The sequence below is a fragment of the Schistocerca gregaria genome, chromosome 3, assembly GCF_023897955.1.
Source record: "Schistocerca gregaria isolate iqSchGreg1 chromosome 3, iqSchGreg1.2, whole genome shotgun sequence".
Classification (NCBI taxonomy): Eukaryota; Metazoa; Arthropoda; class Insecta; order Orthoptera; family Acrididae; genus Schistocerca; species Schistocerca gregaria.
In genome coordinates, this window is record NC_064922.1 from 144,456,705 (window position 1) to 144,528,793 (window position 72,089).

The following is a 72,089-nucleotide window of genomic DNA, read 5'->3' on the forward strand; positions in this document are numbered from 1 at the left end:
ATCAGTTTAATAGTCCATAGCTGCAAAATACTAATGCAAATTCTTTACAGACAAATGGAAAAACTAATAGAAGCCGACCTCGGGTAAGATCAGTTTGGATTCCGTAGAAATACTGGAACACGTGAGGCAATACTGACCTTAAGACTTATCTTAGAAGAAAGATTAAGGAAAGGCAAACCTACATTTCTATCATTTGTAGCCTTAGAGAAAGCTTTTGACAATATAGATTGGAATATTCTCTTTCAAATTCTGAAGATGGCAGGGGTAAAGTACAAGGAGCGAACGGCTATTTACAATTTGTACAGAAAGCAGATGGCAGTTATAAGAGTCGAGGGACATGAAAGGGAAGTAGTGGTTGCGAAGGGAGTGAGACAGGGTTGTAGTCTCTCCCCGATGTTATTCAATCTGTATATTGAGCAAGCAGTATAGGAAACAAATGAAAAATTAGGAGTAGGTATTAAAATCCACGGAGAAGAAATAAAAACTTTGAGGTTCGCCGATGATATTGTCATTCTGTCAGAGACAGCAAAGGACCTGCAAGAGCAGTTGAACGGAATGGACAGTGTCTTGAAAGGAGGGTATAAGATGAACATCAAAAAAAGCAGAACAAGGCTAATGGAATGTAGTCGAATTAAGTTGGGTGATGCTGAGGGAATTAGATTAGGAAATGAGACACTCAAAGTAGTAAAGGAGATTTGCTATTTGGGTAGCAAAATAACTGATGATTGTTGAAGTAGAGAGGATATAAAATGTAGACTGGCAGTGGCAAGGAAAGTGTTACTCAAGAAGAGAAATTTGTTAACATCGAGTATAGATTTAAATGTCAGGAAGTTGTTTCTGGAAATATTTGTATTGAGTGTAGCCATGTATGGAAGTGAAACATGGACGATAAATAGTTTGGACAAGAAGAGAATATAAGCTTTCGAAATGTGGTGCTACAGAAGAATGCTGAAGATTAGATGGGTAGGTCACATAACTAATGAGGAGGTATTGAATAGACATGGGGAGAAGAGAAGTTTGTGGTACAACTTGACCAGAAGAAGGGATCGGTTGGTAGGACCTGTTCTGAGACATCAAGGGATCACCAGTTTAGTATTGGAGGGCAGCAGGGAGGGTAAAAATCATAGAGGGAGACCAAGAGATGAATACACTAAGCAGATTCAGAAGGATGTAGGTTGCAGTAGGTACTGGGAGATGAAGAGGCTTGCACAGGATAGATTAGCATGGAGAGCTGCATCAAACCAGTCTCAGGACTGAAGACCACAACAACAAACAACAACTAGAAGCAGCTTTAAATACTATAAAAAACTTCAACAAAACAGTGATCATATGTGGAGATTTTAATATTGATTTTCAAGAAATCTCAAAAGACCAGCAAAGCTTGATGACCCTACTGGAATCATATAACATAAAAGCCACCGTAGACTCTCCTACAAGAATTAAACCAACAACTACCTCAACAATTGATCAGATATTAATAAACACAAATGTAAATCACAATTTCTGTGCCGGAAATCTTAATACTGGCTTCAGTGATCACTCTGCACAGTTTATTGCTTTGCACACCCCAAGTGAAAGAACTGAGAAAGAGGAACTTGTAAAAGAAGCAAGGAAATTCACTAACAAACAAATAAGCCTTTTTGTACAGGGACTAAGTGAAGAAACTTGGTATGAAGTGCATACTTGTGACAATACTAACAAAAAGTTTGAAAAATTCATGGGAATCTTCATGTCATACTTTGAAGCTGCATTTCCATTAAAAAAGCAAGAATGTCAACCTAATTTCAAAACGAACAAATGGATTACAACAGGTATTAGAATATCTTGTGCAGAAAAAAGAAGGTTACACGATATAGCAAAGATACAGAACATGCCTCATGAATTTCATTTGTACCTGAAGAATTACAAGATGATCCTCAAAATGTTGTAAGGAAAGCTAAAACAATGGCAAATGACATATACATTTAAAATTTTAAAAAAATCTAAAGCTATATGGGAAGTTATAAAAAATCATACAACAAGTGAAACTAAACAATATAAAAATATGAACTTATGTTATGGAGGACAAATGATTTCTTGCCAAACAGAAATTGCAGGGACCTTCAACAAATATTTTGCAAACATAAGTGAACAATCGCTGAGTGGACTGGAAGATGTAACATCCACGAGATAAATTTTTGGCTACATTGCGGCGAGAGGAAAATTATGCTTGTAACAGTTATAAAGTTATCTATTCGACATATGAAAAAATAGTTAATTAATTATTTATATAATATTCTATGATATAATTGGACATATCAATGTGTATCATACAAAGACAATGATAATTGTAAATTGCTTTTATGATCTGCGTTTGTCTTTCTTTGTTTTTACCTTTTTTGGATGGCTTTTGTAGGTTCAGCACGCAAGCTCCATATCAAACTGAGGTCTGTCAGGAAATTGTAATTATTACTTGAAAATAGAGTTCATTATTGTTATAAATATGAGTGATTAATTATTTGTAACTCTAATTCCTTTCTCAGTAAGCATTATATGTGTTAATTGTTTCTTTCCGCTGCAAGGAGCGCAGCCATTGATGATAGCGATTTGTATCGCGTTTTTGTCTGTGTTTTCCTTAGAAACAAATTAAATGTTTGCTTGATGAAGTCTAAATAGTGCACAATACGAAAGTAGAGTTTATAAGCAGTTAAAATACTTATTTGGTCTAACAATAGAAAGTCTCTATCAATTGTCTGCCGCCATCTTAACAATTATCACAGCGGCAATTTCAAATTACGCAACTCTGCAGACATAAATGCTGAACGTAATACAAATGTGTAAAAATAAATGTGCACCGGTGGTCCCGAACTAATTTGAATGAAAATAATTCGAATCAGGTTGGTTTTTTAAAAACAGTGCTCATAGCATGATCGTTATTACAAACTTTTCTAGCTGATGTATGGAGCCGAAATTAATTACGCACGAGTTGCGAAGAATATTGTTTCAGGTAACATACGTCACTGTTGTGCGCGGCTGATATTCGGTGGTTTCAATGATCATTTTGCTGAAGATAACTTGTTTCCATCATAATCCATAGTTGCATAGAATTTGTTGTATGAACTGTGATTTAGTGACACTTACACAACTTACAGACAACACTTTAACTTGGAGTTTTTTAGCAACTTGATCAAATCTTTAGCCGGGAGAAAAATTATTTAGTAATTACTCAATGTAATAAAATAAGATTATCATTTCCATTTACAAATTAGTTAAATACCAAACCACTGAATAACACAGCGAACGCCACAAAGAACACAAAACAATATCTCCTCCATCATGCAACAGTGTGAGAAATGTGTCTACATCTTTGTTCCTTTCACCCACAAATTCTGAAGAAATTTTACCAGTTATAAAAACCTTGAAAACAGGGTACTCAGGTGGAATTGATGGAATACCAGATGCAATTATTAAAAAAAAGGCTGCCTTGCCTTAGCTGAACCCTTGACACATTTGTGCAACAGCTCACTGGCATCAGGAACCTTCCCTTCATGCTTAAAAACAGCAAAGCTGAAACCACTATTCAAAAAAGGAAATCCAGAATGTGTTTCAAATTAAAGACCAATAGCTCTACTGCCTGTATTTTCTAAAATTTTAGAAAAAGTTTTTATAAGAGACTGTCTGATTTCCTAAATAAAAATATAATTCTCTCTCCTTCACAGGATGGCTTCAGGAAAGGTTATTCAACTGAAAGTGCAATATTTGAATTTCTTAATGAAATCTATACTAAACTGAATGCAAGTGAGTTTGTGACAGGCATATGTCTTGATTTACCTAAAGCTTTTGACATCATTGACCATAATGCCCTATTGCAGAAGCTTGACCAGTTAGGAATTAAGGAATTAGAGGTATATCCAATGAGTGGCTCAAGTGCAATATACTGACCACAACAAAATCAGCTACTAATATTCAGGATATGAAAAGGTGAAATATTGTGTCCCTCAAGGATCAGTATTAGGACCCATTCTGTTTCTTCTGTATGTCAATGATCTTATGTACAACAAGTATGGCCAAACTACCCTCCAATTTGCAGACGATACAAGCTTCCTTATTAGTGGTAAAACAGAAGAAAAACTAAAAGACCCACTATCCAAACAATGAACAGTGTAGAACAGTAGTTCAGCTACAATAAGCTAATTATAAACAAAGAAAACACAGTAGCACTGAACTTCTAAAATGTAAAAGGAAGACACCATCCAAACATAGAAATAGAACTTTGGGACAGAGTTCTGGCTCCGGAACAACACAAAATGGGAGGTACATATTGAATATTTGCAAAGAAAACTAAGCAAAACCTGTTACATAATACAGATCTTAAAAACTTGTTGCAGCAAAGCCAGCCTGTTAAATGTATACTACTCCAATGTGCATTCTGTAATTAAATATGGCATAATATTCTGGGGCAATACAACAACAAATGTTAAACTTTTCAGGATGCAAAAGAGAATACTAAGAATTATTGACGGGGTAAACAATACGGAATTGTGCACACCCATATTCAAAAAACTGTCAGTTCTTCCTCTTCCTTGCATGATCTACGAAACATCAGTTTCCATCAAACAATATATAGATAGACACCCACACATCTTATTAAAAATGAAGATATACATGGACACAATACAAGGCAAAAATCTGACCTTCATGTGAAACAGGTGAGAACATCATTGGGCCAAAAAGGCACGCTACATACTGGGATAAAGATTTTCAATAATCTACCTAAACATATTAAATCAATAGGTAAACTCTGTAGTTTTAAGGCTCAAGTAAAGGCATATTTAATTGATAATTGCTTTTACAGTCTGACAGAATATATAAAAGCCAAACAACAAAAATAAAGATGCATTATTAATATTCTACTTTGTATGTTGCCTGTAATGTTTGTTGTATTTATGAATCTGTGCTAAATTACTTCAATATCTAGTCCTTAGGATTGCAATACAAACTTTATTTTATCTTGTAAATACCTAACCATGTCCAATATCCTTGTATATATTCTATACATACAGGATTTGAAGGACTAAATAAATAACTAAATATAGGTTTCATAAAACCAGTGAAGACAGAGACAAGCAAGACAGTACACATTTCTTCAATCCTTAGCTCCTAGCATTTTTTCCTCTATAATCGTGCTACAGCTTTACATGATGTGCTTTCCCTTCTGCAAAACAATGATGTAATGATGTAATACATCATCAAATTTCATCAAACGTTTTGCTACATGAAAAATCGAAATGTCATTGTCTAATACTGGAATAGTATCCAAGACTGGCATGGTTTCTTGATCTGATTATATCTTTTAGGTCACTGTCAGCTAGAGAAAATGAAACAGACCTTTCTAATATTGCAGCAATTGTAACACTCACCAAATAAACCAGACTGTTTTGGCAAAAATGGTGATTTTTATAACAAAGCAGAATATAATTCACGAAGTACCAATGTAAATGCCTATTAGGCCTACTAAAAGCACAAAGCTTTATGTTAGGAAATGGTTTCTCATTTCATTCACAAACTCCAGTTTCTCAAGCATGAGCTTGAAAAGGATAAGGCGCATTTCCTTTGCAATTTAAGTTTTATTTATTTATTTTCCTCGTTTGTGTTTTATTGCTGCAGCATTATTCTGCAGTAGCAGGATACGGTAATATCCTTTGTTAGAGTATAGATTATTACCAGTGATGGGGAGGGGAGAGGGTTGTATGTTTCCTGAGGTTTTGGGGGGACATTTTTCAGAAGGACACATTATCCCCAGGAGGTCATAATCTTCTTAGCAGAACAACAGGTTAATGGTCTGTCAATCGAAAGAGAACAATAGGTTTGCTCCCGAATGTAGGCATCCCTTACTAACAAAATGCATGTCCTTGTGGCCTCACTACTGACAACATGAATATTGGCAAAAAGAATTGCAGTCGTTTGTGCTTATTATCTATGGTCCAACATTAAGTGCCCAATCCATTTTTTTTTTTTTTTTGGAAAAAAACCAGGTCGTTTTAAAAAGATCATAGAAAAACCTGGATCTATAAAGGTAAAAAAGTGGGACACAAATTACAACCAAAAATTTAATAAACATAGAAATTTGCTCTTTTTTCCTCAGTAGGGCCTGCTGAACACACTGAAAACACTGAAGGATATGCGATGAAAATCTTGGAAAAATTGGAGATACAGATTCATACAAAAAATTTCCCAAATGACAGAGTCAATGAAGAAACCGACTTGAAACAAGGATAAACATAAGAAATTAAAGGTAACACACAAAAGACTTTAACCATACAATGTCTATAGAACAAACACACCATCGCTGACTCCCAATGGTAAAAAAATCTGTAGACATACCGCACCTAAGGATCCCAAATATCAAATAGCTGTCAAAACAACTGTCATTATGAACATTTAATATTATAAGAGCTACTTGATTATAACAACCACATTTTACTACAGAAAGCTAACAGTTGGCATCTGAATACCACATGATCGTCAACTCTTCCTAAATGTCAGTAAAAATACATTGCTGATCATCAGTAAGAAATGAATACGATTCATTATTCATAATACCCACAAGTGCATTAAGAAATGGTACTGCAAGCCGAAACTGGCAGGCTTGTTGCATGTAACTAGCTAGATACAAGCAAGTAAATATTACACTACAGTTACTGGAACTGATTTCCTTAAAAACAGAAGCTTGCCTTTCCAGCATGCGCTCAAATGAATTACTCTTTACTATCATTCTGATGCCTTATCAGTATACTTTTCACCTTCAAGCATTTTATGAAGAGTTACATTTTTATAGGTCTTCATGCTTTCCCAGCGAAGCATAGTCACCTTGAAAAATCGGGTTTTCTGTCGATAATCCGTGTCTTACTTGCATGGTATTTCGATGGCATAACTTGCCATCTTTAAGATTACTCGAAGAAAACCCGATTTTCCAAGACAACAATGGCATTTTCGTTTGAACTCTCATACGATCTTTTCCGTCTTAACATGATTCATAATCCCAGACCTACTACCATCGAACACAAAAGTTTGATCTACACAATATGTATTCTACAATTTCTCTACTGTCAATGATAAAGCTAAACCCCCTGTCGAAGTGACCATGAATTGGAACTACCAACACTGCAAAATATAAACAGTAAGAAAATAAAGATTGCACATGAAGTCCAACAACTGGCGCCTCCTAGCGCGTACGCTTGTGCAAAGCACAGGAAACTGCAATTCGAACATCCAGTAGCATTAAATATTTTAGCCAAGTGGAATCAGAAAGAAAGTGGGGCATTTGAACGTCCTCAATCTAACTTTTACCTTAGCAGGATATTATGGGGAAAAAAAGACAGGACTGAACCATAGAAAATAGGACTAATGGACACCCTAGTCTAACTAGCATTGGCCTCTCTCCCTCTCTTTGTATACAGGCTCTGTACCTTGAACAGTTGAAACCTCCTTTACACCAAAGCGAACTCACTACAGCGAACGAATAAATCTCTCTGGTGTACACGCAAGGCGTGTGGTGTTCGGTCGTGCATTCGAAAGTGTCAGCTTGTGATCGCTGGGTGTTTGGTTAAGAATGAACCATCAAAAGCAGTTTGCGTCTTCTCCTCTTCCGCACTATCTTTGCCGCAGTGTGCTGTTTCTTGGGCACGAACTGCTGTTGGTGGTTTTTATGTATATCTACATATATATTCTGCAAATCACAGTGAGGTGCATGGCAGACGGTACGTCCCACTGTACCAGTAATTAGGGTTTCTTCCCAATCCATTCACGTAGGAAGCACGGGAAGAATGATTGACTGAATGTCTCTGTGCATGCAGTAATTAAATCTTATCCTCACCAGTGGCGGCCGGTGAGCTTTAGATTAAGAGGGATGGCACATCTGGCCAAACAATCGCAACACAGACTGTTTCTTGAATGGAGGAAATATAGCATTTAGTGCATTATCATGTAGCGTGACTTAGACCTTCATCTAACGCTACTTTTGCTCTGATACCAAAATATAAAAATTTATGCACAAATATATAGTTTTTATAATACTTTCTGCAGGCAAGGCAGTGATTTACGGAATAAAATTAAAACGACATTTCAACCATAATTGATAAGTTTGTAGAAAATGTCCATTCTCTTCTCTTTCCCTTGAGCAAACTGGTCAGTTACAAGCTCATTAAAATTATGCACATTTTTCTATGTACCACATAGCTAACACACTCAGTCTCTCTTCTTTCATTGTATTCCCAACGAAAGTCTTCATTCTTTTCAGTGTGGAGAAACATCTCTCGCTTTCCACTGGTGTCAATGGTATGGACAAAAACGAGGGTAAGTCAATTATTATCCTTAATTTAGTTATATTTTTGTTTATTTTGGGAGTACTGTCGTTTTACGTTGATGACTCATGCTTTGTTTATTTGATGTTGTATCTTTGCAATTTTCAAGCTGCTAGGTTAGTTTCGTTAGCGCTGCCGTGCTGTTAATCATGGCTACGGCTGCTCCGTTGTCTATTTGCACCGAAAAAGAGTGACCCATTTTTTTCTGTCATCAGAAGGCGTAACAGGGGCCGAAGTTCATTGAATACTTTCGGTACAGTACGGGAACAGTGTTTTGCCACAGCGGAGTGCCTACGAATGGATTGGAAAATTCCGAAGTAGTTGCACGACAGTTACGCACGATGAAGGATCTGGACGACCGTTTACCGCCACCAATGAAGAAACCAGTGAGCATTCACGTGAAATGATTCTCTTAGACAGACGATTAACTACTGACGAAGTGGCACATCGTCTGCAAATTAGTCACGATTCTGCCTGCAAATCATCCACAACAGACTTGAGTTTCATAAAGTTTGTGCAAGTTGGGTCACAAAACAACTCACACAGTTGCATAAACAAATGCGCTTGGACATTTGCAAAAACATTTGGAACGCTATGGTAATGAAGGGGACAACTTCTTACAAAGGATCATTACTGGTGGCGAAACATGGATCCATCATTACGAGCCAACATCCAAATTCGCCGTGCAAGAAACCAAATACGCTCTGCAAGAAAAAGGTCAAGACCTAACAGTCCGCAGGAAGAATGATGCTTATGGTTTTTTTGGGAGGCACAAGGTCCAGTAATGGAACATTATGGGGAAAGGGGCATAACAATGAACAGTGTACCATACAGTGAGTTGCTTACGGCCAGGTTGAAGCTTGCAATACGAAGCAAACACCGAGGATTGCTGTGAAAATGTGTTGTGTTGTTGCACGAAAATGCCCGTCCGCATACTACTGCCCACACTGCGGAAACGCTCCAGAAACTCAAATTTGAAGTACTGGATCATCCTCCATATAGTCCCGATCTTGCCCCTTCCGAGTATCACTCGTTTGGTCGACTCAATGTCATCTTTCCACCTTGTACGAGGTCGGCCGAATCGGCTGGTTGCCTGGAGAGTTCCTTCAAATGCTTTCTTGGTGATTCTGCTGTTTTCCATTCTGGTCACATGTCCAGCCCATTGCAGTCTCCTACTTTTTAGTTTCTGGATGATAGTGGGTTGCTTCATTAACTGATAAATTTCATTGTTCTTTCGAATTCTCCATATGCCATTCTCCAGCACAGGTCCTCAGATTTTTCTCATTACCTATTCGGTTATACTTACACGATTCAGAAGCGTTAAAGCCCCATTTGCACTTTGGAGATCATTTCTACTGTATCTGACCTCAATTCCTATCGCTATTCAGATTCGTTCAGGATAAATAATTTAACGGTTATCTGAGATTCTTTGTCAGGGAATAACAGCTTGTGCTTTTGAAACAAACTGGGCTACAGTTATATAGCTGCTGACAAGTGATTGCTAAATGCTTAACGCCATAAGAAGGCCACAGACATCCTTTGCAACAGTTCTACGGGAGTCCACAAAACTGACTTGATTTCAGAGACTTTCTTTAGAGCCTTCAACTATCAACATCTCTGCAGCTGATATAACAAAATGTTGCAGTGAAGCAGGACCTTATTGAAAGACTCAAGCCAAAACAGAAACTCTTGGTCGATTTTGAGAATTTTCCGTATCGTCGTCGTCGTCGTCGTCATCGTCATCATCATCGTCGTCGTCGTCGATGGTCCCAGGGCACTAAGTTATGTATTTTCCATACTTACATACGGTGTTCACACGTCGTGTTTTAAAATTTCATCTTGTGTCAGCATTTCTTGCTTCTTTACAACATTATCCTGTATGGTAGTTCTTGTCACCGAGAAGAAAGTAGAAAATCCCTGTAAATTGCCGAAAAAAATATTTGAAGTTCTTGGTGTTGTTTGCACAGGGCTCGATCATGAGACTGAGTTGGTGGCATAACAGTGTACGAAATTTTCTCTTTCACACACTGCTTTTACTCTTGTCTGCACCCCATTGTGACTACCACTCATAACTGAATGTCTATCATAGCTCTGAGCTATCAATTTTTCTGGAAAGTAGGAAGTCTTTAATCTATTAAGTTCGTTGGTTATTCCATTACTTGTCCGCAGCTGCATTATCTTCAAAAACGAGTTGAGACAGTTTGAACAATCAGTCGTTCTATCAACTTCAGTGGTGATGTAATGAGTTTGCGATATTTCTTTACAAACCAACACGCGGAAAACAGCATAAATAGAGTCCAGCAGCCCATTTTGAATTGTTTTGGAAAGCCCCAAAAACACACTATTGTTGGTTCTTTTCAATATGGTCCTTCAACGTGAAATTCAGTTCTGCCATCAGATTAACCAAACCCCGAAAAATACTGGGATTCACTGAAGTAACCGTTTCGTCATGTCTCCTAACTGCAAGTTCAAACTTCCAAAAGAACTTGATGAAGTCGACGAACTAGCGAAGTAAGTAACGATTGTCAGGAACGTCTTTATAAAACTTCTTAACCCTCTCCAGCTCAATGTTATATCTACTTTCCCAAGCATAGCAAAGTCGGAGTAACTGGTCATGTCTTGCTCACTCAATTTGTGTTTTGTCAGCTAAGTGTTTAGTGTCCCTTATCCCATCTGTGGTTCAAGCACGTTCTGCAACATTCAATACCAGTCACACATAACAGAAGAAAGCATTTCATCTTTTTTTTTAAAGAAAAATGCACGTCTTCTGGTTTCTAATTACATATCCCGCACAGAATTCTGGTTTTCACAGCAAATACATTTTCTTAATTACTGAGAAACCATAAAAGATTGTTACAGATTTTGAAGTTAAGAAAACATTGCACAATTAAATTGTTCACAGAAAAATGAAAAATCAAGTACTGTGTCTGAATATGCCCACTATTTTATAGGACAGATGTGGTCTCACAGGAGTCAGAGTGATAAGCGTCGCAGAAACACGGAAAACAATTTTCACGGCGTCGAGTACACTGTACAAGTGCTGCATTTTTACAGTTGTCACCGTACCATTGCTCTCTGAACTCAATAGAATTGAGCTGCAGACACCTTAACTGATCTCTCGCGAGAAATAACAATAAATGTAAGCTGACAAACTTATTCACTTACTCGAACTAATGCAGGAAACTTCGTGACACGTCACTGCCGAGCGATGGTGAAATTCAGAACAACACGTCATAAAAGGGGAGGACGAGGAAATGTGGGCTTTATGGTGGCTTGTGATTTTGTTGTTGATCGCCTGGTTATCAGCGTAGCAGTACTGAAATGTACCGCTTTCCTTGGAGCCCGATATACAAGAAGTACAGAGATTACCAGACCACTGACTTCAATAGTGAGGTTTTATGCCGGGCATAACTCACGCAGAAAAATTAGCCTTGTTAAAGTCAGGAATTTTCATCACAGGTGGTGGCTGTGGGTGCTTGTGCGTCTTGATTGCACGTCTGTTGCATTATTTTGCGAGCATATCTGTAGGTTGTGCTATGCGTTATTTGGACAGTTTACGATTTAGTGTCTGCACATCACTGTCTTGCATCATTTACGAGTAGTTTGCAGGTCTGTGCTGAAACTATTTCGGTGTAGTAGTTTGAATGTGTGTAGGGTGTAGAATGAATTAATTTGACAGTCTACAATTAGCAAGCGTGTCTGTTGCGTTATTTACGAGTAGTTTGCATGTCTGCAGACTGTGTACTGCAACCCCAAGCACATCAGGGCGAGTGTGATAAATATACTCCATCCGTAAATAAATTGTTGCAAAATAAATAAAGCACACTCCTTCCTCTCTAGAGCAGCCCAGCACAGGCTGAGTCGTTTTCCCACCAATCCCTAGGAAGATGCGGCAGTCAGGTGCCTTAGGTTAGTGGAGGTGAGCTTTGTTACCCGCAATTTTCTTAGGTTGGTAGAGAAACCCAAGTGACCTTTCTTTACCACCAAAATTCATACTCTGTGCCAGTTCCTAGGCTGAGGTGGCGGTTGGGTGACTTATGTTAGTGAGGATAGCCCAAGTGACATATTTTCCTGGGATTTTCTTAGGTCGGTAGAGACAACCGTGGTGTGATGCTTTATTGTGTTGGAATTTGAACTTCCCTTCGTTTTTCTGGGGGAGGGGGATTAGGTTAGTGTATGTAGCCCAATTGACCTATCTTCCGCCAAAATTCAAACATCCAGCCAGGGGGGTATAGCACTTGTGTCATCAACTGACGTCACGGCCGCCATCTTGGATGATGTCATGCACTGTGCACATTAGGACACGTTAGCCCAACAACATGGGTTGGTAAGGGGACGTGGTGGTCGGTTGAGGATCGTGGTGCAGACTAACTGTTTCCTTCCAAGTCCAGATGGGCGTGGCATTCACGAAAATTCATGCCAAGTGCACGGTAGCACTCGCTGTTGGTGTCAATATGTACTAGGCCTCTTGGTGAACACACTGTTTGCCGCCATCTTGGATAACGGTACTCGCGTCATCACCATTCGTCATGGCCGCCATCTTGGACGACAGCGCCTTCTGGTGATGGGGCTGTGTTCTAGGTCAGTTTAAGTCCGGACCTCACGGTGAAAATACTGTTTCACGTCATCTTCGATTATGTCACAGATGAGATAGCCCTCTGGTGGTGGCACTGTGTACAAAGTCAGTTGGGAGTCCGGACCTCGTGGTGGCCACACCGGATGGCAGTACTGCATGAATTCGTTTAAATAAAGACTTATGTCCAGCACTGGTCAGCTCCTTTTCCCACTAATCCTTAGGTGGCGGCAATGGTCGGGTAATCGAGGTTAGTCCAAGTGTCCTTTCTTTCGCGCCATTTTCTTAGCTTAGTAGAGACACTTGAACTGCCCCCTTTTACAGCTAAAATTCAAACTTTGCGCCGGTTCATAGGAAGAAGTGGCGGTGGGATGACTTAGGTTAGTGGAGGTAGCCTAAGTGACCTATCTTCCTGCCATTTTCTTAGCTAAGTAGAGGTACGCGAATTGACCTTTATTTACAGCCAAAATACAAACTTGGCACCAGTTCATATGACGACAAAGTGGTGGGATGACTGGTAGCCCAAGTGACCGCGATTTTCTTAGGTTAGTGGAGATAACTGTGGTGTGATGCGTTATCCTGTTGGAATTTGAACTTCCCGCCATTTTTCTGGGGGGCGGGGGTGAATGCACGTTTCCGCCAAAACCGGCATCTTGGATAATGGTACTTGCGTTATCAGCAACCGTCATGGCAGTGATCTTGGATACATCTGTCAACAATGGAAAGTGGGGTGGTACTGGCTTTGTTCCATTACTGGTGTGAACCGCCCAGTTTGACTCCACTGTTTGGAGTGCTGAATAATATTGTTGCCTACTCCTTGGAGTTATAACTTTTTATTTATGTTTATTCTGTTCCTTGGTTACTGTTTTTGTTGTTTGTAAGTTACCTATAGCAACTGTGTGTCTTTTCCTATAATACCAAGTAATAAACCGTTAAGTACATTCTCAGTGCGTATTTGAATATTTATTAAGAACGGGTAGCTTTACACGACGAAAATATACCCGTCAGTGGTGACCCCGACATGATTCGCGCTGAGAAAACTGGTTTCTAGAAAAAACTGAATACAGAAAAGAATCACCTGCAGTATCGAGATTGGCTGTTCGCCTCCAACCCGTTTTGGCCACATAATCCAGTTCAACGGTTCACTCAGGTTGAAGCCAGCTTTTGCTATGCCGGAATTACAACAGATGCGACTAAGTTTGCTAAGTCAGCTCGAGAAATGCTACGCTTCTGAAGTTCAAGATATAATCACTGACAGAGAATGCATACAGACTGAGCTTATTCATAGACTTGCAGCATCACAGGAAGACTCTAGCAGACAAGTGTTGGCTCAGGAAGATACGGGCGACAGCAAACCGTCTCAGTACCTGCGTCACCACCGCAGCAACGTGAACAGTGCTCGACAATTTTCTGCATACGCCATAGAGTAGCTGTCTGCTGCCACAGGAAAAGGCGATCACTGCATCGCAGACAGAGATGTCCTTGGGCACTGTTACGGAACTGGGCAACCGCGTCCAAGATGCCATCGCTCCGGACCAACAGGTTAGTGCTGTGACAATAGCTGGTAGAGTCGCATCTGTGGACCTTCCCATTTCACTTGCAGTTTACTATGCTCTGTCCGCCAAAGTTGATGCACTGAACGCACAGATTGGCACACTGTTGTCACAAGGGGGTCTTAGTCGCTACAGAGGACATATCCGCAAACAGTCTAGGAACCATTCCTCGACTTAATCTGTATCAGATGCTGGTCCGACCACTTGCTGCTACCACAGAAGATTTTGTGAGCAGGCTAAAATGTGCACTAGACCCTGCCCCTACCCCAATGCAAACGGCGGTCGGGTGTAGGCGCCACTAACTGCTGAAGTACATCTTGGTGCCCACTCATTACTGTCAGGGTGTCAGGCTGGAAGTATGTAATAGACACAGGGTCCGACCTTGGTATCCTGATAAGAGCGTCACTGCACTGTTGCAGGCCACCCACTGCATTTAGCTTGTCTGCCGCAAATAAGTCAGCAAATGTGACGTATGGCATGCGGCGTGAAGAATTGAATTTGGGGCTCTGCCATCAATTCACATGTAAGGTGGCTATAATTTCGCACCTTACAAGAACTCATCCACATACCTTTCCGTGATCTACAAACACAATTAGGTATCATGTGTGGGTTGTACATCGTATATATGAATACATATAGGAGATTGACATTGTCACATACACATTGTAAATAGTTGTTAATGTTATTGCATGAAACGCGATGGAGTGTCTTTATTATAAAAACGGCATAATGGATGATTGCCTATACTAGTAGAGGTTGAAGCGGCAGGCAGAACTCAAGCTCTGGGTGGAAGGCCTGCACAGGTGTTGGTCCTGCTCAAACGCAGGAAGTAGCTGGACAGACGTTGTGGCACCTGAGCTATGGAGCACAATAGGGTGACGGCCGGCCGCTATTGTAGTAGCGGCTGGAAGGATAACCGGATAATAATTCCAAACGCTGAAAATCTTGGACGCAGGTGAGAGGAACCACGCAGGATGGGTTATTTGGTAGGATTTTTACTGAAAAGTGTACCATTGTACGAGTATATATTTTTACTTGCAAACTTTCCGCGCTGGTCGACAAAAGACTAAAATATCACTGGTCGGCGTTCGGAAGAATCTCTAGAGAGGGAGAATATTCCGTGGTTTCGGGAGTGTGATTCGTTTTCGGAATTACGAGGGTGGGGGAGTCAAGCCTTGCTAGGAAGCCGGCGCTGGAGAGACGTGGTCTTCCGTTGTGAACGCCCATGTGTGATGGTCGCTCAATATCAGCTTTGTTGATACATACAGATTTGCTGTCCTTACTCAGGAGAATTTATAAAATGGCTCTGAGCACTATGGGACTTAACATCTGAGACCATCAGTCCCCTATAACTTAGAACTACTTAAACATAACTAACCGGAGAACATCACACACATCCATGCCCGAGGCAGGATCCGAACCTGCGACCGTAGCGGTCGCGCGGTTCTAGACTGAAGCGCCTAGAACCACTCGGCCACAGTGGCCGGCGGAGAGTTTATAGTTAGAACAGTACTGATGCGAACCAATATGATTCTGGACTTTACCTCCGGGTTGGAAGTCGCCATTGAATACACAGCGTTCAATAATTGAGAGCACTTCCTCCGCCTATGCTTACGTTGAGACGTTATCTGAACTTGTGGCTGGGAGTTCGCGTTTCTCGTCTGTAGAACACAGAGAGGAGGAGACAGTATCGGAGTATATTAGTCAGAGGACCGCCTTCTGCCGTCCTAGTGTTTGAAAGAGTTTGTTTATGGCTGGAGTTCTTCCATCGCAGCAAACGAGAACGAGAACCGTCACTTCGACGCACCAGACGCAGTACATACGGCGATATCGCAAATTGCTTCGGCTTATTAGGGCTATAAAAGCGAAACAGCTTTGATCACGTTAATTTATTACCACTGAAGTTGCACACCACCGTAGGTCATCTTTGAAAGTAGTTTCTTCTAGTGTTAGGTACATGATGATGTCAGTTATTTCGTGTTACTGATATTAGACCGTGCACTCATAAGAAGGGGCTGAGTTGGGCAATTGATAGGATATGTAAACTCCGTAATATAAAGGTTTTTTAAAAGATCTACAATAAATAGGAACAACGTTTATCATTTAGTAGGATTGGTTGCCTTCATCATTCATTTATGTTTAGGCTGTAATTTGTACAATTAAGACATCCTAAGATCTGCTTCAGAGGGTAGTCAGACAGGGCCAAATCTTCATTTTGGTGTTTATTATTTTCCGTTGCACACATTCATTTTACACCCACCTGGAGTAGCATCACAGAATTTTACTGTAGCAGACATGGCCGAAGCAAAGATCGGTGCTGATTTATTAGTTCACTATCAGCTCCCACCCGATGTAGCGAATTTCAGCCTAATAAACAATGTTACCGGACTTACAACCACTGGGTACCGTCGTGATGCCAGGACACACAACATCGAGCTTATACGGTTTGCAGACGTGGAGTATCGCTCATTGCTTCACGAGTTCCTGACCTTAACGTGGCCTCCAGCGTGCCACAGCACGATTAGGTCTACCACATAAAAAAATAGCTGCTTAACATTAATATCATGACAAAATATTGCCCCAATAATAGTACTATCATACTGTATTCAACTAAGAACATTTATCTGAACCATTATTATTTTAAGAATTATCATTGGAGCGATAGGAGCCTGTGTCTTGCCGGCCGAGACGATTGGCTCCAGGACTCCTCGCCATTGCTAGAACAGAATTTGACACGATGTTACGAGAAGGTATCATCCGACCCTCAAGCAGTCCATGGTCAACCCCACTGCATTTAATACACAAAAAGGGAGGAGCCTGGCGCCCGCGTGGCGATTACAGAACGCTCAACTTATGGACCGTGCCTGGTCACTACCCAGTGCCACTACTAAAAGACTATACCCACGCGCTGCATGGAGCCACTGTATTCAGTGTTACAGACTGCACAAAAGCGTACACCCAGATTCTGTTACAACAGAAGACATTCAAAGACCGCTATTATTACGCCATTTGGGTTGTATGAAAACGAGTTTATGACCTTCGGCCTGCGTAATGCTGCTCAAACCTGGCAGAGGTTCATCGATTCTGTCTTGCATGGGCTGAACTTTTGTTTTGCCTATCTGGGCGATGTGTTAATGTCTTCATCGTCCAAGGAGCAACATCGCCAGCACCTGAGAGAAGTTTTTGAGCGTTTTGAGAAGTACGGCGTGGTGTTAAACACAGCTAAATGTGTGTGTGGCCAACATCAAGTCGATTTCCTGGGTCGTCGAATATCTTCATCGGGCTCATTACCACTCACTGAGAAGGTTGAAGCCATATTGCAGTTACCGAAGCCACCTACAATAAAAGAGGTACGCAGATACTTACGAATGCTCAATGTTTCCCGCCGTCATTTACCACACATTTCCGAACAACAGGCGCCGTTGAACACAGCACTGGGTGGTCCCAAGGTTAAGAACAGTTCTCCTGTGCAGTGGACCGAGGAGATGAATGCGGCTTTCGAAGTAAGGCCGGTGCTACACTATCAAATTTCTTTGTCAAAGATATTTGATGGTTTAATAGGGAACTTTGTCAAATGTCGTCCAATATTTGATCAAATCTAGGGCCTCGTACCCGTGGTCTAGGGAGCCGGCCAGGGTGGCCGAGCGGTTCTAGGCGCTACAGTCTGGAACCGCGCGACCACTACGGTCGCAGGTTCGAATCCTGCCTCGGGCATGGATGTTAGTGACGTCCTTAGGTTAGTTAGGTTTAATTAGTTCTAAGTTAAAAAGAAAAGGTGCGCCGTGGTCCCGTGGTTAGCGTCAGTAGCTGCGGAACGAGAGGTCCTTGGTTCAAGTCTTCCTTCGAGTGATAAGTTTAATTTTGCCACGGATCTTTCTTAGCGTGCTCCTCCGGGGGCGCGCGGATTCTCTTGGCCGCCATTCAACGATCAACTCAGAACTGGCACGGACTGGGGGAATCCGACTGTCTAATTAAAACAAAGCATTGCGACGGCCCTAGCGGGTGTTGACGCAATGTGATTTCTGCCCAGTGCTCTGAATGTCAACGTGAAGAAATTCAAGCAAGCGCGGGTAAACGGCGGGAGTAACAAAAAAGAAAGACGCCGCGCGGGAGTAGCCGAGCGGTCGGAGCGATGCAATCATGGACTGTGCGGCTGGTCCCTGCGGAGGTTCGAGTCCTCCCTCGGACATGGCTGTTTGTGTTTTTTTTTTTTTTTTTTTTTAATGCCGGCACGGTAGCTCAGCGTGTTCGGTCAGAGGGTTACGTGCCTTCTGTAATAAAAAAAAAAAAAAAAAAAAAAAAAAAAAAAAAAAAAAAAAACTGAGTCAATCGATCAACAACGAACATAAATGGATGTCTTACGACGTCCGCCCCGAGCAGATGCAACGAACAAAAGCGACCAAAATGAGATTTTTTTTTTTAAAAAAAAGGGGGTAGCGTCTTTGATTCATAATCAAAACGTCTTCGGTCCCGGGTTCGATCCCCGCCACTGCCTAAATTTTGAAAAATAATCAGCATTGGCGGCCGAAGACTTCCGGCATAAGAAGTCAGCCTCATTCTGCCTTGTCAAAGAGGGCGGAGGAGCGGATAGAGGTTCACGGCGCTCTCTTGTCCTAGGGGTGGGAAATTGCCCCTAAAGGCGGAAGAATCAGCAATGATCAACGACATGAGGATGCAGAAGGCAATGGAAACCACTGCATTAAAGACACGTAACGTGTATCCACAGGACATGTGGCCTGTAGTTGAAGAAGTGTCATGATGATTTCTCCATTTTCAAAAGGTTCCGGAATAGTCCGCCATTCGGATCTCCGGGAGGGGACTGCCAAGGGGGAGGTTACCATGAGAAAAAGATTGAATAATCAACGAAAGGATAATGTTCTACGAGTTGGGGCGTGGAATGTTATAAGCTTGAACGTGGTAGGGAAACTAGAAAATCTGAAAAGGGAAATGCAAAGGCTCAGTCTAGATATAGTAGGGGTCAGTGAAGTGAAGTGGAAGGAAGACAAGGATTTCTGGTCAGATGAGTATCGGGAAATATCAACAGCAGCAGAAAATGATATAACAGGTGCAGGATTCGTTATGAATAGGAAGGCAGGGCAGAGGGTGTGTTACTGTGGACAGTTCAGTGACCGGGTTGGTCTTATCAGAATCGACTGCAGACCAACACCGACAACGATAGTTCAGGTATACATGCCGACGTCGCAAGCTGGAGATGAACAGATAGAGAAAGTGTATGAGGATATTGAAAGGGTAATGCATTATGTAAAGGGGGACGAAAATCTAATAGTCATGGGCGACTGGAATGCAGTTGTAGGGGAAGGAGTAGAAGAAAAGGTTACAGGAGAATATGGGCTTGGGACAAGGAATGAAAGAGGAGAAAGACTAATTGAGTTATGTAACAAGTTTCAGCTAGTAATAGCGAATACCCTCTTCAAGAATCACAAGATGAGGAGGTATACTTGGAAAAGGCCGGGAGATACGGTAAGATTTCAATTAGATTACATCATGGCCAGACAGAGATTCCGAAATCAGATATTGGATTGTAAGGCGTACCCAGGAGCAGATATAGACTCAGATCACAATGTAGTAGGGATGAAGAGTAGGCTGAAGTTCAAGACATTAGTCAGGAAGAATCAATACGCAAAGAAGTGGGATACGGAAGTTCTAAGGAATGACGAGATACGTTTGAAGTTCTCTAACTCTATAGATACAACAATAAGGAATAGCGCAGTAGGCAGTACAGTTGAAGAGGAATGGACATCTCTAAAAAGGGCCATCACAGAAGTTGGGAAGGAAAACATAGGTACAAATAAGGTAGCTGCGAAGAAACCATGGGTAACAGAAGAAGAAATACTTCAGTTGATTGATGAAAGGAGGAAGTACAAACATGTTCCGGGAAAATCAAGAATACAGAAATACAAGTCGCTGAGGAATGAAATAAATAGGAAGTGCAGGGAAGCTAAGACGAAATGGCTACAGGAAAAATGTGAAGACATCGAAAAAGACATGATTGTCGGAATGACAGACTCAGCATACAGGAAAGTCAAAACATTAAAAGCAACGGTGGTAACATTAAGAGTGCAACGGGAATTACACTGTTAAATGCAGAGGAGAGAGCAGATAGGTGGAAAGAATACATTGAAAGCCTCTAGAGGGTGAAGATTTGTCTGATGTGATAGAAGAAGAAACAGGAGTCGATTTAGAAGAGATAGGGTATCCAGTATTAGAATCGGAATTTAAAAGAGCTTTGGAGGACTTACGGTCAAATAAGGCAGAAGGGATAGATAGCATTCCATCAGAATTTGAAAATCATTAGGGGAAGTGGCAACAAAACGACTATTCACCTTGGTGTGTAGAATATATGAGTCTGGCGACATACCATCTGACTTTCGGAAAAGCATCATCCACACAATTCCGAAGACGGCAAGAGATGACAAGTGTGAGAATTATCGCACAATCAGCTTAACAGCTCATGCACCGAAGCTGCTTACAAGAATAATATACAGAAGAATGGAAAAGAAAATTGAGAATGCGCTAGGTGACGATCAGTTTGGCTTTAGGAAAAGTAAAGGCACGAGAGAGGCAATTCTGACGTTACGGCTAATAATGGAAGCAAAGCTAAAGAAAAATCAAGACACGTTCATAGGATTTGTCGACTTGGAAAAAGCGTTCGACAATATAAAATGGTGCAAGCTGTTCGAGATACAGAAAAAAGTAGGGGTAAGCTATAGGGAGAGACGGGTCATATACAATATGTACAACAACCAAGAGGGAATAATAAGAGTGGACGATCAAGAACGAAGTGCTCGTATTAAGAAGGGTGTAAGGCAAGGCTGTAGCCTTCCGCCCTACTCTTCAATCTGTACATCGAGGAAGCAATGATAGAAATAAAAGAAAGGTTCAGCAGTGGAATTAATATACAAGGTGAAAGGATATCAATGATACGATTCGCTGATGTCATTGCTATCCTGAGTGAAAGTGAAGAAGAATTAAATGATCTGCTGAACGGAATGAACAGTCTAATGAGTACACAGTATCGTTTGAGAGTAAATCGGAGAAAGACGAAGGTAACGAGACGCAGTAGAAAAGAGAACAGCGAGAAACTTAACATCAGGATTGATGGTCACGAAGTCAATGAAGTTAAGGAATTCTGCTACCTAGGCAGTAAAATAACCAATGACGGACGGAGCAAGGAAGACATCAAAAGCAGACTCGCTATGGCAAAAAAGGCATTTCTGGCCAAGAGAAGTCTACTAATATCAAATACTGGCCTTAATTTGAGGAAGAAATTTCTGAGGATGTACGTCTGGAGTAGAGCATTGTATGGTAGTGAAATATGGACTGTGGGAAAACCGGAACAGAAGAGAATCGAAGCATTTGAGATGTGGTGCTATAGACGAATGTTGAAAATTAGGTGGACTGATAAGGTAAGGAATGATGAGGTTCTACACAGAAACGGAGAGGAAATGAATATGTGAAAAACACTGATAAGGAGAAGGGACAGGATGATAGGACATCTGCTAAGACATGAGGGAATGACTTCCATGGTACTATAGGGAACTGTAGAGGGCAAAAACTGTAGAGGAAGACAGAGATTGGAATACGTCAAGCAAATAATTGAGGACGTAGGTTGCAAGTGCTACTCTGAGATGAAGAGGTTAGCACAGGAAAGGAATTCGTGGCGGGCCGCATCAAACTCGCTGTAGATTTGATCAAAGAATTTGCTTGTCTTCTGTTCACTGCAATGTGACATGTTACCACATGGAGCGCCAGCATCGCTGCAGCGTTCTGTCGTCTGAAGTGTTTTTATAAACATTGCCGGTAAATACAATTGGTGTACGCCCACGACTACAAAATTAATAGAGATGTATGAAGCTGATTAGGCGCTTTACACCGTGAGGCACCCTGAATACTAAAATAGATTAAGAAAATTGAAGATCTGACCTGACCTAACATAATCCTCTCCTGTAGCAAGGAATCGGAGTGTTACAGTGAGCCTCTCTTCTGAAGATGTAGCAGTTCTTAATTGAATATTGTCCTTTGTGGTATGAGCATACACTTCACTGAACATATACAGAAATGTATGCTCATCCATTCTTAAGTAATTGATGTACGACTTGACGTCTTCCACTATAAGCTCACGTAACAAGTTTTGTTGAATGCTTTTATCGTGTGTCATCGTAAAACCCACTACTTCACCCAGATTACATCAGTTTTTCGTTCCATAGATCCATGCTGAGGAGATCCTCGTGGATATGGAACATGTCAATCTTTTTTAAGCTGAATTAAAAATTTCGACAATGGGGTAGAAGGAGTTGGCCACTAGTAATCTTTCAGGCTCCTTTTAAACTGGTCTTTTTTGAAGATGAGTGTTCCTGAGTAGTGGACACCTTTTTGAACTAAGGTAAGTGCTGATAAGTCCCTGTGCAGATCATTTTTGTTCCTGGTATTGTATGTATGAACTGAGGTGTTGGTTGGAAAAAGAGATATATTATTTAGGACAAATTTCATTAAGGAGTAAATATACTGAGAAGCAGTAGTTAGTATACCCAGTTCTTTGAAGAGGTTTCTGCAGCACGTCCGTGAATTTACTCCACAAATAATACGTATTACATGCTTTTAGACTCTGAAAACTTTTGTTTGCCTTTAAGATTTACCCCAAAATATTATACCAAATGACATTATGGAATGAAAGTAGACAAAGTATGCACGCTATTTCATTTTTATGTCGCCTATGTCTGCTAACACTCTAATTGCAAATACAGATTTGTTAAGGTGTTTCTGCAGTTCTGTGGTGTGCTCCTCCCAACTGAATTTATTATCAATTTGTAATCCCAGGAATTTAAGACTGTCAACCTCGTATGTATGGTTCCTTTTTTTCCCCCACTTCCGCATGTGCACACAATGCAATTGCGGTACATGCAACTGCTACGGTTAATAACAAGTAGTTGTTGTCAGGCATCTTGAACTTTGACGAAAAATTTGATGACAGTGTAATACCCCTTCTAGCGCTACGTCAAAGATCTTTGCCAAATATATTTTACGGAATATTTAATCACATCTTTGATCAAATCTTTGACAAAGAAATTTGATAGTGTAATACCGGCCTAACCAAAAAGAGCCTAGCACAAGCAGCACTGCTGGCGCACCCCAAGCTCGAAGCTCCACTGGCATTAGTGGTGGATGCCAGTCAGTTAGCCATTGGTGCAGCCCTCCAAGGATGGGTGGAAGATGTCTGGCAGCCGCTGTCTTATTTCTCGCACAAGCTGTCACGTGCACAACAAAGACAGAGCACATATGATCGGGAACTTTTAGCCACATATCAAGCAATCAAGTACTTTTGACCACAGGTTGAAGCACAAGCCTTTAACATATGCCTTCAAGAAAAACCGCAACACTTGCTCTCCACGGCAGTACAGCCAATTGGAATTTATTAGCCAGTTTAGTAAGGACATCCACCATATATAAGTGATCACCAATGTGGTTGCGGACTGCCCCTCTAGAGTGGTCAGAGTCTCACAGTCTGTGGACATGATGACGCTTGCCAGGGCGCAACAAGAAGATTCCGAGATACACACCATATTTAACGACGACACTGCAACACTCAAGTTACAGCAAGTCGACATTCCTGGCGAGAACATGAATTTGTACTGTGAAGTGTCACATGGCAGATCACGCCCTTTTGTTCCCGTTGCATTACATTGACCAGTGTTCGAATCCTTACATAATCTTTGCCACCCAGGAGTCCGGTCGACATTCAAGCTAGGTTCGTGTGGACAGGAATAGAAAGAGACTGTCGCGAATGGACGAGAACTTTCCAGTGTTGCCAACTTGGCTAAATCACTCGTCACATTCATCCCCCAGCATTCGGGAGGACGACGGTTCAATACTGTCTCCAACCATCCTGATTTAGGTTTTCCGTGATTTCCCTAAATCGTTTCAGGCAAATGCCGGGATGGTTCCTTTGAAAGGGCACGGCCGATTTCCTTCCCAATCCATCCCTAACCCGAGCTTGCGCTCAGTCTCTAATGACCTCGTTGTCGACGGGACGTTAAACGTTAAACACTAACCACCACCACCACCACCACCACCACCATCCCTCAATAAGAAGAGTTCCCACGACGGGACGTTAAACGTTAAACACTAACCACCACCACCACCACCACCATCCCCCAATAAGAAGAGTTCCCAGACACTTCTTCACGCTTCGCCCATAATCATCTTGATGTAGTAGGGCCACTTCCTCCATCGGATGACCAGCGGTACATATTCACAATGACTGACAGATATACGCGATGGCCTGAAGCTGTACCTATGGACATCATCTCCGTTGAAACACCGAGCGAAGTGGCGCAGTGGTTAGCACACTGGACTCGCATTCGGGAGGACGACGGTTCAATCCCGTCTCCGGCCATCCTGATTTAGGTTTTCCGTGATTTCCCTAAGTCGCTTCAGGCAAATGCTGGGATGGTTCCTTTGAAAGGGCACGGCCGATTTCCTTCCCCATCCTTCCCTCATCCGAGCTTGCGCTCCGTCTCTAATGACCTCGTTGTCGACGGGACGTTAAACACTAATCTCCTCCTCCTCCTCCTCATCTCTAACCACCACTTTCACATCAACCTGGCTGAGGGGGCGAAGTTCTGTGGCTACGTCCATCACAAAACGACCAGTTACCATCTGGCAGGCAATGGCATTATTGCACGTTGGCATCGAACGCTGAAGGCTGCACTAATGTTCCATGGGACATCTTGGACGTATGAACTACCCATAGTCCTACTGGGTCTACCAGCCACATACAAACCAGACATGGAGTCCTCGGCAGCTGAATTGGTTTATGGCGAGACTCTGTGCCTATCAGGGGGGTTTGTCGACACAGGCCTACTGTCAGAAACGGACGACCAACCAGAGTTCCTTTGCAAGTTATGGTAACATGTAAGCCAAATCAAACCCACAAAGGCCTGCAGGCATGGTTCTCCAACAACCTTTGTGCATAACAACCTCGAAAGCTCTTTGCACGTTAGAATACGTACAGACTGTGTCAAGCCACTACTGCAGCCACTGTATACTGGATCCCCACACACGATGGTCTTCATATCAAATGGCAAACAGGCCACCGAGTCTCTTAGCAGAGTGGAGCCGGCTTACATTTTCAGAGAAGCATCACCCAACTTATGGTCAAGAGCTCAATGCCTGACAGATGCAACAACTCGACTTCCAGCACCGCCGCCACAACAGGTCGATGCAGAACGTACACGCACCATTCGATCCGGACGACATGTCCACTTCCCAGCCAGGTTACGAGAAGACGCACCACGCTCCGCTTTCACCAAGGGGGCCCTTGTAGCGACCGCTTCTCGCGTCGATTCCTGTGTCCGCACACGTTAGTTCCGTTCGCGCTATTCATAGATACAGTTGTGTCGCGAGTTAAGTGACTGCACGGCAACAAATGAATGGCGTGAACCGCCAAGTTTGAATCCGCCGCTTGGAGCGGTGAATAATGTTGTTGCCTACTCCTTGGAGTTATGGTAACATAACTTTTGTTATTATGTTTATTCTGTTCCTTGGTTACTTTTTTCTGTTGTTTACAAGTTACCAATAGCAACTCTACTTCTTTTTCTGTAATACCAAGTAATAAACCATTTAAGTATATTCTCGGTGCGTGTTTGAATATTTATTAAGTACGGGCAGCTCTACAAGACGCAAATATACGAGTCAGTACTTCTCACAATCAAATGCTTTTTCGAAGATCAAGAAACAATGCATCTACCTTACTGGCTTTATTTAAAACTTTCAGTGTTTCATGTGAGAAAAGTGCGAATTGGGTTTGAAATAATCAATGATTTCGAAATCCATGCTGGTTGGCCTTGAGGAGGTCATTCCATTCAAGATACCTAATTATGTTTAAGCTCAGAATATGCTCAAAGACTCTACAACAAATCGATGTCAAGGATACTGGACGGTAGTTTTATGGATCACTTCCACTACCCTTCTTGAAGACTGGTGTGACCTTCGCTTTTTCCAAGAACTAGGCACGATTGTTTGTTCGAAGAACCTACGAGAGATTACAGGGGCTAACTCAGCCGCTAATTCAGTTTAGAATATGACAGGGATTCCACCGGACCCTGGAGCTTTGTTCAATTTCAGCAGTTTCTCAACATCATTGACACTAACAATTATTTCATTATCTTCAGTGGCACGAGGATTAAATTGGGGCAATTCTCCTGGATTTTCCTTTGTAAAGAACCGCAGCGTTGGTGCTAGCCTCTCTTCTGCTGATAGGTATCGTCGATGATTTGTCTGTTGCTTTGAAATCTTCTGTTCAATTGCAGCTAGAAGAAGGCGAAAATAGTCCATCGACATCCGAGCTAAGTTTTGGAATAAAGCTGGCGATGGTTGCAGCTTTAAAACACTAATCTGAGCCAAACTATCACATCTTTCCAGCATGTGCAAAAAATTTAAACAACCACATTTTTCTGTGCCTACGTCGTTTTGCTTTCATGACCAACAACGTGTTCACTGTATGAAATATCTCAGATTGTATACTTTTTTTCTCCGTCACACTGTACCGAATTTGGTTAAGCAACTTTACCCAGACAAGGTTTTAAAGTCAAAAAACAAAATCTTCTGTTTGCTATAGTGTAAATGCTTTATTCGCAGGTACATGTCAGTGATGGCGCGTGCAGGCGAACCCCCTGCGCGTTGCTCGCTAGTGTTGGCCTACATGTAAAGGGCGTTTAATACTTTAACTATCTTTCTCCCTTTTATCTGCCATTGTGCCCGTCTGTGCTTGTGCCCTTGGCGAGGGCCTGGCTCGCCACCCTTTCGGTACGTCACTGTGTGGCCCAATAGATAGCCCGTCGAAAACTGAACACAGACCAAACATGAAAACGGGAAGGACGTGTACTGAACTGTGATAAAAGAAGCAAAACAGAAATAGTGAATTGTCCAAGCTCAAAATATGCAACATTGATCGAATTTCAACAGTCACAACGTTGTGGGTGTATGGTCATAGTGTTTGACTGCAAAACGTATGATCCATGTTCAAATCTACCTCGTGCCCAATTGTTTTGCTTTCTTCCACAAATTGATGAACTGTCCGTCTGTTTTGTCAAACTATGCACTGGTTGTGGAGTATTAGTCATGTGATAATATATTACCATGCAAGTAAATGTGCTGAATAGTGAGAACAGACCAGATGCAGCATAGGCCTCTCACAGAAATAAAAACGACAAATAAACGGATGTGAACTCTGTTACAACAAGGAATTCGAGAGTTAAAACTTAAAAAACTGAACGCAAGAGTGGTACTAAATTAGAGATATGAACGTCTGGAGACCCCTTCGTTAAACATCGCTGTTGCAAATGGACATTACACCACGACGCAGACACAAAATTGAATACAGCGAACAGCCATGTCAATGACCGGACGGGAGCTCATAAGGGTGGCAAATGGGTGATTTGAACTCCCAACAACGTGAGCACACAACCACGATGCCGTGACTATTGAAATCCATTCGATGCTGCACATCTTGAGCTTGGACCATTCAGTTTCTTTTTTCTTTCTTTCTTTTTTTTCACAGTTCAGTGCCCCTTCTTCCTGTTTTCATGCTTGATCTGTGTTCAGTTTTTGACAGGCTATCCACTGGGCAATGGTACCACCAAGTCTAAGGAGGCTGTGGTGACTAGTTTCCTTATCAGTTAATATCATGCAGCTGTTATGAGATACTGTTATTGCCTTACAATACTTTGAAAATAACAAACTAGTTACAGAAGCAATTAGTTTGAATTATAATAGTGGCTCAGCAAAAGCCGAGCACTACAAAAAATTTGTTATAGACTCATTTGGTGTTCCCCTCCACGGAAATCTTTAGTAAAAGGCGAAAGATTTATTCGTCTTGAAGGGAAACAAGAGTAACTATTACGGGCACTTCTGCTCTATTTAACACTTTCCATCGCATCCTTTTTTAACAAGAACACATCAAGTAAATACAATTTTCGGGATTATCTCACCAGAAATCAAGAGTTAATTGTTATTGTCTTGGAAAATACATCTAAATTTATAGGGATATTAAGACGTGTGATTACAAACGAAAGCTGTTTCATAAATAAGGACCACTTCTTTTCTCGGCGAGTTGCTGGCTGCCCATTTCCTACTTTCCCTGCGAGGCAAGAGATGGCAGCACAAAACATGGCATTCTCTCTCTCTCTCTCTCTCTCTCTCTCTCTCTCTCTCTCTCTCTCTCCCCCCCCCCCCCCCCCCCCCCCCTCCCTCCTCGTAACTACAGTTTGCAGCTGCGGCAGCCTGCGCGAGGCTCCGCGGGGAGCGAGGAAACAGTCCGTCTTCTCGCTCTCTTTGTATGATGAACACAAGCCAACTGCTTTTCAATAAGCGGGTCCCAGTAATACGCTGTAAGGCGAAAGGCCTTTTTTCCCCCCTTTAGTATTCCAATCCCCCTCACAAGAATATGGAAAAAAAGTATGATTACACTACATTAAAGCATCTGAAACATTAAAGCATCTGAAACATTAAAGCATCTGAAACTAGCGAGTGAGTCGAAAACTTTAGGATTTGTTTCAGATGCCTGGTACACCACATTAAACTGCCTCTGATGTTTATACCAGTTACACTGTGATGACAAATGCAACTGAATAGGGATTCTTAAAATTATGTATAGGAGAATAAGACTGGTACATTACACACGCACATCGCTGTTTGTTTACATAATAACGACTGGAAGTTAAGCATAACACACATTTGTGAGGGTGTGTGACAGACTGATCTGATGAGTAGCCAGAGGCTTACTGGGTTTGGTTGAAAGTTAATTAGCTGTGATTTGGCAAAACCAACGAATGTGAACGACAAATAAAGGTTGTGATAACTGATTTACGTGTGGCATATATAATATTTACATTAGTGACATAATTAGGCCTAAATACCGTCTGCTACATGACTTTTAGTCATAAAACTAAAAAAATGAAGTACAGAAAATGTATATTTGATAATGAGTAAGTCTCCGATGAGAGTTTTGACGCATATCCTGTTCATACGTTGTACAAAACGCAAGTGGACGGAGGAAGAAAGGGGTGCGGGGTTCACTTTAACCTTATTTCGTCGGTTTTTCCGTATTTGCTATTGTTGCTATGCATGCAAAGGCAAATTCGCATTTAATATTACAACTGTGTGAGCCTAGTTGCATTAACAAGCAGCGCTTTATGCGTAGAAAAAGATCGAGATACACTGTAATGAATAACTGAGAAGTTTAACGGTCATATGACCTGCAGGTATCGCATCTAAATTACGTGTGCCGAAACAAACATATCATCCAAATTTAACAATTTCCGAATATGAAGTACCCATCAGTTTTTTTCCTAAATAAACCTGTCGCCTTTAGGAGTTCTGTTATAAATAAATCACTGTCAATCAACTAAAACGTCATAGGAACATTCATAGACTTCCTGTTTTGAGATTTCCTAGATCACTTCAGGCAAATGCGATGGTCCCCTCATCGAGGCCACAGCCCGACCACACGTCCTATCATTCTACATTATGCTTAGGTATCCTGCGTATGTCTATATTTTGTGTTCTTGGTTTTAGAAATCTCTGTTTGGGGTCGGCCATTTAAGTGATGGCAGACCTAAGTTTGTCAACTGGGCATTACTATGAACAAGTACAATCACAAAGTTGACAGGGGTTACTTGCTATACACTGTTAACAAACCTCGCTCAAAAATTATTTGTTGATATCCCCGCGAATCAATACAGAAATATTCGAACTCGAAATTTTTTCCTACGGGCGTTATTCAGATAACCCACCTGAAATTGTTTAACCCTGCATCTTAACGAAGAAGAAAAAAGTATAGCGCAGCTCCGCCGTGTTGCCTCAAGTAGACGAGTATACTTCTCTTTAAGGGTTCTACCACCTACTTTATACAACATCCCAACAAAACCGGGCCGTCAATTCAACTATAGCATAGTGAGAACTGTGCTTCGTTAATAATAAAATAAAACCACTCGGAAAACGCCATTCCCTTCCCATACCCCGTAAGGCATGGTGAACGATCATCGATTGCAGATGAGATCCTACGAATCCCATTCTGCATGCCTCACGCTCAGGGAAGGCGCTACCACTCATCATCGTGGTTGCGTCTACTCCAGTATTGAACTAGAGAGAGTTGAAGACATACTACAGAAATGATCCTGTGAAGTATGATCTTAACCTCCTAAGCCCCTTCTGTGATACTTATGAACACCGCGGGAGTACATCACTTTCGAGAACAATCAATGCTACTGATTCAAGAATCAATTTGGCGCAAAAACATCTCTATTAACTCGTTTTACCTTAATTGAAGATGCGTAATCCCTGCTTTTTAATAGCATCCTTATGCTGTATTCCGTATCATACGCAGAAAATGTTCTCATGGATGCTGACACAAATGCAGCGGGGTTCTCCGTAGTTCAGCGCGTCACGTTAGATGGCTCGTTGGTGAGCGACTTCCGATACACCACCCGTTTGTCAATAGGGCAAGGTCCACACTTTACACTAGGCATATCTGCGTGTTTACAGTGTGGAGGTTATGTTTCTTAAGTTCTACATCAAGAGCGTAACTAAATTAGTCTGATTACTGGGGTTATATTCGTGCGTGGGCATATTTTACAAATACCCGTTATTAATAGCATATGGCTGGACATTATACTTACATTTTTTCATTATTCGCATCTCGAAAGTGTTAAATTCATTAGAATTACATTTGCGATTTATGTAAACGTGTTTGATCACACTCGCCTTGTGCGTCAATTCCTTATTTTGCTGTAGAGAAGCTTCATTGCCCGGAGATTTGTTTTCTGTCAAACTTTATTATCCTGCCAATATTTAACTTGCTGCATAATTGCTGTAGAAATTTCCACAAGTGCGAGTAGCTATGTACATGCTTGAGGTCTGTTCTGAATCCAACAGTGTTTCACTTAAATTTGATGTTATGACTGCGTCCTGTGCTCACCAAAACGAATTTATTTTGAAGTAGCAATGAGTAAGCTGCTCATTTCATTACTGAAAACCACACACACGTTGTAATTAACGAACAATTCTCTTAGAAGAGCCAAATAATAATTTGTATATCTGAATCAGCTTTTCAAGTTAGCATATCTTTAGTGAGGCTTACTTACTATGTTTACAAACTGGACAGGCGTTTCCGTGTAAATGTGATGGCGTTTCTTGTATATGGTGAATAGTCAGTCCTACTGTAAATATATTATTAAAGTTAATTGTTTATGTCATCAAATCATAAACATAGACATACTACACATTATAAGGGACAAAACAGTAAGCTACAAACAAGATTTAAAATACATTTACAATATCAGTCATTTTCTTTGGAGAAGGGCTTCTAATTGAGATTATACATTACAATTTAGCATGCATAACGTGCATTTTCTTACAACTGATGCAAGTAGTAATGGCATTGTTTCCAAGTTGTCTGTTACAGTACTTACAGTTTACACACCTCCAGCAGGGAACTTTCTATTTTTATGAATAAATCAGAATATCTTTTGGCTTTTTTTATACTAAAACCAGAAATTTAATCCATGCTAATTTTTAAGCGATTACCAATGTTACACTAGACCTCACATTTGAATTCTTACAATGTGGCTGCTAGGGTTAACTTCCCCACTAGAGTTGCAGAAATATAAACCAATCTTACAGAAAGAGTTTCCCTCAAGTGAAATTCCCTGATTTCCAGACAAGTTTTATCATTTTTTCCTGACAAATCTTGAGATCTCAAGGGTAAGTAAAGACATAAATTGACAAAAAATTTAAGGACTTCTTTCTTTGTACATGTCTGAGCAAAAATCGTAAGTACTAAAATCCACATTTTTTGTAATGAACTGTTTTTAGATGGAGAAAGAAAGCCAGATGGTATATGTGTTTCATTATGATCACTGATGTTATTTTATTTCAATAAAACAAAACACATTTGGTGACACAAATACGCTTTTCATTGGAGTCGCAGTTCGGATTTAAAATACCCTCACTGATTTCGGAAACAACTGCAGAAAAAAATTGGGCTCTTTAAAGAACTGTATAAGGCAGGGAAGAGTTGTGTGAACGAACCAATATAATGTTGGTTCTACTATGTTTGTTATTGTCTGGTATTACCCATTGTATTATGTCTTATTTTACAGGTATTTTGAGGTTTATCTTTCAAAAAATATGTGAGTACATAGCATACAGACTACCTGTGACTGCCACACTTTTCTTCTTCTAATCGCCCATACTTTCTAACATAAAAAATACTTTCAAAGTGCCAAAATGTTCTAGAATAAAGAAAATCTCTATAAAACTTCACAATGTACTTGCAGTGAGACAGTCACAATTCCTAAAATCCATCGCCCATGGTCTCTCGTTTGCAGAGGAGTCCTGGGTCCATGGATGAACCACAAAAATCTACCGCCTTATGCCACACACACACACACACACACACACACACACACACACACACACACACACACACATACACACCTAGTCTGCAGGCAGATCTGTGAGGCAAGATCCGATGGGCAGGTCCTGTACTTTAGTGGGAAACGATAGGCTTCAGATCGGCACGCCCGATCTGTTGGAGATACCCACAGAAATGGCCTGCAGTTTTGGCCTGTAATGGAAGTCTACTCGTGTGACCAGCTATTCACACATCATAGACACCATGCTGATGAAGGGGGGAGAAGGGGAAAGAGAGGTGGGAAGTGACAAGTTATAGAAGAAGTAGGAATAGGACTTCCTCAGGCAGTATTATTATGAATGTGGAAAATGGATTTGATCTGTTGTCACAATTGGAAACCGATGATCCACAAGCAATCACAAGAGTAAAAAGGACACAACAAACTTTCAAAAACAAAAGAGTTTAAAAAGTAAGAAGTCAGAATAACTTGTGAAGGAGGAGAAGAAGAAATTTTTGTTGCTTGGTAGTTCACATGGTAGTGGTGTTGGCCAACTGTTGCAGGATGAACTAGGGTCAGGTTACCAGGTCACAAGTTGTATTTTTAACGTAGAGTGCAAATCTGGGTCAGGTGGTAGAGGATGTAGGTTCACTTTGCATAGACTTCACACAAAGGAAGACCCTGTGGCAATAGTGGGTGGGGCAGGCAACAACATAGACAGGAACCCTAATTACTCAATTTAGAGTGACCTGGTAAAGACAGCTTCAGCAATGGGACATACTGGTGTTGGCTTGTGCCTGTCATGAGGCACCATGATCAGCCTAATTTAAACTCTTCTGTTAGGAGAGTTAATGTAGAGGTGGAAAGGCTGCTTGGATCAGTTACGGCGTCTCACATCAGTGTGGCTACTGTTGACTCCATCAGTAGGTGGGACTATACTAGGCATGGCTTTCACCTCAACTGGAAAAGGGAGGGAAAACTGTCTGGGCTAATAGCAAATAACTTAAAGGGGGCACTGTCACAAGTGGTAAAGTGCCAGTTGTTACAAGTGACAGTACAGCAGTTTTTTGTTGTAGGGAGGGCAGAAACAAAAGACGTTCAGGGACAGGCTGAAAATGACTTTCACATTCACACACACAAACACAGCAGCAGTGTGGTTTCAGTTGCCCGAAACTGTGTGTGTGTGTGTGTGTGTGTGTGTGTGTGTGTGTGTGTGTGTGTGTGTGTACGCGTGCCTATTATTGACAAAGGGCTTAATGGCAAAAAGCTTTATTTGTGACAGTCTTCTTGTTGTGCCTATCTGCAACTCAGTATCTCCGATATATGGTGAGTAGCAACATTCCTTTCATAATATTGTTACATTCCATCCTGGATTTTCCATTGTTTGATATTTGTGTAATCAATCTCTTATCAGTGGAACATTTCCAGACTGGCTAAAACATGCTGAAGTTAAGCCCCTCTACAAGAAGGGGGATAAAGAGATACCACCAAACTACTGACTAATTTCACTTTTTCTAGCTTTTTCAAAAATATTTGGAAAAGTTGTGTTCAAGCATCCCTTTAAGCATCTGACTGCAAATAATATATTGCCCCTAGTCACAGTTTGGGTTTCTTAAGGGTCCTGACAGAGAGAAAACTGTTTACACTTACACTGAAAATGTACTTAGATAATAAATTAGTGACTACTGGCATTTTCTGTGAACTGTCAAAAGCCTCTGACTGTATGGCATGCACGTCGAAGAGATTGACAGTTGAAAGCGTTGATTTTCTGGGATTACAACTTGATAATAAATTCAGTTAGGAAAAGCATACCACAGAATTGCTGAAGCACCTAAAAAAGTCTGTATTTTCAGTGAGAATGATGTCAGATGTAGGAGATACAAATATAAAAAAAACTTGCATACTTTTCTTACTTTCGTTCTATCCTGTCATACAAGATCATAATCTGGGGTAACTAATCGAACTGAGCAAAAGTTTTTAGCGTGAAAAAGCTTGTAACAAGAATCATTTGTGGTGTAAATTCTAGAACATCGGGCAGAAACCTGTTCAAGGAACTTTGTATTCTAAGCATTGCTTCTCAATATATTTCTTCCTTAATGCAAGTAATATATCTCTATTTCCAACCAATAGCTCAATACATAGTATCAATACCAGAAGAACAATCTACATGAAGATCTAGAATCACTTGCCTTGGTCCAAAAATGGGTCCAATATTAAGGAACACATGTTTACAATAAACTGCAAGCAACGATTAAAAACTTGGTTTCAGATAAAGCACAGTTTAAACAGGGTTTGAAAGATTTTCTGATAGGTAACTCCTTCTACTCTATAGATGAATATCTTAACAGGGACTGTTAGACCAAGTAAAAATGTCTGTTAAGATTTCAGTTTTGACAGCACTTGGTCACAACAGTCAACATTAGATATTTTGTGTATGACAAATTTATTGAAAGTACATAATGATGTTTCAATACCTGTATTAATTCTGTAAATATTAGCAGTTCCAGTTTACTGTAATAAATTCACATATTTTGACAATCTCCTGACAAATTATGAGGGTTGTAAGTATTATATTCAAATGTTTTAGGTTTTTTATGTTATACCTTCTGACATGTTCCACACCCATGAGAATGATCTCATTTTTGGGTCTATGGAACGAAAACTGAATCAAATCTAAACTGTGATGATCAATCCATGAAACACATAACTTGTGCAAATACTTGCAAATCCTCTGAGAATCAATATCAATGAGTTAAGGAGGATAGGTAGCAACTCATCATAAAGACGATTGCTGAGCTGCAGACAGGCACGTAGGAAAGACAACCACACTCACACAACTAAATTTTTGGCCACTCTCCATTTCCAACTGCCGTGTCAACAGTCTCTGAGAATCAGATCCAAACAAATGACTCCTCACACCTCTCTGCCTCTTATCGGCAGCTGCTAAGCTAGTGGCACGAACTGGTGGCAGCACTGACTCAGGCTGAGGAGAGTGGTAGAAAGGGAAGAAGGAGTAAGAATGAATGAGTAGTGAAGTGGTGCATGTACTCAGCTGCCCCAGCCAGCGATGATGCATGACATCTCAGCAAACAAATGATTTCACCTACTGAGACAAAAATTATGTTTTTTCAGTGTTTTTTCAAATTTCCCTGATATTGTCCTGACATGTTTGAAATTCAGTTATTTCTAGAACTTGGGACAACCCCGTTAATAGTAGATGTAAATTGACAATTATTGTCTTATTCCACCAATTAAAACATTTGGGCAATATACACCCCTGGGCGCTGAATTTCTCTCTGTGGGTAACAACAATTATTCATTTTTCTTTTGTTTCTTGTTCCTTCCTATTCAGTGCCATTTTGTCCAGTGTTAGAGACAACTGCTCTATTACCGAGAGAGAAGTATTAGACATTTCAGAAGAATCTACAGATTCTGAAATTGAAGCAGGTGATAGTGGTGAATGAAACTGAAGAGAAACGTGTTGTGTGCAAGGATGTGGACAGTGACAGTGTACAAACAGATTCTGAAGACAAACTATGGGCATCTGTGGCGAATGATGACACACCTGGTGAGGTCAGAGCGAAGTACTTTACAACCACTGGAAAAGTTTTTACATTCAGACCTCTTCATACCACAAGACAAGTAGCACAAAACATATTGAAAGAGTGAGAAAGCATAGGAAATTAAGATAAAGTAGGAACAATATGTGGATCATTTGAGAAGACTTTCTCCAGGAATTGTTAACATCACAATAATTTATACCAATAAGGAAACACTGAGACAATTTACTCATGCAAACAGACCTGAATTCATGGCATATATAGGGTTACTTATTATTATGGGGAAGGAGGGCGATAGTACATCACCTATTCCCGATTCATGGCCCAACACTTCAGGAAGGTTTCTTTATACTGCAACTATGAGTAGAACTAAATTCTGTCTGCTTACTAAAATTGTAAGATTTGATGACAAGAGAGAGAACATGAAACGAGCACAAGCACAGGGAACGTGACAAGTTTGCTGCAATATGAGAAGTACATGACGAAATGAATGATTTACTGCCAAGGTATTATTCTAATGGGATGCACACTGTTATTGATGACATGTCACTGTTCTGTGACAGGAAAAACCTGGAAGTATGGTATACTTATACGAATACTCACAGACTAATGTTCTCAGCACAGAACTGTATTCAGGGAAGAAAAATGATAGTCCACAACAATCAAATTCAGCTGCAGCTGTAGTGAAATGCCTGGTTGTTCCTATACATAATTCAGGGTGCAATGTCAGCACAGAAGATATTACTTGTCTGAAGATTTGTGGAGGAATCTCAAGCTAATTCTTGTGGGAACTTTACAAGATAATAGGAAGCATGTACTTCAACAATTGGAAGACATCTCAAGAAGAGAACTGTATTCCAGTAAATTCTCTTTCAGTGATTCTAGTACTGGAAATATCACAATTGTTTCATATATCCCCTGTGAAAAATCCAAAAAAATTAAGCTGCTGTCAACTCCACATTATGGTGCTGAAATCAGTCAACCTACTGACACTAAGAAGAAAACAGTCATAAATTTATATTTTAATGAGACAAAAGGCGGCATTGACACAGTCGATGAAATGGTGAGGAAACTTTCAAATAAGAGGGCTACAAGGTGGTGGCCACTACCTATTTTCTATACTATTATGGACACAGCATCGTTAAATTGTTATACATTGTTTCTATTCAACTTACCAGAATGGAATAAGGCAAAATCTAACAAGCAATGGGTTTTTCTTCAAGAATTGGGACTACAGCAAACAAGACCATACACTGAAGAAAGGGCTACAAATATTCAAGGACTCCAGAAATGTGTGGTTTCAGTCATGGGAAGTATTCTCAGACAGAATATCAAGGAGAAGTTAGTTGCAAAAGGAGCTGAAGGAGGAAGGGAAATATGTCATTTGTGTTGTCATAAAAGCTAGTCAAAAGCAGTGAAGTATAATGGAGTGAATGAAACAGCACTGATCTGTACCAACTGTACGAGATACACATACATTAAAAAAAGCAATAAAACTTTTTTATGTTCCAGCTGTGGAGACATTTCCAAAGAAAGTGATCCCAGTAACCATGTAATGTAAACCGCTGTATTTAACCTAAAATATCTGTAATATTTTTGAATTAGAGTGAAGAGTTCTTCATTAACTCTGTAATGACTTTTGCTACTAACACAAACAGATACTGCATAGGCAACAAGACTAAATAAACTTAAATGACAAAAAAAGTGAAAAATACTAAATGCGTTTTTCTAGAGAGTGCGACAAGAAATTTACAGTTTCGGACCTTTATTATACAGCAATAGTTATTTTTAAACAATATTTTGTTAATGAAGTCAATAAACATTAATGAAATTTGAATTATACAAATATTTATTCGGGCACAAAGTGTAACCCCCCCTCTTCCTGACCTTACTGTACATTATGAAAAACATGTCGGAATTGTAAGGGTTAAGGGATTGTTCGAAATTCCATTCCTCAGGGGGGGTGAATTAGGAGGAGATAAGAGGATTTTTGAAAATATTTTACTATTATGACAGTTTTGATGCTACAACTACAGAACTACAACAAATAGTCCTCGGTTTCTCAGTAAGAAATATAAAACATATCTTTCAGCATTTTTGGAAATTCAACCAAACATGTCACTATTTAGAAAATTTTGAAGCTATACCTACAAAAATTGCTGTCTGGTTTCTTGATCAGAAATAAAGAAATACATGTTTCAACATTTTTGGAAATTTAGCCTCTATGGGAGTTAAATGAGGGGACGAAAGGCGTTTTGGAAATACATTGCTATTAAGGCAGTTTTGAAGCTACAACTATCAAAAAATTATATCTATGAAAATTGGTATTTGACTTCTTCGTTTGAAAACGAGCTTCAGTGCCTCTGGAAATTCAACCCTCTAAAGGAGTGAAATAGGGGATGAAAAGTTTTATGAAAGCATTTTTAAAGCAAAATCTGTTAGAAAGAAAAAGCACATCTCTGTTTTTAGAAAGTCAAGCCAAAGGGGCTGAAATTAGGTGATGATAATTTTTAAGAAGATATTTTCTTATATTAAAAATTATTTAGAGCTACATCTATGAAAACTGATATTTCACTTCTCAGTCAGATATACAGAAATATGTTTTATAGGATGAAGGTTTCTGTGGAAATATCTTCTCAAGAACGCAAATTGCGCGATTAACAAAAACCTTGGATTCCAGCTAAAGAAGTACATACAAAAAAGACCATGTTTCTTGGCCTTTAACTAGCATGAAGAGTTTAGAAGGCGTTGCAATTTGTGAACAACAGAAAAATTCAATTAAAGAAAAACTCTAAAAAAAAATCTGTGCAGAGCATACAGTGTACGTATGCGAAGCCACGGGCAACAAGCTGGTACATAAATGTAATTTCTAGCAGAGCTTTGCAAAAATTTATGGGTGAGTATGTTAATTATACAAAGAAATCTGAAACACTAATTTGCAAGATGAAATCCATTTGAATAAATGATCAATAAATAAAGCTTACATGTGACTTCATTAAACTCCACATAATAATTGTAACAAAGACACTGCTAAATAGTTACTGTTATTACCCAAAATACAACTGCTTATGAATAAACCCTGACAGTGGTATGCAATGGATGCATAAGAATGTATAGTGCTTCAAAAAACGTTCCATATTCTTACAGGAGATCCTAAACTAGGATAAAAACTGAGTAGAGCAAAAATCTCAAGAAATTCTCTGTGCTTTCTCACAAAGTATCTCTTATGATACTTACATAATGCAATAACAACAAAAATGTTGAAGGGAGCAAGATGCTGTTCTCAAACAGCATATTTTGCAATCTTTTACAGTGGCAAACACATACCATGCTTTAAGGCCATTCCATGTAAATTCACAGATACTTTGGTGGATCCTAACATGATGATTTCAGAATTTAAACATCTTTGGCAAATGGATGCTTACAACTGCCTAACTCTAACCATTTTTGATAAATTCAGGTTTGAAGGCTCAGGGGTGTGTATCTGGTCATTAGACAGGCACCAATTTCTCTACTTCCAGAGAACTACTCTACTTAGTAATGATTTCACCTATGGACCTGAATTTTTTACGAAAGACATTGGGAAAAAAACACTTTTTCACACTTTGCTTTAAATTTGTGATTTTTTTTTTTTAAAATATCACAACTTTGCACGGGAAAACAGTACAGAGCTCAACTTGTGCACTATAACTCTTAAGTCCTAGTATTAAGTATGAACAATAATGAAAAGCATTTGGTATTGCAGTGAATATTTCTTACCCTACTTAAAGAAGACAGTTGAATCTCAACCTAATTTTTTAATGAAATTTCACATATCTGGTAGAAATCTTAGATGCAAAGAAGAACGTCCTTACTAATTTTATTCAATGTCAAAGAATAAAATAAAAACGCCACTTACACATACCACCCATATTCACACTACAGGGAATTAGTAAATAAGTAAGTAATGAGACACAGTAATAATCTTTTCATTTAATGATGAAAGATATGATTTGTTCATAGCACTTATTGTCGAGTTTATACAACCCTGCACTGTGACTTTGTAATGATAGGACATCCATCTTGCAAATAATATAATTGTCTTCCCTAATGGACTATGAAGGGAATTGTAATTCAGCATGCGGTAATCTCAACATCTTCAGGTTCATTTGGCACCTGGGAAATGTGTCCTATGTTCCAGTTTTTATCATATTTGAAAGCCACATATTGCCCAATTTGCAGCTGTTCCAACAAACCATTTTCATGAGTGTTCATAGCAACAATGTTCCATTTGCATCTGTTCTCGTCATTAGAAAGGTGTTAAGAGTAGTGACTAGAAATATATTGTGCTAGTGTGTTCCTGTGTTCCAAGATACCACATATGATTTGTCTCCTGCAAAGACACAAACAACATAGTAATGCCCTGCGTTTTGTGGAATATTTTGTATACAAATCTTTCAGATTGACTAAAATAAGTCTTTTCTGCATATGAACCTTTGTGTTTGTCGTGGTAGAAACACAATTTTTCCTTCCTTGCATGAAATCTTGAAAAATTGTCATTTTCGAATAACATCGCTGCCATTATGTGATGTTTCTGTAGAATATCTCTTGCATGGTATCACATTCAACTCATGGCAATTTTTATTATTGTAAATTATTTCTATACAAACAGCCATAGTGCACTGTGTATGTTAACTTTGTTATTGTATATTATTTCTATGAAAACATCCACAGGGCACCATGTATTTTCTCTTTCTTAAAGGTTAGTAAAAAAGAACAACCCTGTTATGTGGGGTTACACTGACCCAGACTCAAATTTGTTTTATGCTAAACATGTGCAAAATGGTCCTGGGACACATGTTGGTGTAGAGCAGTATGTATACGGCCCCTGTAAAGGGGTCTCAATACTCCCCACACTACACTAAAAACTGAATGTGCCATGTACCCAAAGTTCACCTAAAGAGATTGGCGACCCCTCAGACACTGAAGCATCATGGGGTTCGAATGACAAGGCGTTGCATCCCCAGACTGTGTCAATCACAACAAGGACAACAGATGGCAGGACAAGCACAACCAGAGGTTCTCCACGTGAAGGACCTATTTCCTCCACCATATCATCTGCTCAGAACTGGATCAGCACGAATTCCTCCGCACTTAGGCTATATAGGGTGATGCAGGCAAACATGTCACCTATTTGCTCCACCTAAGCTCTGGGCCAATTCATGTGCCAGACCTCAGCAGCCCATCAGTCACAACACAGTCAGAAGCCACCACAGTGGGACCTACGATTCCCCTGCGATATCCCAAGACATATCTGTCGCCCAACTATGCTGAACGCTCAACCTCATCGTTAGGGATTATCAATGGCATAGTCTTCACGCCCCACTATATTTATTTACTGTGTGTTCCAGGCATCTGCCTTTTAATGCCTGAGAAGTTGTATTATTTTTATTGTAAAGAGTTTTCCTTTTGTTATTAAATATCTCTACTGTGGTTGTATACACCCCCCCCCCCCCTGCCCTTTTTACCTGTGACTTACGATTGCTTATCAAGCATCACCCGTGGGAGATATGGCAGGACGTTTTGTAAAATGTTGATAAGCTATGTACTGGTCTAACACATATTTCCACGAATAAACACCCTTCATTAGCTGTGGATGACTTGGAACAAGTAGCCTGAGGATAGCTTGTATCATTTGCAGCTGTAGACAATTTGAACACTTTATATAGTGCACACAGTTTTATTTAATGACCTTTTGAATGATTTTGGACTAATGTTCAATGCATGAACAACTGAAATAACTTTACCAAGGCTCATGTCTATTTTCTTTTTGTATTGGAAGGACTACTGGGTTTTTTCTTTTCAAGTGGAGACTTTAAACAAGAAAACAGAGATTCAGCTACATCTTTCTTTTTCTCTTCCACGTTCTGTTCACCATGGGAGTTTAGAGAGTACCTAAATAAATACACAAGCTAACTTCTTCCAATGTTTCCATATCACATATACGTATTGTGTTGCAGCTGGAGACCTTTGGTAGGTTCTAGGCATTGCAGTTCAATTTTTAACTTAGTTATGGCTTTAGTTTATCGATTCAAACTGTCACTTTATTGTTTGGCTTCACACTCTAATATAGTTGCAGCCTATTGTGTCCATTCTTTATAGTTACAACAAAACATGCTTCTCAATCTAAATCTTCTGCAATAAACAAAATACTTATAACAACAGAGACTGTCCAAGATTAACTATGAATTTAAATTCACTGTTGCCCCCCAATCTCAATTTGTAAACAATGATCATAAATGACACTTATTTTCACCATATTCAGGCAAATACATGTGGATTAATGGAAATTTGGTGATAATGTTTACGGGGTCAATGTTAACCCCTCCTCCCCCACAAGAGAAGAAAGTTAGGGAATCAATGTTACCCTTTTTAAAAAGAAATATGAATTTTTAATTGTTAAAATTGTATGAATTGTTAACAAGGTCAGACAACTTCATTAAAATGTGAGAATTTGAACACATAAGAACTTGATGAAGTTGCGATTATCCATTTCTTAAGAGCCAAGAAAGGGTTTCCCCAATTGAATTTATAAGCTTGCCTTAAAATTTTTTTGAACTATAATATTTTTTAAATTTTATTTTAAGGTTTGTCAACTGGAATCAATAGATATCATTGTATTATATAATAATTTTTATTTTCAAGCAGATATATAAGTTTATCCAGAAATGGAAAGAAAAGGGTGATATTTACCCCAGGGGGTCAAGAACCACTCCAGATGATGGTACGTCTAGTTTCACTATTTCAGGTAATGTCTTTAAACCATTCCTGCGTTCTCGAGAAACAATTACATCACTACTGTCTTTAACTTTTCTTGCTACACGTACCATGTGATCTGTGACACCAACAATAGGTGCTGCTCTGCCAATGCTCCATCAAGGTGGAGAGAGTGATAAGACTTGAATCTGTTCACTGTGAGTTGAGGTCTACATTTCTGAGTGGGGAGCTGCATTACATTGGAAAAATGGTTGCACTGTTCATATGGGTCATCCACAAAATTCAGGGCTATAATATGTTCTTCACTTCTTCACAAGAGCTCAAATTATATCAAGGTTTCTCGGAACACAAGTACAGTACAGTGGCAATAGTTCCAGGAACACAACTGCATCACGCATTTCTGTCTACAGTGGCAATAGTTCCAGGAACACAACTGCATCACGCATTTCTGTCACTGCTACTAACATCTTTCTAATGAAGAGACTTTCAACAGATGCAAATGGAAGCACTGTTGCCGCGAAAGCTCATGAAAATGCTTTGTAGGAACAGCTGCAAGTTGGGCAGTCTGACTTTCTAATATGACAAAAAATGGCACATATGACAAATTTCACAGGTATAACATGAATTTAAAGATTTTAAGATTAACTGTGTATCTCCTGATGAATCACAATTCCTTTCATGGCCAAGTAGGAAAGATGCTGTATGGGTCTCCTTCTCCAATATTACATATAAGGTGTATATCTCATCACTAAAAAATCACAGTCAAGGTTGTACGAAGTTGACAATAAGTGCTATGAACTAATCGTATCTCTCACCGTTAAGTGAACTCGTTTTGTTATTGGATCAAGACGTCAAGGAAAACTAAGTTACACGCAAGATGTAAAGAGTTTTAAAAATACCATATTCTTCTTTATATTTGCATCTGTTTATGAGACTGTTTTTCGTAGAATTATTATGTGTGTGTATATACTAGTACACATGTAAAAAAATTATTCAAGTCTATCACTAGTGCTTGAATCTCTTCTTTTGATTCATTAAGGTTGCTATTTAATTTACAGTAACAGATTAAGGATATTTCATCACATTTGTCTCTTGTAATTCTCTACCCTGAAAGAGACATGTAACAGTGAAATACAACATATACATTAAGAAAAGTGGTTGACAACTATTTTCAGCACACACGTTTTTACAGGTTTACGAACAATTTTTCAAGAAATACACATGGTTTTTATTTACTATGTCCCTGTAGTGGTGAATATGGGTGGTATGTGTGAATTGCATTTTAATTTTATTTTTTGCCAAAGAATAAAATGAGTCAGGATATTCTTCTTTGCCCCTAAAGATTTCTACCAGATATGTAAGCATCTCAGAGAAAATAGAAGTTCATTTTCTTCTTCTTCTTTTTCAACAGAGCCGTCTCATCTTTAAGTGAAGGTAAGAAATAATCACTGGAATACATAATGCTTTTTATTATTATTTATATTTAAAACTAGTAGTAAAAAGTTGTAGTACACAAGCTGAGGTCTGTACTGTTTCTACATCTACATCCATACTCTGCAAGCCACCTGACGTGTGACGGAGGGTACCCTCAGTATCTCTATCGGTTCACCCTTCTATTCCAGTCTCGTATTGTTCGTGGAAAGAAAGACTGTCAGTATGCCTCTGTGTGGCCTCTGATCTCTCTGATTTTATCCCCATGGTCTCTTTGCGAGATATACGTAGGAGGGAGCAATATACTCTTTGACTCCTCGGTGAAGGTATGTTCTCGAAACTTCAACAAAAGCCGGTACCGAGCTACTGAGTGTGTCTTGCAGAGTCTTCCACTTAAGTTTATTTATCATCTCCGTAATACTTTTGCGATTACTAAATGATCCTGTAACAAAGCTCGCTGCTCTTCACTATCTCTATCTCTCCTGCCAACTCCATCTGGTATGTATCCCACACCGATGAGCAGTATTCAAGCAGTGAACAAACAAGTGTACTGTAACCTACTTCCTTTGTTTTCGGACTGCATTTCCTTAGGATTCTTCCAATGAATCTCAGTCTGGCATCTGCTTTACCGATGATTAATTTTATATGGTCATTCCATTTTAAATCACTTGGCTCTGAGCACTATGGGACTTAACGTCTGAGGTCATCAGTCCCCTAGAACTTAGAACTACTTAAACCTAACTAACCGAAGGACATCACACACATCCATGCCCGAGGCAAGATTCAAACCTGCGACCGTAGCGGTAGTGCGGTTTCAGACTGAAGCACCTAGAACCGCTCGGCCACTCCGGCCAGCTTTAAATCACTCCTAATGCCTACTCCCTTAACTGCTTCCAGTTGCTGACCTGCTATATTGTAGCTAAATGATAAAGGATCTTTCTTTCTATGTATTCGCAGCACATTACACTTGTCTACATTGAGATTCAATTGCCATTCCTTGCACCACACATCAATATGTTGCAGATCCGCCATTATTTGGTGGTGTGAAAATCTATGGTTTGATTTCCAGTGACCATAGCTGGTTATTGTATCATAGGAAAGTCTGGAATGGTTCAAATTAATGGATGAGGGTATATGGGAAAGTGGTTGACAAAATAAGCAGGAAAGTCTGAACATTAGCTGAAGAAGCAGCAGAAAATTAAACAGGTTGCATTAGGTTGGACGTCATACAAATTAAAGTATCTTCTGTGCATACTGATGGCTACCATGTGGAAATAGTGGGGAGTTCCGAGTGTTTTGTTTGCATTAATATTGGCTATTTTCAAGTAAATCACATACTATTCATCTACTTTTGATGAGAAAGTAGTTATAATCACAAGGATTACTTTTAAAAGAAGTGAAAATGTAGAGTAACTGAAAGAAAGACTAACTCAAATATATCCTAAGTAAAACACTGCACATGAATATGTAGGTCTCTAAATTTGAGAGTTGTTCTCTTTCACACTTTTTCTAAGAGAACGACTTCTTCATATTGATTTTAATATTAGGCCCTACATACACAATGCAATCAAAAGAATCCGGACACCTGGCTAAAAATGACTTACAAGTTCGTGATGCCCTCCATCGGTAATTCAAGAATTCAATATGGTGTTGGCCCACCCTTAGCCTTGATGACAGCTTCTACTCTCACAGACATACATTCAATCAGGTGCTGGAAGGTTTCTTGTGGAATGGCACTTCATTCTTCACAGAGTGCTGCACTGAGGAGCAGTATCGATGTCGGTTGGTGAAGCCTGGCATGAAGTCGGCGTTCTAAAACATCCCAAAGGTGTTCTAAAGGATTCAGCTCAGATCTCTTTACGCAGACCAGTCCATTACAGGGATGCTATTGTCCGGTAACCACTCCGCCACAGGTCTTGCATTATGAACAGGTGCTCGATCGTGTTTTAAGATGCAATTCGCCATCCCCAAATTGTTCTTCAACAGTGGGAAGCAAGAATGTGCTTAAAACATCAATGTAGGCCTGTGCTGTCACTGAACCACACGAAACAACAAGGGCTGCAAGCCCCCTCCTTGAAAAACTGAACCACACCATAACACCGCCTCCAAATTTTACTGTTGGCAGTAAAGTACGCACCGGGCTTCACCATACCCACACCCTGCCATCGGATCGCCACATTGTGTACCATGATTCATCACTCCAGACGTTTCCCCACTGCTCAATCATCCAATGTTTATGCTCTTTACAACAAATGAGGCGTTGTCTGGCATTTACCGGCGCGATGTGTAGCTTATGAGCAGCCGCTCGGCCATGAAATCCAAGTTTATACACCTCCCGCCTAACTGTCATAGTACTTGCAGTGGACCCTAATGCTGTTTGGAATTTCTGTGTGGCAGTCTGGATAGATGTCTGCCTATTACACATTACGACCCTTTTCAACTGTTGCCGGTCTCTGTCAGTCAATAGACAAGGTCAGCCTGCACACTTTTGTGCTGTACATGTCCCTTCACGTTTCCGCTTCACAATCACGTCAGAAACAGAGAACCTAGGGATGTTTATGGGTGTGGAAATCTCGCATACAGACGTATGACACAAGTGAAACCCAATCACTTGACAATGTTCAAAGTCCATGGGAAACATTAAGTTAACAGGTGCTTCACAGGTATAATAGTAGAGTAATGCAAAATGGTATTTAGAAACATCCAAATTCTCCATTTCCCGAGTACATTTAAATACTAATAACAAAATCGTGATTTACACAATGCTCCAGCATGTGCTGCAAGATCCATTTTCTCTCTATATACTTCACAAAAATTTGCCTGTGTGTCTTGAGACTCTTTAGCAAGAGAACTTCCCATCCCCAGCTATACATGTCTGCCTGGAAATAAAAACTAATTCATCTATGAATCACATTGTCCAGTAACAGCCATCTGCCTGTTGACACTAGAAGTGGATTGCCAAGTGATTATTACCCACTGTTATACATCCTTCTGTCCCCCACTCTCCTCCTCTTCCTAGAATGAGATCTTGTGCAAGCATTGCTGGCTGAGATATGATCCAGTCCCATGCATGTACCACTTGTTCCTGTACTGTATGCACAATATCAGTAGATCTGGTGTACACCCACATCATTTTCCTAGGCATAGATGCAAAGGACATAGGCCGAGTGAACTGGGAGGTCATGCTACTGGACCACTTCAAGCAACAATACATTGCTCAATAAAGGTTTGGGTTAGATATATTTCCACATGGTGTTAGTTTGCACATAACTTTTGTTGTTTTTCTACAGAGATTCTATTATTTTTCAGCAGAATGGGTAATTATACACACAGAAATGATTGAAAAACAGCACTTGCTCACGTGTTAGGGAAGTCTACTGCAAATAATACCTAATCTCATATTGGTACTTACAGTGAGCCAGATGGCTTGCTTCCATGATTGATCTACAATTTGTAGCTGCACATAACTATTATGACAAATAGCTAGCATTATAAACATTTATGAGACAGAAAAATTGAATATACATTCAAGTTCCAGCGAGTCTTCTCTGAAAGTAACAGTCGGGAGAGTAGACTTATATATGGATGGGGAACAGTTCAGGAATGAAGAGAGAACTTTTTAAAATGTGGTGTCACAGAAGAATGCTGAAAACTTATTTTGGCTCATATAACTAATGAGGAGGTACGGAATACAATTGGGGGAAAAAGAAAATATGGAACAAGTTGAGTATAAGAAGGGATGAGCTAACAGCACACATTTTGAGATTTATTGACAGACATGTTATCTAAACTGGCAGTTTAGTGTCCTGCTATCCTGCATGTGCTGTAAATGATGTGGGTAAAGTAACTGTAAGTGTACGAGGTGTGGCAATAAAGTAATGAGACTGATTTTATTTGCGAGATGTGGCAACCCTGCAGGCTTGCGTGGGCACAATATCTTTGATCTTGGTCTATAAGCTGCTTCTAGTCCAAATGGCACATCGATGCAACTGCTCAGTCGTGAGTTGTGCCGTAATAAATTAACACCTGTTTATGTCTCTCGTCACAGAAATGGAACTGCATAATATCGCGCAACGGTATGCCATTTCTTTTTGTGTTAAATTGGGTAAAAATTTGACGACAATTTGCGGTAAGATTCAGGTTTCTGGAGAGGAGGTTATGTCAAGAGCTCAAGTTTTTTGTTGGCATAAAATGTTTAGTGAAGGCAGAATGAATGTTGAAGATGAAGACTGCAGTGGACAACCATCAACCACACGGACGGATGTCAACTTGGCCAGGGTGCGTGAACTCGTATGAACTGATCGAAGATTATCCGTGAAAATCATTGCAGAAGAACTGATCATCAATCGAGAAACTGTTCTTCCAATAATAACTGAAGATCTTGGTATGAGAAAGATTTGTGCAAAAATGGTCCCCAAAAATCTCACACCACAACAGCGAGAAAAACAAAAAAATGTGGCAGCCAATCTTTCGGAGCAAACGGAAATCAATCCAGAATTGTTTTTATTACTGTTGCTCAGTACGAAAATTATTCTAGAATACAACCCCTTCTTAAAAATTCTGGAAAATGTCGGTAAACAGGTCAGTAGTTATTGACATCTCTGCAATAAGTACGGATCATAGGCTTCCTTTTTCAGACATACTGAGAGTTTAATTTTGAAACCAAATTTACAAAAATCACTCAAAGATTTTCAAGCCAACTTTAAGACTTCCTCAATTAATTTTTTCCATGTGCATTTTATAATTATTTGTGCTAGAGGAAAACAGTATAATAACAAAAGGTAGCTGAGATATATCCCAGTAGCACATATTCCTTCTTAGTTGTCCCACTTTCAGGTTCTGAAACACCACTCTAGATCTGATAAGAATAGTTTGGAAAATGGATTCTCTTTGCCAGTGTCCTTTATCATTTTACAAAGCTGGAAACACACTTGTCAAACATTAAGTCAGCAATGTAAATTATCAAAGATGATCATGATGATTTTAGGTGAGGGGCTCTCAACCTCATGGTCAACAGAGCCCTCATGAAAAGTCAGCATGACAGTCTCATGGGTGGGGACGAGCGGTGTCCCCACATGCAGAGCAGTTTATAATGCATTAAAGTCTGCCTCCTTTCCCCACCAATGTAGCGATGAGGCCTGACAGGTCACAAAATTTCACCACTTTGTAATACTGTAATCAGTATCAGCGAGGATGGTGGGCAAATCTACATTGAGACTGGGGGCTGCCCTGACATCAGCATGTAAGACACATTGCCAAAATATGCTGAACTGAAAGTGGCACACCATAAGCCTCACAGAGTGGTGGATCCTCCCGCCCGAGGGCAAAGCCTTATATTAAAGGGCTATGTCCAGAGCACAGCCTGGTAAGCAGAACCTCCTTCTGTCGTGAGACTGATGTCAAGTCCACCATGCCTGTGCGGTCAGTTTCAGCAACCACAGTTTGTCACCTGCAACGATTCAGTCTCCTACTAATGCATGATGCCTCTGTCAGCAAATGAGATGACAGCGTTTAACAGGATGGGACACATATGGACAATCAGTTCCAACATGCTTTCTTGGCTGCGTATAAATTATGAAAGGGAGGAGTACCAGATCACATTAAACAATCACCAAATTGTGAATGAAAGTTGTACAAATAAAGCCAAAAGGGCAATTATTTCATAATGGTGCACATAAAAATAGCAAAATATATGGCAGATACAAAGAAAATAAATCTGAAATTGAATAAGGGAGCCATTCAAGGAAAGGCAAGAGTTTCAAGCAAACAATAATGGGAACATTATGGGTCATGCTGAATTAAACAAAACTATTAGGAAATGCCTTCAAGAGGATATGACAATGTACAACGGAACTCTGTTGAGTGAAACAATTGGAAACAATAAAAGTACAAAAAAAAATTTAACAGAAACTTATTTTAGGTAGAAACCACATTTCAATGGCACAGTAATTAACAGCAGAGAAAAAATATAAAAGCACTTCAAGATGATTAATTATTAAAATAACAACTCCAGAAATAATGCCAGACATGATGTACTATACCATTCGAAATATGAAAGAATTGAGAGGTGCTTTGGGAAGGTGCTTCAATAGAAATTATTAAAGATTGAGACACATTTATACAAAAGGAACTTCCCAAATTATATATGAAGGCGGACAACTACCAAGAAAACTAATAATTTTGAAATTACTCTCCTTAGAAGAAAGGAGGCAGACAAAAAAAAAAAAAATACCTATACATCTGTCAGCATCTCTAGGAGCACAGATAATCACGCAAACAAAGTAACTGGCTTAAGGTGTAGATACAACACAACTTACCATTTTGAAGATGCAAACTAAATTGCAGAATGACACAATAAGTACTGGGTGGTTCTAATTAATGTGCACCTGTTCAGGTCTCTATGGGCTGTAATTATCGAACTTTGTAGTTCTTTTAATGCACAACTGATTTTTGCTGGAAACACTTAGTTTCACAGTCGGGGCCACAAGGTACAGATCTGGCACTGTACATTGTCTGTACGATACTGTCGTTTGACACGCCATAACCTAAGTGAACAGCATGGCTATAGAGACACCACTGTTATTAGCAAAACTGTTTTACACGAATGGCGGCAATTACTGTGTTGCATTCAGAGAGTATCACTGACTGAAAGGCCTGAGGAGTTGCTCAGTGCGGCTAAATGGTTTCAAGTGAAGAACATGATAATGACATTCTAAGACACAGGTGAGCTTGGTGTGGCACCTGGTAGAGAAAGCCATCCTATCCAGGTGGAAGTTACTGATGAGGTTGCTGTTGCTGTTAGTGACCATGCGGCACATGCCCCAGGCAGTGCTAGGATAGAAAATGCCATACGGTAGTTACAGCTCACACTGGACCTCAGTGGGTAACTGCACTTAATTATAAACACATGGTATGAACTGCCACTGTCTGAGATGCACAGATTTTGATAAAGCTTTTGACTTCAATTCAACAAAGCTGTACTGGCTGCCCAAGACGAACATGGCACTAATTCTACATATATTGGTATCTTTCAGAATGTATGACAATATTAATGCTACTGCTTAAGTCTTCATGAAAACAATACTTAGTAATGTTATTGTATTATTGCTGAACACATGAAAATATTTTTGAGCAATGTTTTAACAAAAAACACAAGACATGTAATAAAATGCAACACCAGTTCATAGTTAGTAGTACCGTACTTCCTCTCTCAATTTGGCAGTTTCAGGAACAACCCAAGAAATGTTTTGCTCTCAAACATGACATTCCAATAATGAGTTTACTGGTAACAAAGTGTCATTGCAAGCCTCAGTCTCTACAGAAACAGCATTATCCATTACCTTATCTGGCCTACATATATACATTTATCAGTTTTACAAGCAGAATCTTGTAGCGACATTTGGTTACAAGGACACTGAGCTGTTGTGTGGCCATCCCACAGTCTACATGATATAAGAAACGTAATTATAAAAGGTTTTAATCCCAATATTCTGTTGGTGGCCAAGAATACATGTAGTAAAATCAGCTCAGCATCATGTCTGTAATTACGGTCTATAACAATGGCTTTGTCCTGTATGACATGTTCAAAGCCTCAACAAAGGGCTCATTAGATTGAGGGAAAAATTGGAAATTATTAATTCCATAACATAATAATGTCATCAAATGTCAACAGTTAAAACATATGACAAATAATGGTACTTCCTTGCGGAAATTGTCGTAGGGGATGGATAGTAACGCTAGTTGCACTGTGAGTGTACACCTAGGGGCCTAACTAAACACTGTGAAGAGGATGTTCTTTCATTCCAGAGAGAAGAACACACAAAAAACTGCAGACTACAGCATACACCGTAAAAACATAGCTTGTGCTCTCGGTTGCTAGGTTAATCTTTGATCATTCCAGCAATTAGGAGAGAACGTTGATCACTGACTTTCAACAAAGCCCACAATTTCCAGCACTGTTCACCCACCAAACCCATCTTCTCATGTAACCAAAAGCTTTCGAGAAAATCTCAGCTCACTTGTACATAAGTTCCACATCATACTGTTATCATTGGTGGAGACTTTAATATTCAACAGTTAGTTGGAAAAATTATAGTTATGTTAATAGTAGGTATGATAAGACAACCTGTCAAACTTTACTAAAGGACTCCTCTGAAAACTACCTAGAATGGCTAGTTAGGAACCCTCGCTAATGATTGAAATATACTGGATCTAACAACTAGATAGAAAAATCAGCAGTCACATTCTGAATGGGGAACTTGTAACTTTCAGCACAGGACAGGAGAGAGTAGAACTCTGGCAAAGTATTAAAAGAATAGTTGACCATCTTGAAAGTCTAGCTGACCATCCACTTGATAGATACATACCCAGTACAATAGTTCATAATGGGAGGGACCTAAATGGTATGGAGTCACTGTAAAGAAATTTCTGAAGAAAGAGAGATTACTGCATAATAGGCACAAAACAAAGTGTAGGGCTATAGATAGAGAGATGCTGAATGAAATGCTTTTGGCTGTCAAGCGATCAATGTGCAATGCATTCAGACTACCGTAGCAGAATATTGGCAAGTGATCTTTCACAGAATCCAAAGAAATTCTGCTCATATATAAAGGCTGATAGTGGCACCAAAGTTAAGTGTGCAGTCCCTAGGGAATGGAATGGAACTGAAACTGAGGGTAGCAAAACAAAAGCTGAAATGCTTACCTCCATTTTCAAATGTTCCTTTACAAAGGAAACCCAAGAGAATTGTCCACAATTTAATCCTTGTACCACTGAAAAGATGAATGAAATAAGTATTAAGAGTCAGTGGTATTGAGAAACAGCTGAAATTGTTAAAACTGAAAAAATCTCCAGGCCCCGGCAGCATTCTCATCAGATTCTATACTGAATTTGCAGCTGAGTTAGCCCCTCTTCTAACTGTAATCTATCATAAATTACTCAAACGAAAAACCATGCCCAGTTCTTGGAAGAGACACACAGGTCACACCTGTCTACAGGAAGGTTAGTAGAAGTGATCCACAATACTACCATGCAATATCCTTGACATCAATCTATGGAAGAATCTTAGAACATATTTTGAACTCAAAATGATGTATCTTGAACAGAATGACCTGTTCAATGCCAACCAACATGGATTTCGAAAACAATGATCACGTGACACACTACTCACGCTTTTCTCACATGTCATACTGAAAGTTTTGGATCAAGGCCACCTGACATATGCAGTGTTTCTTGATTTCCAAAAAGCATTTGTCAAAAAGTATGATCATGTGCAGTATCAAGTGAAATTTGTGAATGGACTGAGAACTCTCTGGTAGGGAGGACACAGCATGTTATCTCGGATGGATAGCATTCGTCAGATGTGGAAGTAACTTGGGTGTGCACCAGGAAAGTGTGTTGGAACCTTTACTGTTCATGATGTATATTAATAACCTTGCAGACAAAATTAATAGTAAAGTCAGGCTTTTTGCACATGATGCAGTTATCTATAATGAAGAATTGTCTGTGAGAAGCTTCACAAATATTCAGTCAGGTATTGGAGGATTTCAATGTGCTGCAGAGATTGGCAACTTGCTCTAAATGTTCAGAAATGTAAAACTTTGCACTTCACAAAAAGAAAAAAAAAATCTAGTATCCTATGACCATAATATCAATGAGTCGCTGTGGGAACCAGCCAACTCACACAAATGCCTGGGTGTAACACCTTGTAGGGATATCACGCGGAATGATCACATAGTCTTAGTCATGGGTACAGCAGGTGGCAGGCTTCGGTTTATTGATAGAAAACTAGGGAAGTGCAATCAATCAACAAAGGAGATTGCTTACAAATGACTTGTGTGACCCGTTCAAGAAAATTGCTCAAATGTGCTTGATCCATACCAGGACTAAACGGAGGTACTGAATGTATACAGAGAAGGGCAGCACAAATGGTCACAGGTCTGTTTAATCCGTGGGAGAGTGTCACAGAGAGAATGAAGGAACTGAACTGGAACACTCTTGAAGATACATGTGAACTGTCCCAAGAAAGTGTATTAACAAAGTTTCAAGGACTAGCTTTAAACGATTACTCTATGAATATACTACAACCTCCTTTGTATTGCTCACACAGGGATTATGAGGATAAGATTTGAACAATTACTGCATACACAGCAGCATTCAAACAACTATTCTTCCCACACTCCACATATGAATGGAACAGGAAGAAACCCTAATACCTGGTACAATGGGACACTCCCTCTGCCATGCACCCCACTGTGAGAGTATAGATATAGATATAGAGCTAGATTGTTCCCAGAACCAATCTTGGCCCCCAGGCTCCGAGTTAAGCGGAACCCTCAAACTAGAAACTTCGAAGGTTCGGTGTTAAGCTAATTTACGCCTTCTTAGAATTGTGCACTAGTATTGAGAACTGTAGGGTACTCCCTAAAAGTTTCAGCTGTATGCTACACATCAGTGGCTGCTACCCAGTTAGCTGACTGCTTCTATTCTCTTCTTGTCTAAATTACTTATCGTCCATGTTTCCCATCAATACATGGCTACATTCCACACAAATACTTTTAGAAAAGGCTCCCTGACACTCCAATCTATACTTGATGTTAACATATTGCCCTTCTTCAGATCCGCTTTTCTTGTCATTGCCAGTCAACATCTTATACCCTCTCTACTTCGACCATCATCAGTTATTTTATTCCTCAAATAGCAAAACTCCTTTACTATTTTAGTGTCTCATTTCTTAATATAATTCCCTCAGCATCACCTGATATAATGAGACTACATTCCATTATCCTCATTTTGCTCTTGTTGATGTTCATCTTATATCCTCCTTTCAAGACACTGTCCGTCCCATTTAACTGCTCTTCCAGGTTCCTTGCTGTTTCTGACTGAATTACAGTGTCATCAGCGAACCTCCAAGTTTTTATTTTTTCTCCATGGATTTTAATACCTCCGAATTGTTCTTTTGTTTCCTTCACTGCTTGCTCAATATACAGATTGAATAACATCGGGGAGAGGCTACAACACTGTCTCACTACCTTCCCAACCACTGCTTCCCTTTCATGTTTCTCGACTCTTATAACTGCCATTTGGTTTCTGTACAAATTGTAAATAGCCTTTCGCTCCCTGTATTTTACCCCTGCCACTTTTAGAATTTGAAAGCACTTTTAGAATTTGAAAGAGAGTATTCCAGTCAACATCGTCAAAAGCTTTCTCTAAGTCTACAAATGCTAGAAACGTAGGTTTGCCTTTCCTTAATCTTTCTTCTAAGATAAGTCGTAAGGTCAGTATTGCCTCACGTGTTCCAGTATTTCTACGGAATCCAAACTGATCTTCCCCGAGGTCGGCTTCTATTAGTTTTTCCATTTGACTGTAAAGAATTCGTGTTAGTATTTTGCAGCTGTGGCTTATTAAACTGATTGTTCGATAATTTTCACACCTGTCAACACCTGCTTTCTTTGGGATTGGAATTATTTTATTCTTCTTGAAGTCTGAGGGTATTTCGCCTGTCTCACATCTTGCTCCCTAGATGGTTGAGTTTTGTCAGGGCTGGCTCCCCCAAGGCTGTCAGCAGTTCTAAGGGAATGTTGTCTACTCCCAGAGCCGTGTTTCGACTTAGGTCTTTCAGTGCTCTATCAAATACTTCACACAGTATCATATCTCCAATTTCAGCTTCATCTACGTCTCCTTCCATTTCCATAATATTGCCCTCAAGTACGTCACCCTTGTATACACCCTTTATATACTACTTCCACCTTTCTACTTCTACTAGTTTTTCCATTTCTCTGTGAAGAATTTGTGTTAGTATTTTGCAGCTGTGACTTATGAAACTGATAGATCGGTAATTTTCACATCTGTCAATACCTGCTTTCTTTGGAATTTTAATTATTATATTCTTCTTGATGTGTGAGGGTACTTCACCTGTCTCATAAGTCTTGCTTACCAGATGGCAGAGGTTTGTCAGGGGGTGACTCTCCCAAGGCGATCAGTAGTTCTAATGGAATGTTGTCTACTCCCAGGGCCATGTTTCGACTAGGTCTTTCAGTACTCAGTCAAACTCTTCACGCAGTATCATATCTCTCATTTCATCTTCATCGAAGTCCTCTTCCATTTCCATAGTGTTGCCCCCAACTACATCGCCCTTATATAGACCCTCTGTATACCCCTTCCACTTTTCTGTTTTCCCTTCTTTGTTTACAACTGGTTTTCCATCTGAACTCTTGATATTCACACAAGTGATTCTCTTTTCTCCAAAGGTGTCTTTAATTTTCCTGTAGGCAGTATATATCTTACCCCTAGTGATATATGCCTCTACATCCTTACATTGTCCTCTAGCCAGCCATGCTTAGTGATTTTGCACTTCCTGACGATCTCATTTTTGAGACGTTTGTATTCCTTTTTGCTTGCATCATTTACTGCATTTTTATATTTTCTCCTTTCATCAATTAAATTTAATCTCTTCTGTTACCCAAGGATTTCTAGAAGCCCTCGTCTTTTTACCTACTTGATCTTTTGCTGCCTTCACCATTTCATCTCTAAAAGCTACTCATTCTTCTTCTACTGTACTTCTTTCCCCCACTCATGTCAATCGTTCGCTAATGCTCTCTCTACAACTCTCTATAACCTCTGTTTCTTTCAATTTATCCAAGTCTCAACTCCTTAAATTCCCACCTTTTTGCAGTTTCTTCAGTTTTAATCTGCAGTTCATAACCATTAGATTGTGGTCACGGTCCACATCTGCCCCTGCAAATGTCTTACAGTTCCTAGATCTCTGTTTTACCATTATAAAATCCATCTGAAACCTTCCAATGTCTCCAGGTCTCTTCCACATATACAACCATCTTTCATGGTGTCAGCTAAGATTAAGTAATCGGGGTGTATACGCAGACAAGGAAAAATAATTCCCGGATTTCCCTCAAATTTTCCGGTTAAAAATACACTTTCTCCCAAGTGACACCACATTTCTTCCCTATTAAGTGACAGTATATTTTCCCTCTGAACTGGAAAACTTCTTTGAATGGTTATAGTTTTATACCCGGGCGTACAATTTACCGACACTTTAGCAAACTAAACTAAGGGAAAAAGACGCGTTGTGAAAATATCTTTACTGTGCAGCTACATGTACGCTGCATATTTTCGTATTACGATAGTATACATTGTAATTCCACCAAAAACAGCATGTTACTTCACGAATCATTGAAATCGTGATTACAATGCGCTTCTGTAAGTCAGTCATGGCTCATGTCATGTGATACCGCCAGCCGATGACAGCGGATATTGAACATAGGACACGTGTTGGAGTAAGCCAACAGCAACATCGCCGTTAAGTGGCACGAATACACAAACAAGGAAAGTTAATAGTTTAAATTAGTATACATAGTGCTGCTACAAGAAAAGCGAAGCTTTCGCATGTAATACTGGTCTCCAAGGTTAAAAAGCTGCGAGAGAAGCTAAGCTTTCGCATATAATTTTGATATTTTTTTGTGCGTGTTACACTTAAAGATATATCACACAAATATGCCAGTAAAATTTTTAATAATGACATTCTTCAGGGTTCGAAATTCTTCTAAATGGCTCGTCATTAAAGAGTTGATCACTAAATAAGAGTCAAACGCTCTGTGATTTAAGAAATTCATGGTACATTTTCGCACATAGTTCTACTTCCGTAAAAGGACATGCACTTTGAAAGTAACGCTTTTCAAAACACCATTCGCAATAGTTTCCCGCGACCTGTTAGAAATGTGTTCGTTTCAGCAGATGCCAGAGAGCGTAGGTAATAGGCGACACCGCGCTTGCGCAGCTACCATGACGTAGGAAGCTACGTACGTGTAAAACATTGAAAGATCATACATTATGTCATAAAAGAAACAAGACATCAGAGGATACGCCAAGAGCATCGGAACTTCGTGAACCATACTAAAATGTGCAAATTTTAAATGCATATTTAAAGTGCACATTCGTATGTCCGGATTTCCAATGAAGTAGACGTGACATTAAGCTTTTCAGTGTGGTTTTCGGAATGTAAATTTTCTTGTAGCACCAGTACTGTATTATATCATGTTTGGTTCTTTATTTGGCATAATGCCATACGAGCTAGAAGATGAAAACGTGCATTTGAACTTCAGCGAACAGTTGAAATTAGCCAGTAATGTGGGATTAAACATCCGTTTCAAATACATTGACTGGCTATGCGGAAAAGGATAATAAAAGTCAAATTTATTTAGAAGACAGACAAAAAAAACTTCATTGTTCTGCAATTAATGCTTCACTGTCAAAGGTGGAAATAAGATAAAATATGAAACTAACAACATACTTTGGCCTTCCGTAATTATGTATTTCAATTCACTTGATAGCTCCAGGCCACAGATATCCGCTTTGTTTTCTTTTGACATGAGAGTAAATGAAGGGGAAACAGCAAAATCACTAAATGTAAACACGGGTCACGGGGAGACTACCCACTATAACTCAAGACTGCTTTGCGCATCAGCCCCGGATCTACGATGTTTGCTAACCAGGTCAATACCAAAAAAATCGAATTTGCAAAAATATGTTCATCCTGTAGGGCACGCCTTTCAGAAACGTCTGAAACATAAAACATATGTGTTCGAGGAAATGTAAGACATGTTATTCGGTCTTAAGTGTGCCAAAGTGCAGTGCCATGCCTCTACATACAGCATTCTTCTATCGCACGTCACTGTATTTCGCTCTGTGGAACTGAAACGTGTATATTTCGTAATGGATGTCATCAAACTATATTCCTGTGGTGCTGCTCCTAGCGGCCCACTCGACAGCCTGCTCCTCTTTTTTTTTTTTTTTTTTTTTTTTTTTTTTTTTTTTTTTAAAAAAAAAAAAGAAAAACCTCGCAATTAATAGCGGATGGGGTTATTTGTAATCGGGAGAACAATAACTCTTCAGAAAATTTGCACTCTTTATTGCCTATTAGCTAATAACTTGCTGTTTTGTATGACATAAAATTAAATATAGGATACATAAAACCAATAAAGAGACTAGCAAGAAAGAACACATATCTTCAATCCTAAGCTCCTAGCATTTTTTTCTCTATCTTGCTACAGCTTTACATGGCGTGCTTTCCTTTCTGCGAAAGAATCTATTACCTCATCAAAGTTCTTCAACTGTTTTGCTACACCAAAATTTGAAATGTTGTTATCTAATACTAAAAAAAGCTGCTAACACAATCAATACCCAAGTCTGGTGTGGTTTCTCGGTCTGATTACGTCTATTTCGTCACTGTCTGCTAGATAAAATAAAATAGGCCTTTCTAATATTGCATCAATTTTGTAACACACACCACATAATCGAGACTTTTTTTTGGCACAAATGATCATTTTTACAACACGGCGGAATATAATTCACGAACTACCAATATCAAATGGCTATTAGGTCCACTACAAGCAAAAAGCTTTATGTTAGGAAATAGTTTCACATTTCATTTGTACGCATCAGTTTCTCAAGCATGAGATCGAAAAGTAGTATTACAAAATTTTTATATAACTTTGGAATAGCCTTATTCTTCCATAATTTGTGGGATGTCCCCGTTTCCTCTCCTTCCTCGTTCTAACAAACAATCTTGTCATCACCAATGCATTGTTATTTGTTCGCCGAATGATTAACTTCACTAACAGTGCCAGAATCACAGGTTTAGTTATCCCGCGATTATTCTCCGGTTAGGCGTTGTTACATGTTCTAACAATCCATTGAATCGATAGGGTTCTACACCAGTGTGTACAATATCCCTACACTTTACAAAACGTTTTCGAAAGACCTGTGATGTGCAGCAACATATAGGCTGCATTTTCGTATGACGAAAGTATAAATTCGAATTCCACAGAAAGCCGCACGTTACTTCCCTAAGCATTGATATCTAGTTTACGATGTGCAGCCAGTCATAGCACGTGTCACGTGATCTCGCCAGCAGATGACGGCGGATATTCAGAGCATAGGAAAATGGTTCAAATGGCTCTGAGCACTATGGGACTTAACTTCTAAGGTCATCAGGCACCTAGAACTTACAACTACTTAAACCTAACTAACCTAAGGATATCACACACACCCATGCCCGAGGCAGGATCCGAACCTTCGACCGTAGCGGTCGCGCGGCTCCAGACTGTAGCACCTAGAACCGCAAGGCCACTACGGCCGGCAGAGCATAAGGAGAAGTTAATGCTTTCAATTAATATACATGGTGTTGTAACAAGAAAAGCAAAGCTTTCACATATAATATTGATGTCTAAGATTAATGAGCTGCAAGAGAATATGATATCACATAATGTTGATCTTTTTTGAGCGTGATACATCACGCAAATGTGCCAGTAAAATTTTTAAAAACGACATAATTGTCTGATCATCTGGGCTCGAAATTCTTCTAATAGTCGTCCACAAGGAGTGGATTTTTAAATGAGAGTCAAACGCTCTGTGATTTAAGAAATTCTATGTACATTCTCGCACATAGTTCATCTTGCGTAAAAGCAAATTTACTTTAGAAGTAACACTTTTCAAACCACCATTCGCAATATTTTCCCACGACTGTTGGGAACACGTTCATTTCAGCAACTGCCACACAGCGCCAGATAACAGGCGTCACCGCGATTGCGCAGCTACGACGACGCAGGAAGCCCATATGTCCGCAAACATGCTCCAAGAGCATCGGAATTTCGTGAACCATACTAAAATGCATGATTCGGTTAAAGTGCACATTCGTATGTCCAGATTCGGATGTAAATTTTCTTGGAGAACCAGAACTGTATTATCTCATAATGAGATTTTCACTCTGCAGCGGAGTGTGGGTGATACGAAACTTCCTGGCAGATTAAAACTGTGTGCCGGACCGTGACTCGAACTCGGGGCCTTTGCCTTTCGCGGGCAAGCGCTCCACCAACTGAGCTACCCAAGCACGACTCACGCCCCGTCCTCGCAGCGCTGGCAGAAGTAAAACTGTATTATCTCATGCCATACATGCTAGAAGATGAAAACGCGCACTTGAAATGCAGCGAACAGTTGAAATCAACCAATGGCGTGGAATTAAACACTTCGTTGCAAATAAATGGCCTGCCTCAGCGTAAAAGATTAATAAAAGCCAAATTTCTTTAGCAAAGCGACAAAAATAACTTAATTGTTCTGCAAGGCTATTAATGCTTGACTGACCGAGCGAGGTGGCGCAGTGGCTAGCACACTGGACTCGCGTTCGGGAGGACGACGGTTCAATCCCGCGTCCGGCCATCCTGATTTAGGTTTTCCGTGATTTAGCTAAATCGCTCCAGGCAAATGCCGGGATGGTTCCTTTGAAAGGGCACGGCCGACTTCCTTCCCAGTCCTTCCCTAATCTGATGAGACCGATGACCTCGCTGTCTGGTCTTCCTCAAATAACCCAACCCAACCAACCCAATGCTTGACTCTCAGATACGTGGAAATAAAATAGAAACTGAAACTAACAACTTAGCCTTCCGTAATTATGTGAATGTATTTTAATTCACTTGATAGCTCCCGGCCACAGAAACCGGCAGATTTCTGTGGCCGGGGCGCGCTGGAACCGCGCTGCTGCTACAGTCACAGGTTCGAATCCTGCCTCAGGCATGGATGTGAGTAATGTCCTTAGGTTAGTTAGGTTTAAATAGTTGTAAGTCTAGGGGACTGATGACCTCAAACGTTAAGTCCCATAGTGATTAGAGCCATTTGAACAGAAATCTGTTTTGTTTTCATTTGACGTGAGAGCAATAAACGAAGAGAAAACAGCAAAAATCACTAAACGTAAATACGGGCCAAGTGAAGGCTATCCACCTCCCCACTACAACGTAGACTACGCTGCGCAACAGTCCCGGATCTACGTTATTTCCGAACCCGGGCAATAGTAGTATCGTTCCATCCCTTATTTTAATTGCTGAATTACATATTTTGTAGCAGTAAAAACTGTAAATATTTTTTTCGAAATAGCTAGATTTCGGACATTTAAAACTGCTTTGGGCAAATTCTCAGGCAAATGCCCCTTTATAAATGTCCTGCCCAATGGCCATTTGCCTGGCTCACAGCACTAGCTAGCAGATAACTTAAGTATTCCATACTGGAGATTTTCATGCATTTTTCATAATCGCAGTAATTAAATAAAAAAAATATTTTTTGGCGAAGGGTTTTATTTTATACACGCTGTTTGCGAAAATCATTATTTGTGCTGATTCCTTCATATTCTAGGAATGGTATGGGCCAACAAGCATTAAACGTCCTAATCCAGGCGTATAGTGAATAAAGGCGTCTCTATGTTCCTCACCAGTCGCAATAGCGTAATTGCGTACGTTAGCAGTCATTTATTTCTATAGAAATATGCATATATCCTCCAGACATGTGTGAATTTCTATTTGTGTTCGTAGCGCCTCAATTGACAAATGTTTACGTTTGATACAATTGCATTTTTTGCTTCATTTTTGCATTCTAGGAAGGAGAATCTGGCTATAGTCGGCGACAGAAACCGCTCACCAAATAAACAAACTGATTAATTCTTACTTCCGACTACGTCAAATTGCCTTCTACATTACTGTGTCACTTTAGTGGTATCTTCGTGTATCAGTCAGTGAAAGCAGCCTTCACGACGAAACACGTCAACACTCACGAAATTCCAAAATTCTTTCCGATATTCGGGCCCCAGTTCCTACTTTAATAGGGAATGTATCCCACAGCTATCTTCCCATTTTCCCAGCCAGGGCCGAAGCCAACAACGGGTGGCTTTTCGTCGTCGTCATCGTTCTGCTCTAATCCTGTTTCAGACATTGCCAGGGCAAAAACAACCTCCCCCTCCTCCTCCATGTCCAAAATGCAATGCAAACGTAAACTTTGATAAAATATACGTGTGGAAACAAGTGTCATAATATACAACAAGCAGTTGAACCCACAACTCAGAATAGCGATAACACAATTCTACAACGGCTGCGCAAGAATGGAATTACTTAATACACAGGTAATTTGAGCCTCCCAGTTTCGCGCGTTTCCGTCTAGGACTTATGCGATGGCTTGCGTCGTGAATAGTCTTCGTGTTATGTCCACCCTCCGTAAACCATTGACCATGGATCTTGCCGTTCGTGGTGCCGTTGGTAACTATTATAATCGATACAAATTGCCGCAGGCGCAAGCGCAACGGAGAGGAATCAGTTGAGAAGCCAGACAAACGTGTTTTTCCTGAAGCGGGACAGCAGCCTTTTCCGTAGTTGCAAGAGCACGGTCTGGAAGACTATCTGGCCTTGTAACATACGCCAAAACGGACTTTCTATGCTGGTGCTGCAACCCGCTAAAAGCATGGGGAAACTACAGTCTATTTTTTTCCCCGTGGGCATGCAGCTCTACTGTATGGTTGAATGATGATGGCATCCTCGTATTCTGGAGGTAAAATAGTCCCCCATTCTGATCTCCGGGTCCGCACTACGGACAACGCAGCAGAATGTTTAAAATTAAATAAGAAAGTATGAATGCGGGTAAGCTACCATGAACAGCACAGCGGACACATTATTGTAGTCGAGATGGACACAAAGCCAACACCCAACAAAGTAGGACCTTTCTATGCCAACTAGCTCAGGAGATTAAGAGACTGAAGGTTTATTTTGTTTTAGGGCGCAAAAACAACTAAGGTCATACGCGCCCATGTCAGAACTTTAGAATGCTAATAGGAAAAAGGAGTTAAAAGCGATTGCACATTAAGCTCAATCGATGGAAGGAAATATAGCTGAGAACAAGGGCTTCCTCTTGGAGAAACGTTCCCAAACTACAACGGAGGTCTCTAACTAAAGAGTAAATGCCTTTCGCCATATCTCTACGACGGATAAAACGCAAATCGCGGTCGACAGCCCGCGCGTCGTTCGCTAGACAGGCCCATAACTCAAGACGGAAACATACATTAGAACATAAGTGGTTAAAAAAATGCATTCGGTCAGGAAATGGCGAACCATCAAATGTTGATGACAATGAATAAAAAGTGGTGGGGGATCATTACTAAACAAATGGCGATGGCTAAAACGACAGTGCCCACCCAATACTCAACCTAGACATAAAGAGACTGAAGAATTGTACGAAGAGATGAAAGAAATTATTCATATAGTTAAGGCAAACGAAAATTTGATTGTGATGGGGGACTGGAATTCGACAGTAGGAAAAGGAGGAAAAGTTAAAACTGTAGGTGAATATGGACTAGGGAAAAGGAATGAAAAACAAAGCTGCCTGGTAGAATTTTGCTCAGAGCAAAATTTTATCATGGCTAACACTTGCCTTAAGAATCATGAAAGAATGTTGTGTACTTGCAAGATACCAGGAGACACCGAAGGGTTTCAGACTGATAAGATAATGGTAAGACAAGAGATTTCGAAACCAGATTTTAAATTGTAAGACATTTCTAGGGGGAGATGTGGCTTCTGATAACAATTTATTGGTTATGAACTGTAAATTACAACATTACAACTGAAGAAATCGGAAAATGGTAGGAAGTTAAGGAGGTGGGACCTGGATAAGTTGGAAGACCCAGAGGTTGTTGAGCATTTCTGAGGGGCCATTAGGCAACAATTTACCAGAACAGGGGAAAGGAAGACGAATGGTTAGCTTTGAGAGATGAAACAGTGAAACCAGCAGAGATTTAAAAAAGGCAGTGCCTAGTATAAATCCCTGGATAACACAGAGTTATTGAATTTAACTGATGAAAGGAGAAAATATAAAAATGCAGAAAAACAACAGCCAAAAGGGAAAACAAACGTCTAAATAAATGAGATGAAAGGAAGTGCAGAATGGCTAACCAGGAATGGCTATATGACAAATGTAAGGATTTCGAAGCATATTTCACCACGGGAAAGACAGGTACACCAACAGCAAAAGTGAAAAGGCCATTGGAGGAAAGAATAGTAGTTACAAGAATATCAAGAGTTCAAATGGAAAACGAGTCCTCACCAAAGAAGTGAAAGCTGAAAGGTGCAAGAAGTTTATAGAGGGTCATTAAAAGCGACATGAACGTGAAGACAATATTAAAGAGACTTCGAGAAGAATGTAATAATTCCAATTCCAAAGAAAGCAGGTGCTGACGTGTGTGATTATTACCGAACCATCAGTCTAATAAGTCACGGTTGCAAAACACTCACACGAATTCTTTACAAAAGAATGGAAAGAAAATGGTAGAAGCTGACCCACAGAAAGATCAGTTTGAATTGCGGAGAAATTTTGGAACATGCAAGGCAATACTGACCCTGTGACTTAAGAGTACAGAGTTAGAGAAGGCTCTTGACAGTGTTGATTAGAATACTCTCTTTGAAATTCTGAAGGTAGCACGACTAAAACATTGAAAACGAAAAGCTATTTACAACTTGTACCGAAACAAGACGGCAGTTATTAAGAGTTGATTGGTGTGAAAGGGAAATAGTGTTTGAAAGGGAGTGAGTCAGGGTTGGCCTATTGCCAATGTTATTCAGTCTGTACAATCAGTAAAGGAACTCAAAGAAATATGTGAAGTAAGAATTACGAGTAAAAATTCAGGGAGAAGAAATAAAAACGTTGAGGTCTGCGATGGCAGTGTAAATCTGTCAGAGACAGCAAAGGACTTCGAAGAGTAGTTTAACGGAATGAACAGTGTCTTGCATGCAGGATATACGATGAACGTCAACAAAAGCAGAACAACGGAATATGTGATTCTAAGGGTATCAGATGAGGAAAGGAAGCAGTTAAAAGTAGTAGATGAGTTTCGTTACTTGAGCAATAAAATAACTGATGATGGCCAAAGCGGAGAGGATTTAAATATAGATCGGCAACGGCAAAAAAAAGCTTTTCTGAAAAAGAGAAGTCTGTTAAGATTCAATAAAAATTTAAGTGCTAGTAAGTATTTTCTGAAAGTATTTATATGGAGTGTAGCCATGTATGGAAGTGAAACATGGGCGATAAACCGTTTAGACAGCAAGAGAATAGAAGCTTTTGAAATGTGGTGCTAGAGATGAATGCTGAAGATTAGGTGGGTAGATCACGTAACTAATGAGGAGTTACTGAACAGACGTGAGAAAAGAAATATGTGGCACAACTTGACTAGAAGAATGGATCAGTTGACAGGGTACATTTTGAGTCATCAAGGGATCACCAATTTAGTATTGGAGGAAAAAGTGGGTGATAAAAACTGTAGAGGGGAACCAAGAGATGTATATATTAAGCTGACTCACAAGGATGTAAGTTTCAGTAGTTATTCGGAGATAAGGCTTGCTGATGATGTAATATGGACAGCTGTATCAAAGACGAGAACGTCGTTTAAGTAATCGGTCGACGTTAACCTGTCCGCAGTTCTAACTGTGAATAATGGAAAACGAGAAATGCGTCCAACAGAGCCGCAGACGAACGAAACATTTCCTTTGATGTGCCGACATAGCGCTGAACTTCAACGTTGTTGCGCACAGCGGCACCGTTTGACGTCAATACAGAACCTCGCCACTCTGTGCCAGGCTTTTCTTGGTTTCGTGCTGCGCGGCCTATGTAGCGACTGCTTCAACGGCATCATATAGGTGCTGCGAATTTGCAGTGTTCTCATGCGCGTTGCTCTTAGCTTACAACCATAGTTGGTTTATTATTCGTTATTGTGACGGTAAAATAAAATTATATATTCGAAATATTATCCATTTATGCGAATAGAAACATTAATCGTCATATGCGACTAAAAAACTTCACAAATAATAGATAAGTTTGAAACCAATGACATTTTTTGCTTCAATTTTCAGTCATTTTTTTAAACAAATGTACCTTTTGTTGCTTTGAAATAATTTTTAAAACATCTCCTAAGAAAGTGATTTGCGAAGATTTGCCATTTTAACACACTAAAGATAATACATGTAAAGAAGATATCGGTGCGTTATATCTCCTGAAATTATCTTTGTTTGAATATCGACAGAATACGTATATCAGAATCGTCATCAGCAAAAGTTGATAAATCATCAATTCCGCTGTAGATATCTTAATTTTTTTTTACATAATACATTGTGATGCCAAGTTTGCTTTTCCTCCCAAATAACATTAAAAATAAGATGTTCTTTTAATGACGTTAAATAATTTGAAACTCCCGACCCACTTTCCTTGACATTTCTTTGGCTATTTTATATCTACAATTTGTCATAGGCCTCCTTCGATCAGCAACTACAGGTGACCTATTACTTTTAAATCATGCAATAATGGCAGTTGGCGTAGAAAGCCAAAAAAAGTCTCCACTCTCTTGACACTTCTTGGGTGAAAAAGTTGCTCATGTGCTTCATTATAGACGCATGTCGCATACAAAAACTATGCTATCTTCTAACGGAAAGCTTACTCAGTGATAAACCTAAAACATTTTCGAATGCCTTTAGCGTTCACCAGCATTCCATAAACGTTTTAGGAGACTTTATATCAAAGGTCTAAGTCTTTTGTGTTAGTCGTTGGCAACCACTAAGCTGCTGCTTGCTTCACTAATTTTGTAGAACTCCAACTAGAACTATCTAATTATGCCAAGTAAACACCAGCATTCGATAGTGTTAGCAATCTTAAGGAAGTTCTTGCAGATAAAAGGAGTTTTTGTCCGCTGTATTCTCATCCATGGCTACTTACATAGAATATTTGCGCACGTTTAGAATGGAAAAGTGTTGGAGGGGGAAGTACAGGGTGTTTCAAAATGAATATACGGGTTTTATGGCTTTGTAGCATTTATTACATTCGACTTATAGTAACAAACAGAACCCGTACATTCACTTTGAAACGCCCTGTACTGCCAGGTGCAGAAAAAAGTTGATTTGGGCCACGACGGTAGTGTAAATTGATAAAGCCGTCCGCTACAAATCATCTCTATGTTGTATTTGTTACGCTGTAATGCAAGTAAAGCTGTGCTCAACTCGAAGATTAGTTTGAACACTTCATTGCTTTATTACACGCAGTAGGGTGCCCTTGACTTCCTCCAACCTCTGACAGATTTATACAGCCGGTTCGAAGGGGAACTACGCTTCAACATTTACTCCGAAACACGTCGCAACTTTGCATTTTGTAATTGAAAGAAGTGATACGTAACGGCAACATCATCAGACTACGAATCTCAAACTTTAGTTTTGCTGTCTGGAAGTGAAACTAATGAGGCACATTTCTGTACAAATCATTACGAAGTGATTTATCGCACAGAAACTGGACTGAGTCAACAGCATAAACACTATTTTAGTTGTAGAATTGTGTACAAGAAGGAAACAAAATATGGTGGGATTCTACGTTATTTGAGTTTCAAATAATCTACCCGAGAAGAAATTGCTTTTATGATCTACTTACTCGAATAATTATCCCGATAGAAATTTATTCGAATAACATATTTCTGTTTACCGCTACACCTTGCGCTTACTTCCTCTTTGCGGTCATTGGATTTAATATTAGTTTCTTAACTGTATGTCACTATAAACAAATCCTTGGTTGTATTGCACGTAGCACGTAATTATTGAAATTTATAACGTAAATTCTGTGAGAGAGTTGTTAGGTTTGGATTTTAATGCACCAATGACACGTATAAACTGCAAAATCAGCTAGGAAAAAAAAAGTATCCAAACAATCGGCTGAGACCTGCCAGGCATACAGTGAATCAAAACAGTTTACCGAAACATTTGTTTCTCAAAAACTGAGAATCTATAATAGCAATTACCCGCGAAAGCTGTACAATTTTTCTTCACACAATGATGCAATTATTCTTCACTATTTCAGTATATGCCATTAATTTTCAGGAGGTTTGTAAGGTTTTCAAAGCACTCACTGGCCGCGATTTTGAGAATACATCTTTAAATCCACATTTTTTAGTACAAAGGAAGTATAACTTACTTATTCCAACGTACTTTCTGCAAATGAGTTATTGGAACTAAGTGCTCAACATGCTTCCCAATACTTTCAGAAACCCCAATTCGCCTCTTTAAGTTTTAATACCAACGGCACTGAGTAACTTCCGCGGTGTCCACAGTCCTTACCTCAAGCATATCTACTATACATTGCATATTGGTAATGTACGTAATTAAGAAGAAAATATAGTCCCATACGTATCATTTGAATCTTGCATTAACTACTATTGCAGTACAGGACATAACAATATACAGCAATGAAGTTAAGCGACTACACTTGAAGGAAATCAGATATTGATCATATACGAAATATTTTTACTAGAATGGTTTGCAAAACACCAACATTGACAACACTCATTTCCAAGCATTTTATGAAATACAGAAACGTAATACACTTACCCCTACCGCAGTACCAGATGGCGTGGATATTTTACAACACAGCGTGTTCTTCGTAGCACAGTCCCTCAACTGTCGCCCCATCCTACAGTGGAGGTGAGGAAACAATGCAGCAGAGTCAGTTGCAATACTGGGTTTGCTCGAGGAAGGACATGAAACATTGCTTCAAAATTTTTTTTCTTTTTTTTGGTTTCCTACAGAAAACTCAATACCTGAAGATTACTATAAAATTGTGTTCCTAAGTTCGTATCGCAACCTATTGTAATCATGTAAGGTAAAGTGTTGTACTGTCCTATGAAACATATTTTCAAATGCTAGCTGTTGCCATTTGCAATAATTTAGTCATTGTTATGCGAGGAGAAGATGTCAAGTAAGTATAATTTTTCTCACTATTATGGAGGTGCTGTTGAAATAACAGTCAGTAGTAGGCTTTAATACAAACCAGGCGAAAATACGGAATAATTCTTATCACGATAATGTTTACACAATGCATTGTTTACTTAATGTCAGCCTGTGCACCTGCAGACTCTAGCTTTGTCAACAGTTGACGCTTCTCAGTTGCGTCGATTGACGAATGTGCTGTTTGTGGCGTCACTCAGTAATTTAACAGAATAGTTGAAACGTGGTGTGGCGGTTGATTTATTTTTCTGCATATATCCTCCACATTCCATTGCATTAACAGACTAAAAACCAGTACAGGTACTTCAAAACAATGAAGAAAAAGTAAGGCAAGAGTATGATATTGCGTAGTGCGTCTGCCCCCCCCCCCCCCCCTTTCACACCCATGCGAAAATTTGCTGGTAGCGTAGTCACAGATTTAGACTATATTGGAGGGTGATAGTTTGGTTGAGACTGACTCTAGAGTTTAATATTGGATCTGGTGAAATCTCGGATGAGGCGATAGGCTGCTTTGCAGTGTAACCCGACGTATATGTTACGTTGCCATTGAATGTGAATTGTAAATAAAGATTGTGATGACAGACTGAACGGCATTGTAATCTAATAGTGACGTTTATGCCATGTATGAATGCACATTGCCACATGCATTTTCCGTTATGAGTAGGTAAAGTAATAGTAGAAGCATTTTCGATAATGGACAAGTTTTTGGCGAGTACTTTCATGCATATCAATACAGATATCTTCCACAAACTGCAAAAGATGGAAGTGCAGTCACCTATAATGTGTAACTTTTACTAAAAGTAGTGTGCATCCTAACATTTATTATTCTTTAGCCGTAATCAGTGAATGGTTCACTGCCTTTTTTGGTGACATATTAAGTATGCTGTAGTAACACCCTTAATAAAACTAGAGATAGATCAACTCTCTCTGCATACAGGACCTCTTCACTCGTACCAGTAAATGTCCAAAAGTTGTTGAGAAAGTACCCTGGTATGGACTACTGACATTTGTTATCTATGCAGAACTGATTTATTACTTCATCTACTTATCTTTTAAGCCTTGTGTAGAGAGATACTGTATGCTCGTAAATCACTGTGTATTTACAGTAAATAAGGTAAGTTACAAATTGTTAACAGCCTCTCACTTTGGCTTCTATGAAGGATTATTCACAAAGAAAAGCTAACAAGGTCTCATAAATGAAAACTTGGTAGAATTAAACAAGAAAAATTATTTTGTTAGCGTATTTTGTGACCTTGCAAAATTCTTTGGTTGTTTGGTCCGAAAATTCTACTCTTTTGATAAGGTACTTTGTTTTTATAGTGAAATAACCTGTTCCCTTAGTTGTACATATATATATTTATTTTTCCCCTGATATAGATATCATTTGACCATGAGTGGAAACTGTAGGAGCTGTTATAGAAAAGTAAGTAGCAGGCTGCATTGTGCGAACTGTAGTAAATGGTTTCATTGGGGAGGGGAGGGGGGGTTAGTGAGGAGGTCACTGAGGCCCTCTTCAGGAACTGCCAAATGTGTAACAGAAACTGATTAATAGAGCATTAAGAAAGCAAGCTATGTGTCCCTCAGACATATTTGGAACAAGCTAGGAGGGAGCTAGTGATGATGTGTGAAGGCAGTGGGGCAGGGTTGTGGTTGGAAACTGGCAAATAGTAGGAGGATAAAGGTCTGAAAGATTTTTTGAGTCTACCAGTGACAGGTACCAGCTGTCGGAGTTGAGGGAAGAGGTGTCAGAGTAGAAAATGTGCTGCAGGTTCTCTCATTTATTAGGAAGGTTAGGAATATCACTAATATCGGGAAACA

At 39.8% G+C, this 72,089-nt stretch overlaps 2 non-coding genes across 2 annotated transcripts; both read right to left on the reverse strand.

The window, feature by feature from the left end:
- Positions 1 to 28,263: 28,263 nt before the first annotated feature.
- LOC126357007 (U5 spliceosomal RNA) lies at positions 28,264 to 28,382 on the reverse strand. Its single transcript, XR_007566003.1, has one exon. It is a non-coding gene; the product is annotated as a U5 spliceosomal RNA (small nuclear RNA).
- A 2,091-nt stretch (positions 28,383 to 30,473) lies between these two features.
- LOC126356833 (small nucleolar RNA U3) lies at positions 30,474 to 30,681 on the reverse strand. The gene has a single exon (XR_007565851.1). It is a non-coding gene; the product is annotated as a small nucleolar RNA U3 (small nucleolar RNA).
- Between the last annotated feature and the right edge of the window lie 41,408 nt (positions 30,682 to 72,089).